Below are 72,089 nucleotides of genomic sequence, written 5' to 3' on the forward strand. Positions count from 1 at the left end.
AATTTCGAAGTTTCTTTCCCTGGTACCGAGCACAACTCATTTTGGAAAGAGGGAAAGGTTTACCAGGGAAGAGATAATATGCATTTGCTTCAGGCAGTCACATCTTATCATCTCTGGGGAAACACAGTCTAATGATGGATGGATGAATGGAGTGCACTAAAATCTGGAAAAGAAAATCATATTTCATTACTAAACTTTATCATTAAAAAAAACTTTATCATTGCCAAAGCTTCATACTTTATACTTCATATCGAGTCATAATTGAGTTCTCTGTAATGTACATATATACTGGTTATGAAGGAAATATGTTATGCATCTATATAGATTTGGATAATATATATGTGTATATATAATGTTATATGTATACATACATACATACTAATCTATGTGCTAAGCAATTAAAGGAAGGATCTAAGACAAAGAAATACATGAGTTCATCTGACTTCAGGAGCCCAGAAATTGTTTTTTGTAGGTTAGATATATTTACAAAACATATCTAATAACAAAGCCCAAGAAAAAATTCCCAGTGAGTGCAATGGATAATAAATGAAACAAGAATTGATAGTACAGCATGATAGTTTTGTGTTGTGTTTTTTTAAAGGCCTCTTGGAAGAGACGTTAAAGGCTGGTGAGGGTTTGATTCAATGGGGTAGATGGGATGGGGAGGATCAACATGAGAAAAGGCATAGAGATGGGTGTGTGAACACTTCTTTGTAGATTAGTGGATTCCATATCAGTGATTACCTAAAAGGTAGGCCTAAGTTACACCTTGCACAAACCAATGAGAGGGCTGTCTCACCCTAACCTAGATCTTACCTTTTCTGACCTTCCACTGCCCTATTCAGTAGCCTACCTGATCAAGGGGAAATGGGACAAAGGGTTATAGGGCATATACGCCTAACATTTTGCTCAGGGAATATGCTTGCATTTAGCCTTGACCAATGATCCTGGAGTAGCCAGGTTGTGATTATGTTGGTTTATTTATATTTCTTTTACCTGTCCTAGGCTCAGTACTACCCTCTTAAAGGACCATTTTGCACACTTTTTCACCTAAGCATCAGGTAATACAAGGAGTTCTAATTCCTCCCACACCATGTCAATGTTGAAGTTAGCTTCTGAAGAGCATTCTCTATTAATGTTGATATTTAACACATTTACACTAAAACAAAATGGTCCTTTTGGTTGCATTTTAGAAAATCTCAGGTCTCTGGCTCTGCCATCTGTTCAAGACAAGGTGTAATCCCATTGCGTTGGGGTCCTTGGGCCTTCCCCTAGTTATCTCTTGAAATAGAGCCCATCTGGACACCAATTCATGGCTGTACTTTCTGGAGATTGAGGAAGAATAGCTTTTAGGAAAAAGCGAAAATCAAAGTGTCCAGCCAAGTCATTTGTCTGATATGATATCCACCAATTGGTCTTATTCTGTTATAGATATTTTAAAGTTACAACTTTAGCTGTTGTATTCTTTCTTCATGTACTGTTAGCAATTCAAAAGAAAGAACTAAGGAATAAAAACAAATAACTTTGTCAAAACAAATTCAGAGATAATTCTTCTCGGCCCTCAGGGCATTAGTAGGGACCTAGAAAGCATAGTCTTAAATAATTCAGGGAGAGTTTCTTTAATTTAAATTTTTGGCTTGGGTTAAAATCTATGTTTCCTTAGGATATATTACTCTAAATTGACACAGATCATGTTCAATTTAGAGTGCCAAAAGAACACAATGGCTAGTTTTATTAAGGAGAAACAGAACCAGAGGTCGAGAGTCATTGGTTCTGGAAACCTGAAACAGAGAGGAACCAGAATGTGAGAAACAGAGAAGAAAGCTAGGACCTTAAAAACAATGATGACCAGAGAACAGCTTGTGCCTTCCTGCATTTCAGTAAGTGATATGGGAAGGCTCAGTAATGGCAGAATGCCTGGAAAGTTAATAAGAGAAACTTCTGGGACTTCGTGTGTCACTGGGCTACATTGGCCCAATTTATCCCAGATGTGACTACCACAACTAACAAATCATTTTTTAAAATTTTCCGTCCCCTCCCTTTGTGGGTTGGTAAAAAAAAAAAAAAAAAAATACTCATTCTAAAGATTCAAGACATTGAAATCTCTCCTGTGATAGAAAAATGAGAAGCTTGACTCCTAGGAAACACAGAATGGGGTTTTGCACTGATTTTTTCACTCAGGTACCATTTGTATGACATTCTCTCATCTTCCTCAAAAGCATATAAGGAAAACCTGACTGTGAATGGATCAATATATTTTAACATTTCTTTCCATCAGAGTATTATGCGATAGAGAGGCACACCCTCCTTCCCAAACCGTGTCACTTTACTATTTTAGACTCCACCAAACTGTAATTTGGGGAGAGAGGGAAAGTTGGAGAGAGAAACACAGAAGGGTGTCGAATGACATAAAAATAAAAGAGATGTGAGGGAGAGACTGGAAAAAAATATGAAGTTTGGTCCAGAACAAGAATTGCTAACAACTGCATAGTTGATTCACTAAAACTATGACTTTTATGATCTTCTACAGCATTATCAATATTAAAGTACAACGAAGGGAGGCCAAAGGAAAGGCAAGCCATCATCTGTCATCTTTACCTCAATCTGGATGTCTCTCACCCACCATAAAATGGCCCAGCCAGTTCTCTAGTCTGAGCTTCCTCTTGTCTTGTCTTGTCTTGTCCTAGGCCATCTCCATTACTCATGCCATCCTCTCTTCTGAAGCATCCTTCCATCTCCTTTCCACTTCCATAAATTCCATCTATCTTTTCCCATGTATGTCCCAAGGCTCTCCCTTTATGAAACTTGCACTGCCTCTTCCAATTAGGTTTAAAATCTTCATTTTCTGAATAACCAGTGACTTATTCAGACCATGCTTTCAACACTTGGCATATTATATCTTATTTGTTCCAAAAATGTTTACTGAACACAGACTATGTGTCACATACTGTTTTAGATGCTATTCACTGTTTTCATGGAGTTGAAAGTTATTTGTATCCTGTGTCCCTAAAGTCCCTTAAAGGAGGGACTATCTCATTCATATTTGGATCTTCTGCATATCTCCTGCATTTCAAAGGCATTTAGTAAGCCCTGTTGAATCAAATGGTATATAATTCAAGCAGCAACATTTTTTTTTTCTTTCTTTGAAGGATTCTGTCCCATAAAATCAGTCCTTGGTTCTGTTAGTATGAGTGGTTCCCTGCCTCTAACATGGAGAGCTTCTTTCTTTATCAGGGGAACAAATTAGTATAATATATGCTGAAGACATTAAGAAGACCCTCCAAGCTGGACCACTGCTATAAAGGTTCACGAATTTATTTCCAAAACTTTGTGAATCTTCTAATATATTGTCTTCCCTTGTTTTGTTTTCTGTAGATTCTCTAAAACATTCGTAACCTTCTGACATTGAAGAATATTACAAAGAGAAGTTGTTCTCAGTTCTGAGGAAAAGGACTACTGGGTCACAGTATTATCACTTGACAATTCTCAGGAATTTCTCTGGAGCATTATCTTTTAGACTGGTCTGCGTTGGGCCAGTTAAAATACCGTGGTGGAGTTAGCCATGTGGAGCCATGAGCTGACCATGACGTCTGGAAGGGCAGATAGCATTTCCATCGTGTTCAGTCTTTTTTGAGTGAACTGTGTTCGGTTTGGGGTATTGTGTCTGGTAGACTCTCAATGCATAATTTATTTAATAAAAATAAATTAATAAAAGGAGAATGAAGTCCGAATTTGATAAACACTAGTGAGATTATTCTGGAATAAGATTATCAACCAGAATTGAACAACCTGGGTTTTAGCTTCTCTGCACTTCACTAACCCATGGAATTGTCATTACAAATGTTGATATTTGCTGATATTATACAATGCAGCACCATCTCCACCATGTGTCTGTCTCCTCTTTAAAGGCTTGCCGTGAATGAGGAACCTCATGGTTCTTGGTGCAGAGATGGGCGCATAGCAATGGGCTAACCTTATGATAACAGGAAAATATTATTGTAAGAATGTAGTGCCCCAGCTACTCTCTGTAGTTCCTTAGACCTTTAATGTTCTGAAGTGCATCAGCTGTATCTTTCTCATAGTATATAGCCCCAACATGAATTGCCATTTCTTCAAGGAAGACTTTTTTTAAAATCATATTTTCCCCTAGTTTCAAAAAACAATACTCGAAAAAAAAACTCAGAAAAGACAGAGAATACATACCAAGAAATAAAATAAACCATTGTGTGCCATGGTCCCATTGTTGGCCTCTTCCTTTCATACTTTGTTATAAATATAAATGTCACTAATTACCATGGGATAATTAGTGTGGTTATTTGTGATCCTCTCCAAACTCTAAGATTTTCTGCCTTAACAATGAACCCTAAGTCAAGCCTTCCCTAGAATGCTGAATCTAAACCTTTAGTGTTTTCTTTGTAGAAAATCATGATTCCCAGAATTTGACTTGGCCTGTTAGTTTGAAAACTCCTTGGGAACTTGAACTTAGCATTAGCAACCACTCTGTTTCCCATAGATCACGTTTTCACATTATTTCTTAAGAATTTCTGGATTAATGAATGATATTTCAATGTGCTTATTCCCTCCAGTTCAATTACTAGGATCTTGTTGGTGGAGTAGGGCCCTAAATGGCAACCTGGAGTCAGGTAGGAGTGTCTCCTCATGCGAGCCACGGTACTATGCTCACTGCTCCAAAGCTGTGATACCAGATTTATGGTGATGGCCACTTGGATGCTGAGCCCTTTATGAGGAAAAGTCTCCCTAGCAGGAAAAAGATACAAAGCATGTTTCATTTGCTTCATGTTTTAAACAGATTTTTCTTGCCTAGAATATTTGGTAGAAGAAATTGTCCAAGTGCACCTAACAGCATATGGCAGATTACCTTGGCTATTATAGATCTCAGCTCTTATAACATGAACTTCTTTGGAAAGAAAAGTAAGTGATATCTTCCAACCTCCTATTGTTAGCACAAACACTTTCCCATGGGTTTATAGGAAAATCAACTTCCCAAGAAGATGAGTGGGACCAAATGATTGTCCCTTAGAGAAAGAAAGACAAGTCTAACTCACCTCTCTGGATTTATCCAAAAGCAAAGTATTTGGAATTCAGAAAATCCCAGGAAGTTAGGATTAACAAAAAATAACATGAATGACCAGTGAGTGGTGCACCTCACTATTGATGCTAGAAATGGTCAAATCCTATTAACAAGATTGTGTATTTAAAAAAAGTCACTGTGGAATGTGGGGAGTAACAGGTCAGTTGTAAGCAAATAGGGTCAGAAATTTCTGCCCATGATAGAAAAGCTGGAATATTTCAGAAAGATACCAATATGGAGTTAGAACAGCCAATGGGCCAGGTTATTCAGAAGATACATGATCTCCACCACTCATAAGAGCAATGCAAAATAAGAAAGTGGGGTTATCCACTCATAATCTATAAGAAAATCATAAAAACAAGAGTTCAAAAGCAATATTCATTTGGCTTTGTAATATTTTTCTTTATAATTATACCTCAAACAAAAATTTCCAGTTGTTGATTTTTAAAATAAAATTGATGTTACTAAAATCCTTGTAAGAAACTGCCCCTCACCATTCCTGCACCTATGACATTAAATAATTTTTTATTACTTTTTAATTGATTAATTGATATTAGGATGAAAGAAAGTCCAGTTTCATATTAAAATCTTCCATGAATAATTCATTTTTATATTATAAACTTGAGTAAATTTTGGCATTCAGGGTTCTCTCTTACATGTAGATTCTAAAACCAAAATGACTTAAAGGGCACTAGGAAGTCTTTAAAATCATTTTAAAAGGTCTTGATATTCACTTAAGTAAATATCTTTAACATCTTGGGACTCCAATAGTTTTAAAGATCTGGGGTAATACTTCCTGTTCTCTGCGTGTCATATGTGTCGTACAAGAGACAATGCAGTGAAAACTGTCAAAATACTATGAACACTGAAAATATTACTGTGATCATCACCATAGAAAATAAACACCCTGATGGAAAACTAGGTTTTAAAAGAGACATATCACTTCTCACACTTGTTATTTTTGGTGGTAGAAGCCTGGCAGATCCCTAAATCTACTTCATCCCAAGGATATGTGCCCCCATGTCTCTGATACAGTCACCCAATATAGCGCAGCAAGGCCATGCCATTTATTGGTTCTCACTGATGGTGTTTTTCTGTAGAGCAACATGGATATTTGTAGTTTTTTGCCTCCTTTGAAGTTAAGCAGTTGCATCCCACTGACTGGCCATGACACCTTACTTCATCTTCTTTCAGAAACTGTATTTTCTTGGAAGACTATCAATTGGTATCTTATAGCTGACCACCACTAGAGTCACAAGTCAGGGCCTGGAGGACTTTGCTACAGGTTAGCATCCGCTGATAGTGAGAGCAAAAATGCATGGTCCCCTGTACGGCAAAAGAACCATGAAGGTTGATGATGAATGACCAGTGGATCAACATCTTGGTTGAGTAGCTGTCTTATGCCTAATGTGGAGGGCCAGGTTTATGGAAAAAGACACAGTCCTTCCTTCAAAATCTATACAATGTAGTTGAGAAGATAAATATAAACATGAAAATTAGCACAAAATATAGATTTTCATCTTCATGAAAATTTGGATGGCACAGAAAACAAATGATGAAGGAGTTCAGGAAAAGTAAGCTGAGGGTATGGATTATAGAGGAAGTTTCACAGAAGGAGCTGAACTTGTGCTCTGCCTTAAGAGGACAGGTAGATGTTAGAAGGGGAAGTGAGGATGCTGACCCATACCAAGCAGATGGGCTGTGTGGGGAATAGTGAGATAATGAAAGGTCTTGACATCTTGTCAAAGGAGTTTAGACTCAGTGCAGCTGGAAGTAAAGACTCACTAGAGATTTTGAGCTGGAGACTAGCCTGACTATATAAAACAGCTGAAAATACAAAACGGCAATCAGTCTGGGACTTTTCTCATGGGTACAGAGAACTGAGGGATTAATTCAGGTATGACAGCCTGAATATTTTCCATGGCCTCCGAAGTGGACCCAAGATCTCTGATGCACATTCCTCTACAAGTCTGTGTCTAGTACAGGTATAAGTCTAGGCCCCAGTCATAGCAAAAGGTCACTTAGGAGCAAAGGAGAAAATAGTTCTGGATTTTTAAAATAATTAATGAAGTTTATGCTTACTCCCCAAATTAGGCGTCCCCTGAACTGGTGAAAATTTACAAAAATACTCCTGTTCATAATTTGTGATAGTCACTCCAAAGGAGACTAATGTGTCCCTTTGTGAAAGGCAGAGTGATTAAAAGCACAGACTTTAGGGTAAGGGCTTCTAGATTTGGAGCTCTACCACTTATTAGCTGTGTGGCCTTGGATAAATTTCTTAACCTCTCTTGGGCATCTCGGTTCTTCATTTGTAAAACAAGAATAATTATAGCACCTATCTTAGGGGTATGTTTAAGAATTGAATTGGCCAATTTTTTGTAAAGTGCTTAAAACAATGAAAACTAAAGGCAAACTGCTATGTAAGTATTTGTTAATAAATAATAAACAAGTAATATGGAAAAAGCAGAATTTTTCTAAAGTAAAGTATTAAGGTACCATAGGGGTTTAACACACTGAAGAGAGACAAACATCTTAAAAAATTTTAGGTCCCTGATTACAGCAGTGTATCTCAACATGGGAAGATAGAGGGATGTTTTGTCCATCTGGGACGTTGGCAATGTCTGAAGACACTTTTGGTTATCACAACTGTGGTGCAAAGGCATGGGGTCTGAGGGAGCTACTGTCATCTAGTGGGCACAGACTAGGGATGCTTCTAAACATTCTGTATAAATAGGAAAGACTTCCACATAATGAAGAATTATCTTGCCCAAAGTCTTAATAGTATTTAAAGTTCAGGAACCTGGACATGTTACTGTTCATTACAAACATGAAATCCTAGCAAACATAGCAGAGTGGGAGCAGAAGGAAAGTCTTGAATGCATCCCCTAATGCACTTCTTGTGCTCTTAACATCCGTCTGCTAACCCATTTTAAAATTATGGTCAGTGACAATGGTTTCCTATTGCAGGCTGTAAATAATCATAAAGAGTGGAATTTAGGGAAGTATTTTTTTCAGTTTAGTCCTTAACTATGTGCTAACATTGTCAATATGTCCATCTTTACACCAAATAGAATGTGTTGTACAAAAGAGGATGAAATCCCCTTCCTCAGAAACATTCTCCCTGGCTGAAGAAACCAAGAGCAACACTTAGCAAATTATTAGAGTGCCTCATACAACAGTGGGTGACCAAGATTGAGAAAACAGCTTGACACCGCAAGCACTGCAACTAGTCCTGGAAAGAAGAAATTAGCTTCATTTCAAATTTTGTGAAGGCTCCATGCAGTCCAAGTTGAGCTGGAGTTGTTAATGGGGTTTTGATGGATGCAGGAAAGGGCATTCTTTTGGATGGTACTGAATTAGTGAGAGCATGGTGGTGAGAATATGCACGTGTCCAGGGCACAATAAAGAATTGTCTCTGGAGGGTTATTTCAGGAGCTGAGAAGAAGGAGAAGCTTGGTGAGAATAGGAAATAAGTTTGGATAAAGATGGAGACAGTTAAGGCATTTAGACCCATCCTTGAAGGTTATGGGAAAATATACGTCCAAATTCTTCATGCATAAAACAACAGAACAACAACAAAACAAAAAGAAAAATGTGTCTAAAAACACTGGGTTATATTGCTTAAAGGCAGACTTCAGTAAAGAAAACACAGGGATGGATCATGTGTCCTGCCCTTACTGTGAGGTGAGGAGAAGGGCCTTCTGCTCTGGAGACCAATGCATAAAGCACAAGCTGCTAAATCCGTGTGCTTCCTGGGAAAGGTGTTGTTTAACCTAGCAACAGTTTGAAGTTTATAGACATTTGCATGCTGAGATGTGCTACCGCACAGCGCCATTTACAAACACTGCCATGAGCCCAGCCTTTAGCTTGGGGTGGGTATTCATGTTTACTTAGCTATCTGGATTTTTTTCTTTTCTTCCATTTTTTTTTTTTTTTTGGTTACTAAATTATACATGTAAATCAATATGTATCTTGAATTTACATATCAAATGCAAATGGTGCGACTGTCACTTTTTCTCCTGTTCCATATTTGTTCTCTGCAGAATGAATACCATATGCACCTTCAATGAATCACTCTGGGCCTTTGCCCTTCTTTTCAGAAAATCATTATGGATTAAATAGGGAGAAGAGTTCTCCAGAGCATTCCAAAAAGCCAAACACTGCACATGGCCAAACAGAAATCAAGAATCAGTTCCTGTAAATCAGGGAAGCCTATCCAATATTCGACAATAGGGGGTGGTGGTGGCTGCTACAAAGGGAGGAATGAATGCCTCACTTAAATATATTAAGTTTAAAGAGAAAATTAAATTAAATCTGCTGGGAGGTGGGAAACAGACTTAAGCCAAAGAGCCCAAGGGGTTTGCTTTAGCTGCCATCATCCTATCCATACACATGTGCCCACAGTAGAGATGTAGGACTCAGGCTATAAACACTAAGAGGGATCTGTTCCCCATGCTCAGTGCCCTCATCAAGGATAAGCCCTCCCATCCCTAGGAGGTCACCAACATTCATCTGTAGTCCTAGGTTCCTTATACAATGACTCTCTTCTCCTTGTCTGACTTACTTGCCTTTTGAGGGTCCATGGCCACAGCTGGTCTCTCTGAGCAGCGTCAAGGGCCCTTCTTTCTATCTGCCAGCCTATCCACATTGACTTTCAGATGGCATAGCTCATTTGGCCTTCTGAGTACTCAGTTCAGTGGTTACAACCCAAGCTCCATCCCAAAATCCTCCCTAAGGAATTTTATCCACCTTTAATACAAAAAAGAATCAGATAGACCTCCAGACATGATTGCTAGGAATATTTTGGAGCAGAAAAGCAAATTAGCTCCCCCTTTGCCCTCTTCTAATTCCACCTCTGAAATTCCACTCAGCTATTTCTGACATTGCCTTTCCTCATGTAAAATAATTTCTACCATTAACTGAATAAAATGGGCAAGATTAATTCTGAGATTTTTTAAAAACTAAATTTGAGTTTGATCCTTTTCACCATATCTCATTGCATTGTTTTTTTTTTGCCAGTTCAGTACAGTTTCCCATTAAGAGCTATCAAATTCAATCAAGGTACTCAATTCTTGTGGTTCAAGTTTTCTGAAATTCAGTGTTCTTCTCTCCTTCTCAATGAACTTTGCTAACTACATGCATAGAGTTGTCATTCAACGTTAGTTACATCGAACTGATGCATTTCAAGTCTTTCATATCCAAGACAGGAGCAATAAGACTTTAATCATTTCCAAATGGAAACAAAGTTCTCCGATCTTTGACAGCCGTGCTGTGCCAGCATCGTCGATGCTCCTGTCATCCCATCCAAGTGGTGAAAAGAACTCTACTACCTTTAGTTCTGACCCTTCCCCACCACTCACCTGTCAAAGGGATGCCTTGGGAATCCAATTATATACAAAGTGAGGTGGCTAATTTCAAAGACTGAAACATTTCATAATTCTCACCACTACCTTCAAAGATGAGAGTAATGCTCAGAGTACCCTAAAATAACTTAGGCTATGTTTATTTAATTTACTTCCTCCATACACACATGCACATATATCACTTTTTTTTTTTTTTGATGCTAGAAGAGAAAGCAAACCAATGTACACTGTAATGGAACCACTAATGAGCTGATGTTATCTGCTGGCCTCTTTAAAATGCTGTTCCCTTCCTGCTTTGCATTTGTTGGGTTATAATTTTAAATTACACATGCATCCTCAACTCTCGACCTCACCCCTCCTCTCTGGAGCTTTCTTCTCTCCAATTCTCTGGGTCATCCAAGAATCATTTCTTTGGGAATTGATAGAGATTCACACTTCTAAATGCATGTGTGTACGTGTGCGTCCACACACATACACATGTACAATAATTTAGTACCCTGCGATTTTAGATTTTATATTGAAAAAGAATGTGTGTGTGTGCATAAACTCTTCTTGTGTATACGTACACACATTCATCCTATATCACCTTTCTTCAAGGTAACTTTTTGAGCTTCGTTAGCATTTTTTGTTTCCTGGGGAAATTTTGTTTCCTAAAAATGCAGCTTTTTGTTTGTTTGCTTGTTTGTGTGTTTAAACAAAATCACCAGTGCCTAAGGAGAGTCACTAAATGAAGCTTCCTAGTTTGGAAAGAGGAAGAATTGATGTTTTGTTGGGGGGAAAGCGTGATTTCTTATGAATAAGTTTATCACACAACTTCCCCAAGATAAGCTTGATTTTCATCTGCTAACCTATATAATTATTAGTAGCACCTGTTTTACTTTTAATGGTTGCCTGGTTTGGACCATAAATTATATGATCATTGTTATGCCTAGCACTTACATGCAGTATAATTATATTTGCTGATGAAATGTGTTTGCTAAAAAAAAATGGAGTGCACAGGGGTGCCTGGGTGGGTCAGTTGAGTGTCTGACTTTTGATTTTGACTCAGGTTATGATCTCAGGATGGACAGATGGAACCCTGCATCAGGCTTCATGCTCAGCTCAGAATCTGCTTTGGATTCTCTCCCTCTGCCCCTTCCCCAGCTCACACACTCTCTCTCTCTTTCTCTCTCTCTCTCCCTCGCAAATAGATAAATAGGGGCACCCGAGTGGCTTAGTGGTTGAGCATCTGCCTTCAGCTCAGGTCATGATCCTGGGATCCTGGGATGGAGTCCAGCATCAGGCTCCCCACAGGGAGCTTGCTTCTCCCTCTATCTATGTCTCTGCCTCTCTCTGTGTCTCTCATGAATAAATAAAATTTTTAAAAATAACTAACTAACTAACTAACTAAATAAATAAATAAATAAATATCTTTATTAAAAATACACAAAGGTGAAGAAACATTTCAGAAAGGCCAACTTTTTTTTTTTAATTTTTATTTATTTATGATAGTCACACATTGAGGGAGAGAGAGAGGCGGAGACATAGGCAAAGGGAGAAGCAGGCTCCATGCACCGGGAGCCCGATGTGGGATTCGATCCCGGGTCTCCAGGATCGCGCCCTGGGCCAAAGGCAGGCGCTAAACCGCTGCGCCACCCAGGGATCCCCAGAAAGGCCAACTTTAATTCAAAGTGTAGAGTAAACCAATAATCTATGTTCAACACTCAGAAACTATCCTTGGCCTGTGCCAATTATCCCCTGAGCACCTAGGATCTTCATGCTAGTCCCTGACTTGTCTACTCCCCCTCTAACTTTGCTATTTGTCACCACAGCCTACTTTAATAGAGTGAAAACTTCTCAAGTCTAACACCAAACTCAAATAGCATAAGAGACTTTTTCAAATTCTGAGTTCTAGTAAATGACAGAAAAAGGATTTGGACCCAAAATTTGACCACAGGTTTAATGGTGGATCTACCACCTTCTCTGTGCTACTGGATCTGAACCCTCACATCTCTCATCTCCATTGCCTCAAGCTAGTCCACAGAGGTTCATTCAGTGCTCTGCTTCATCAGAGCTTCGGATGTTCTTGGTGTGTGTGTGTATGTGTAGTGGTTCCCTTATCACCCAGCAGGAATCAAGACACAGTAAGGGACTGTTTGAATCTGCTTTCCAAGGCGAGCTCACACCTCTTCTTTGCCATTCAACCCAACAGGAAGTTAATGCTCCACTAAACTCAAAGCACTCCCAGTCTAAAGTTCTAATTTCTCAATGAAACATAAGGATCTAGTGACATCTCTTTTCTTTTGTCATTTTTTGTGTTTATATGACTCCCTGCCTGGACTTTAAGCACCTCAAGAGCAGAGACAAGGTCATCCTTTAGTTCTTATCAAGGGACCAGACACACAGAAGTTGTTGAGTGGATTTTGGCTGATGACCACTGTACACCATGGGAATGAAATCCTCAAGTTGCACACTTTAGTAAACTCATAGGCTTCATGGCAATGGAAATGACACCTAAGTAGGCTTCTTAGCCACCGGGTAAGTGTGTAAGGCACTTGTTAGACACTCTACATCATGGAGCTCAGTGGCTAACAGAAGTGGAAAGAGCTTTACAGGTTGTTTAATTCAAATGCCTTTTTTACGGATGCAAACCAGGCTGACAGCTTGTTCAAGGACACACCACAAGTTGGTGGCACTACTGAATCCTAAAATGCACACTGATGTCACCTCTCCTCTTCTGTACCTCCCCTGTAAGCCATGCCCAACCTTCAGCAAAGAGACTTTGAGGCAGAATATCAATTTCCTAGTCAGGGAGTTTTTGATTTGGCCGTGAAATAGAGGCTCATGCTCCCTCAATATCATTTCTTGGCTTTTTTTCTTGTAATTTTAGGATTTTTTTCCCCCAAGTCATCTCCAGACCTGTAATCTCCCAAACTGCTTGTCCACAATCACTCTAGCTCTCCACAGGAGGGAATCATCTGTGGAGTGGCTACCAAAAGTCAAGAATATTCCTCACAACATGCCTCTGCCAAGATAGATCTCCAGACCCCACTCTCACTGCTCTTCACTTTCTCCTTTGGATTCCTCTTACATCTTTCTCTCCACATCCCAGTGTCATTCAGCATCACATTTGTATGTGCCTAGCTTCTTTCTCCCTCCTCCTGCTTCCATATCCCTCCCTCCCCCCTTCTCCCCTATAAGCAGACATTTGTGCTCAGAGGCACCATACTCTGTCTGGCTCCAGGCTTTTTCACAGAAAATTCTTCCCTCACAACCCTCAACCTTCAGTCCCCCAGCCCTCTCCTGCTCAAGAGTTCCTTGGCGATTTCTCCTAAGACACAAAGCCCTTCATTACTAAGAAGCTGCTCTCCAGGGAACCTATTTTAAATAATCAAACTGAAAATGTATGTCTTTTTTTTTCCTTAGCTACATTTTGTAGCATTCGTAAATATTATACTATTTTTATTTATAATTTAGAGGCATTTCTTAGTGTATGTGGTAAATTTTTATAAAAACTATTTGGACCATCAATCTAGTGATCCATATCACAAGCCTGTATTACAACATAGTACTCAAAGTGGAATCAGATTAAATTTGACTCGCAAAGCCTCAGGAATATAGTTTACATAGCACTTTATATTCTATAAAAGATGCTACTATGACACAAAAATTCTTACAGAAGCTAACACTCCTGAAATGGTTAGATATGAAATTTAAAAGTTGAAAAGAAACTAAAATGGCAACTTATTAAAGAGGAAGAGAAAAGGGGTAAAGAGAGAGACTAGTTTTGCCATAGCCATTCATTCTTACAAAGAGAAAATAGAAACATAGATTCTTTTTACAGGGTGCCCAGGCTGTGTGCACACAGCCCTCAGTGTCCTCCCTCAGCACTCCGGGGTCTCCAGCCATGCATGTGGTTCCTACCCTCTATCCATCCCTTATTGGCTAGGACCCACCTCAGGCCTAGCTCTGCCTTCTGCTTACTCAAGGCATATTGTCTTAAATCCTTCTCTCTTTTCCCCAAATGATTTTCTCAGTCTTAGCTTTCATTGTCTCCCAGTTCAAAGCTATACATTTTCTGAACAACTGAGTCAAAGCCCTTTCTTCTCTCTTCATTCTGGCAAGGTCCTAACTTTTCCTTCCTGCCAGACCTCAGGAGCTTCTTAGCAGTACTGGCCAGCTCTCCGGGGGCATGATAACCAGTATGTGCCACCTGTTTCAAATAACACCCTGCCCCTCAGTCCATTCAGCCACCTGGGGAGGATAAAGTGTCCACTCCTTATTCCACGGACCACCTGTGGGCTTGTCCTTCACACTGTCTTCTTTTAGAAATTGGGAGGTTATAATACGAGGGAAACCCTGCCCTCCAGCAGCTTATGAGTCCAGGCAGAGAAGTCACCTACACAGGGAAGGGAATGAAGCACACAAAGGCCAGAAGCGCCCTCTAGGGTGCATCCTGGTATAGGCAGTGGGTGCCAGAGCATGGCAAGAAGAAAAGGATCCACATGGGGAAATGCCTGGAAAGGCTGAATGGAGATGGGTTAGTTCTCTCAATAGGCGACATGCTGACTTGCCCAGAAAGTGAGGGGGAGCCTGGTGCCATGGTTCCCACTGCAGCCTTCCTCTGCACCACCTGGCAGTCTTAAGAAAGCCCCGAAGCTCTAGCAGCCAAGTGCAGTGGGAAGGAGGTTTGGGGGTTAATGAGTTTTGTTAGCGTGTTACTTTAATTGCTGTCATTATTTCTGAGCATACGCCTAGAGGCTTGCAGTGAATGCATTTTATTATTAATATTAAGCATTTTGTACAGTACTTTCTGTTTGCAAAGTGCTTTACAATCATTAATTAGTTATCCCTCCTGACACCCTTTCGAGGTGATCCAGGGCTCACTCACGCCCCTGTTCACTTAAAAACAGCGGCCCCAACATGTTGAGGTTAAATGACTTGGCCAAGGTCACCAGGCCCATCAGGGAAAGGCTAGGATTAGAATTCCCCTGTCTCCCTTCAGGCTGGGGCTGATGCTGCTGGACGCAGCAGTTTCCCTGGACAGAGCTCATAAATGTTACAATAAATAAATAAATGGAGCTGGAGGCAGAAAAAAATGGTTCCAAAGCCTCATGACCAAGGCCTGGGGACACCTCTGTCACAGTGGCACGGAACTGGAAATTGCTGAGAGAAGAGCAAAACTGAGCTCAGTCATAACATAACCTTCGCGTTCTCCTGGCCAGTTTTAATGGGTCCTCCTGGAGGTCCTCCCGGTCCTTGTCGTGGGCTCCTTTGAGTTTCCTTCGCACATTCCTTTTTAACTCCGAAGGCATTTACTGCCCCAAAGGGCTCCACGATGTATAATAAGTGGTGATGCCTAGAAGAGCACCGTGTCAATTTAATTTGAACCAATTTGACAAGCCTGATACACTTTCAGGACAGCAGCCCACCCAGCGACAACACAGGACTTCTCTTGTCAAGTCCTTCCCCTGCCATTTCTCCTGCAGGTAATTACCACAGATCAGGAGACCGATTGTAAACGCGACATTTTGCTGACAACACAGAGCTGGGGAGAAGCAGGAACTCCAGTTTGAGAGGCAAAGAAAATGCAACACGATGCGCTGCCCTCTCTAAGCCACTATGCGGCAAATGAAATTCAGTCTTGACAAACGCACGTTCATGCCATTGGCCAGGGAGAGGGGCGGCCGGGAAAGTGCTGACCTACAGAAGGAACATTTTCTAAAGGTGTCCCTGGACCGTGCTATTGGAAAAAAAAAAAAATCACAGAGGGGATCATCAGAGCCAAGAGCCTCTGGGAGTTGTCTCTTTATTTTAAAATAACACATCAGCGTGGGAAAAGAGGGGTTTCTCCCCCCTACTTCTTTCCCTACACCTGCCCACGCCTACTCCCTAGTACTTCTGCCAATTGGAGTAGCTCTTAAAGACATTTTCCAGGGATTAGTGATCAAAGCCGACATCCTGTAAGGAAATAGAGATCTTCTAAAAACAGGAGTACCCGATTTAAATCTCCTTATGGCAGATGTTTTTTTTTTTTTTTTTTTTTTTTTTTTTTAAGGAAAACCTGTTTTGCCTCAATGCAGGCAGGACAAGCCCAGCCTTGATTTATGCTCATTACTCTCACAATCTTCCTTTCGGATGTGAGGGGGGGATCATGACTGTTCAGTTCGTAGCACATTTCTCACTTTCACTTTGATGGTATTTCCAGAAAAATGTCATAGAACCAGATGGGCCACCTTCCCCCGCATCTCCCAAAGTTAGCTTTACCTTCAAGGAGAAGAAAACACCATCACACCATCAATGGCTTAACACATATTTTGCAAGATTTCCTTCTTGGGTTTGTTTTCTTGTTTGAAGTACTCTTTCTATTTTCTGAAGTGGGTATATCCTAAGGACCTTTCACCTTGCTGGGTATGTTGAGAGCACTGGGCTGGCCATAAAGAGTAGACACATGAAGAAAAGATACCAGGCTTACCATTTAGGTGAATAAAGAATATGGATTTGAAAATAACAACTCTGCTTGGTTCTACTAGAGATGGGTCAGACAATCTATGTACAGAGATCTGTGGATAGGCATAAGAATAATCCCTTGGGAACTCAAGGAGGAGAAGGCTTAAGCAAACCTTGAGAAATGAATACACTTACCTACACACATAGGCCACACACACACTCATGATCTTTTGTTCTAATCTAAAAGTCTCATTTGACCTATAATTGTTGACCTGTGCTCTTTGAATTCTACTTGACAGTGCTCAAGGTTGTAGAAGCTGGAGAAGACTTTGATTTGGAGTTTACTTGGTTCACACTGAACCTCAGGCCTGACTCGGAATTTGTGGTTTCTTCAAAACAGGACTTCATTCCTGGACACAAGAACTTGTTTCTCTTGAGTATGACATTGTTTCTCCAATGAGGTCCTAAATGCCTGAGCTGACCCCCCAGGGTTCCTTCATCTACCCTCATAAAGCCCTCATAGGGCCCCGAGGCTCCCAAAGGAAGGGAAGTTGTCATTCCTCCTGGAGACTGCTCATTGTCTCAGCCCCCTGGCAAGCGGCCCCCTTTCCTGGTGGCTTTTCTCCTTCCTCTGACACTGTGTCCTGATGAGGGATTGCTCACAGGTCCTTTCAGAGTGGCATTGCCTCACTGTACAAATTCTTTTTGAGTGCCTGTTAGGTGCCAAAATGCCACTGATTTCAGCAGTTCTTAGTAATAATATGGAAATAATAGCCAATATTAATTAAGAACCTGTTGTTCTTGTGTGTCATAGATGCAACTATGCTAAATGCATTGCAGCATTACTGCATAATGCAGTCCCTATAACATCCCTAAGAAGCAGGTATATCTGCTGTCCCCATGTTTAAGGTGAATAACCTCAGGCTTAGCGACATTGCTAAGGATTTCAAGATTATATAGATAGTAGGTGACTATGGCAAGGCTTGCAAGCAACTCTGGCCAGCTCAAAACCTTCTGCTCTTAGTCTCTGCCTTTCTATCTGAACACAAAGGACATGATGATATGGAATGTACACTGAATTGTTGTTTTTCCATCAAAACTACTTTGAACCTAGGTGATAGCTTAGGGTTAAAAAAAAAGATATATGAACAACCAAAATAGATATTAAAAATTCCATGTACTAAAACACACACACACACACAAAACTTCCATGTACTGAGGCACTTACCTCTGGTTCACAGGAGAATTATTAAAGTTTTTATTCAGTGACTGTTGATTCTTTTTTTTACAAATAATCATCATCTTTTGTTCCTTCACTTACCAAAGGGCAAAGAGCAATCACTCTCCCTTTAATTGATAAGGAAAATGAAGTTGGTGGGTATTATAATTCTATTCCCAAGGAAATAAAGCTAGTAAATGGAGGGGTCAGGATATCAATCTGTTTTTCTGAGTCCTAACCATGATTTTTGAGAGGGTTTTCTGAAAAAATTTTCTAAAATAAAATTCAAATGGTCAATTAAACTTCATCCCTGTAAAAGGGTCCTTGTACAAAAGGGATCATAACTTATGGCTTGCTATAATTGCAAAAATATTCCTCTAATCCAAACCCTCATTGAATGATTGAGCTCTAAGACTTTAAGGAATGTGAGAAACCATGTATTTGAAGGATTCTTTTAAGTGCGGTTGTACCAACCTTGACTAGAATTGGTCATGAATCTAAAATATGACTAGCCTGTGAGTTAGCTATAACTAGCCCAAAGTATAAAAATGTATAATCTCCAAGAAGCTTTTCATGCCTTCACAGACCATGCCACAACTGGCATGGAGTTTTAAATCAAGAGACTGGTTTTAAGTTTCTTTAGCTGGTTAGTATCAACATAGTACTCTTACAAATATTCATAAACATCTCAATAATCAGGTCTTGACAGGCAGAAAATAAAATATTCTTACAATAGTACAGGTAAGAAAAGCTCAATGAAGTTTTTCAAAGTCCAAATTAGTGACTATGTTAAACAGACATGAAACCTTATTAAAAAATACTGTGCAGGTGTGCAAACTCACAGGTGTCTCCAGCAGAGGCCCTGGCATGTTTGTTCCAGTGAAGAAGTAGCAAACATGTATAGGTGAACCTCTGGAATAGAGCAGCCCTCCATCTCTACTTTCAAACTTGTTTCCTCTGTAACTCTGCCTCAAACCCACCTTGTTCAAGGATTAATTCCTTCAGTACAAATTGTGTCTTCATCTAAGGACTTAAAAAATTATATCCTAAGGAATTTCCATTCTAGAAGGTCCATATTAATGACATGCTTATGACAAAACTCATCAAGATTTAGTCCCAGTGTGGGATTCTGTTGAACTTACCTCATTCTCTGTGGATATGAGGGATTTGAAACATTCCCACAGGAAATTTGTATAGCAGGTATAACTTCGAAATCCCTATATCTAATTTAATTTAACACAACATATGTTTACTGAACATCTGAGAGATACAAGAAAAAGTACAAAATCTTCTCCAGGTAAATGTAAGCTTAGCTGAGAAGAGAGGATCTGTACACATGAAATAACAAATAAACAATAAAGGACAATATGAGGTTCAAAAATATAATAAAGCATATTATAGCCAGAATATATGCTAGAGTATCAGAAGAGAGGTCAATATCAAAATTAGTATTGCCCTAAGATACTGAGGGACTAAACTCCTGCCTGGGCCTCTGACGTAAAGATGAGTGATCATCAAGAGATAGATGAGTTTTCCACCAAAAAGAGAGGCAAGATTATGGCTAACATATGGGCAGGACATAGGGAGTTGTGAAACAAACTGATGTGAAAGTCACATGTTCAGATGAGGTTGGAAAAGAAGTTTGGTGCACTAGAAAAATGGCTGCCCCCATTCATCCCGATATGGACTCATAGAATGTTCCTCCCACATTCACAGAAGAAACAACTGGCCCCAATTGCAAGTTGGAGGGACCAGCCAGAGCTCCCTGCAGATTCTCATTGAAATATTTCTCATCAAGAGGACATTTAAGAGGATAGAAAGGGGTGCAAATGGCCAACAGGAGGACTCACTGAAATGAAAGCAGCAAAATAATTTCCCAGATTGCCACTGACTATTAAAATAGGCCATGAGGGTCCATGGTTATTACTTTAACAATTAGTTAATTTTAGCAGCAGGGAGGCCATTAGCTGACCAGCTCACTCCTCTGCCCAGCATATCCTAGCCAATGAGCTGTGATTGGGGCAATAAAAATGAGATTGTGCCTAGGCAATAAAATATTTAGACTTTTAATATGTTGGTGGAAATGGACTACATTTTAAAGTGACAGAGCATCATATTTTCCTTCTCTTTATTTATTTTTCCAAGGCCAATGTGCCTAATCGTTGCCTCAGCAATCTGAGAGAAGGTATAATAAAAGTAAAGGAAAGACTGTGAGAGGAAAGAAAATTAATGAAATTAAAAAGGAAGGACTCAAATACGTTCTGTGTGCAATGATGAGTAGAAACACTTCGATTTTATTTCCAAAAAGGAAAACACTACATGTGTAAAATTGCAGTATGAAAATCAGATTGGCATCATTTATAAAGACTGTGAGAATCAATGATGTACACATAACTTCATCTGTGAGTAGTGTCTATGGCTAATGTCTTTATCCATAAATGTCATCCAAATGTAAGTAAATTGCCAATTTTAAATTAATTTGCAGAACGCATACAAATAACTTAAACATTCTATATGCAAGTTAATGTAAATATTGCAAAACCCCTGAAAATGGAAATGAGTATGCATAGCTTTCTGCACCAGTAAAGCCAACATTCATACTACTATTTTCTTTCAACTGAGGTTTGTTTTTCTACACCAAATGGTAAGTGTAATGTAAACTTGAGATTTATCCTGAGGTGAGCATCCTGAGCTTTATCTTCCTTAAAATCCTCCCTGTTGCATATATGTAATAACAGCCATCCAGTCAGAAGTGGTCTCTTTTCACCCATGGTCTACAGTTGAGCATCTTTGCTCTTATTGAGAATGCGATTTCCCATTTTCTCTCCCTACCCAAATACTACTCACACATTAAAATGTATTTTGTCCATCCTGAGAAATTGAGCTTCCTATTCATAAATGCACCCACTTATCACAATATATTAAAAATTAGCAATATTGTAAATAGATTTGGTTGTGATCTGAAGCAAGTAGAGAAGACTTTACAATGAAGCTGACACCTGCACAGCCCTTTAAAGACAACTCTTGTTTGGAAGGGGAAGAAGAGAGAGCCAAGCCTTATGGCTAAAAGATAAAGCCCAGAGGAGAGAATGTTTAAGGAGCACAGTTGCTATTGTTTCAAGGGCAAAGGCTGTTTGACATGAGGGGGACTTAAATGCAAAGCAGTAGAAGAGTAATCTGCACCTTACCAACTGTCCCCCAAGCCAGCTGGTTCAACACAAGGCACAACCCTTTCCAGGCCATGTTATGCATCCCCTGGACCAACAGTTCTCTTTGCTTCAGACTCTCAGATGGGCAGCCTTTGCATTGCTTTCATGGCATTACATCATCGTTGAGTTCTTGGCACATCAGTTAGCTTCAAATTTACTAGTATTCATTATTTGTTTAAAAAAAAAAGAAAAAAGAAAGAAAGAAAGAGGATAATTTACATTTCCTGATTCAAAGCCAAGGCCTATTCATCATTGCCTGCACATCGCTTATAAAGATGATAAATGAATGTATAGTAACTGAACCCTAAAACAAAATAATGTGTTTTTCTTAAAGCTTCGCAGGGCTGCATTTCCGTTGTAATTAGTTGACTTTTTTTAATCAAATTCTGTTAAGCGGCAGTCAAAATGAAAGCTGATTTTCAGACTGCTAAAAGCAGCCCAAAAAAAAAGAGAAGAGGGGAGAAAACAAGGATATTTTTTCACATTTAATGCTACAAAAATATCAAGGTAATTGCATAACTTTCAGAAACAGCAAGAATATAATCATGTCTTGCTGAGTGTATGATATTCAAATATAGGATGCTAGAAGAGAACTTACTATTTGATAAAGAATAGTTAAGGTGCTGTTCCAACTTGGACAATCTATGGAGAAAAGGACATCTTTAAGTTTTTTCTATGGTTCTACATTCCCCATAGGGTAAGTTTCAAATCCCCAGTTATTACCATTTAAGTTGTGCACTTCAACCTAAACTTAGTGCCTGTTCTCTCAAAAGCATTTACTCATTCCATCTTGTGGTTCCTCGTTTTTGAGCCTAGTATTATTCTTTCTTCAATAGTGCTGCTCTACCCTTCACCTGCCTAGTTCCTATTCTAGTTTGTATCAATTCTCTGGGAGGCCTTCCTGATATCTCCATTTCTCGATGTTAACTCATCCTGTAGCTGCTCACATTTCACTCAGCACACGTGTGAAATTTTCTGTATTTTGTTCTTAGATTTTGACTGTTAATTTATCAGACTTATTTCTGTGTACATGTCTCCTTGCCTAAATTTCATAATCCTTAAGGTGAGGGGTGCAATTTTCTAATAGGAGTTTCTATTGTTCACTGACTAACCACATTGTGGGGGAAAAAAAAAGCAAGTTCTCATCAGACTACAGCAGAGATACCAGCTAAGCAATGTGACCTCTCATCTGTTGAATCTCAGCCTCAATGGACCTGAGAATCCAGGTTAGCCTCACTGCCTTTCTCTTTCCAAGAAAGGAAGTGGAGGGAAAGAATGCATATCCATTGTCCTACTTGATACGCGTTGGACATCTTTTTCTACATAGGACCTGTACCTGGAATACATTTGAAGTATTTGAAAATCATCTTGAGTAACCTTGTCCCTTTTACATTCTTTCTGTTCCACAGCCCCAATTTCCCAAACACTTAGTCATTCACACAAAATGTGCCAGGGCCATTATGATCTTAACCTTTTCGATTTTTAATGAGTTTATTGGGATATAACCCCATTGTAAGTTGATAAAGATCTGTATAAAGAGATTTATTATAAAGAACTAGCTCGTGAGTTTCTAGAGACTGAAAAGTCCCAAGATCTGTAGTCAGCAAGCTGGAGCCCAAGAGAGGTAAGTGCAAGTCCATGTCCAAGTCTGAAGGTGGGAAAAGACTGATGTCCCAGCTTGAAGACAGCCAGGAAAAGAGAGAGAATTCTCCTTTACTTAAGCCTTCTGGTTCTATGCAGATCTTCAATGGATTGGATAAGGTTACCCATACTTGGGAAGCAATCTTTATTCAGTCTACTGATTCAAGTGTTCATCTCATCTAGAAACACCCTCACAGAAATATCCATAATAATGTTAACTAAATATCTGGGCACCATACAGTCTAATTAAGTTAACACATACGATTAACCATCACACTCCTCTTTGGGACCTATTGTACTAGTTACCAAAAACACCATGGACTATGTGCCATTCTAAGTCAGCAGGAAGTCTCTTGTCTTGTCATCCTGCTACATGCTGTTTGTTCCTTCTGCCCTGAATGGCTTCCCTCTGCATCCTGCTACCATTTGTGTTCACCTAGAAATAATCTTCTACCCATTTTTTAAATTTTAACTCAAGGGCTAATTCCTTTTAGGCCTCTCTTGTTTTCCTCAAGCAGAATTAAGGTTTTCTTCTGTTGCCTTTTTAAGCAACTGATGAGAAAACCCATATCGTGTTATATTGTAATTTCTTACTTATAAATATAAAAAGACATATTTCTCACTGAACTATAAGGCCCTCCAGCTCAAAATGTGTGTCCTTCAAAAAAATTGCATTTACTACAACCCATTATGTTAAAAAAAAAAGTACTTCAATGAATCTCTGATGATTGAAATAACCCATATATGAAAAAAAGCAGGGTTAGAAATCAAATGACAAGATATAAAGCTGTGACAGTATCATCTCAAGAATTAGCTAAGGGCATATTTCCAGGACTCCTGATGGCAGAGCATAAGGTGGCTTCCTTTTCCATGCAAGCATGAGCACTCTCTTCGGTCTCTGCAGCATTATCCCATCTTCCTCTGTACTATTCCTTCTATTTTGTCAGGTAATGGGTTGGCTCCCCTCAGAGAGCTCTGTGGGGACTCTTAACAATCTCAGCACCAGCACCTGAAGAGTATAATTTTCCTGAATATCTCCATATAGAAGGAGATAGGATGCAACAGAGAGCCAGGCTGAGTACTCTAAGTACCTAAAATGTCATTACTCAGGCCAGATCAGGCACAGAGCACCCTGGAACCACACAAGAAAGATTAGTAGATGCTGAGGGATGATTCAAGATAAAGGAAAACAAAAGCTGGGGAGCATAGATAAAGGGAGCCTTTCTATCTGAAGCATAGTGCTCCTAGACCCTGCCTGATGTTAAGAACACTGGTGCTAGGCACCATGACACCTGCGTAGTTTCACTCACAGTGCTGGAGAAGTTCTTAAAGTCCTGATCTGTAAAAACTCTGTCAAGAAGCAAAATGCTTGCTTGGAGCTCTAAGACAACGGCAGGCAAGTAGAATGGGAGTTTGCATGGGATTTAAGCAATGCCTTTGGCAGAACTTGGTAAGTGGAGGATATGGATCTCCAGCCAATAGATGGAAAGTATTGAGAAGAAATACAGGCACTCAGTGAGGAACTCTCATTATGGTCTTCTATCTCTATGTCATGAGATTATGAGTCACAGAAATGTCCAGCCCTCATATTTGTGTGCCTTAATTACATAAGAAAGATGTGGCCTGCTAGATTTGAATGTGGTCTCTTAGCTTTCCATTGCTCCCAAACAACCCCATCTGGTCTTCAAATCAAATATGTGTTTTCTTCAATTTTTAAGGGAACTGAGAACTGGCCTTCTGTGACTGGGTAATTTACAGCCAGTTCTCCTATGGCATGTTTGTGGCAATTATATGCAAATTGGCCTACATGGGCACTATAAGCATGCCTATTCTGACTGGTGGCAACACCATATTTCAGGTACCAAACTCCAGGGAGAATTGAATCCACAACTAAATTCCCACGCTCATATTTCACACACACCACAGATACATACAACACAAACTCACCCTACAAGTCTTGAGGATTGAAGCTTTTGGATATGTTGCCCAGTTCATCTTGAAGATTTTTGCTGAGCCAGTCCATTCTAAGGACTGTTAAAAAGATGGGATCTGGTGGTGCTGACTGGGTTTTTGAGGTGATACCCTTAGTGTACCAGGTAGGGTTGTGGAAAGTCCACATAAACCTAGTGTAAGTGGTCTTATGGTTGATCATAACTGATCATTTACCACTGGATTTTAATCAACTGATAAGAAATGAGCACTGTGAACACCCATGTTTATTTGTGAAGTAGGACCTCTGCAGAGCCAGAGAATACTGCTTCATCATGGACTAGATACGCAGACACATCTATTGTCTCTATCCTGAGGCAAGAGTAGCTGGGATGTAAGAGAAGTTTTGTTCAAGGAAACCAGTGAAGGCAGTGTAAGTACCACCTCTGAATACAGTCTTTTGGAGTATGAATGTTCCCCTGTCCTCAACTTCTGCTGGCTTCTATATCTGCAATTTTGACTAATTCCCATTTAATAATCATTTCAGTCCCCACTGTACTTGAGTTCACCATGAAGTCCAATATTTCACTGGATATTCATCCCCAAGGATATCTGAGAATTCCCAAGGAATGCTTACTACTGTCCCACCATCTCTCACCTCAGGAAACCACCTATTATAGAGGACAACACTTCTTTCTTCCATCACTTTTCACCAAACCATAATTGAATCTCATAGGTGACCACTGCTGTGCCTTGGCTACATCATTTGGAACAGGAGTGGAATCTACTCTAAAAAATGGATAAGAACAGGCTATAAGAGTTTAAATTTTTAAAAATCTTCTACCAAGATAATAAAACAGATTTGCAACATAGAAAAAGCCCTTGATAGTGGTTACAAAATGTGAAAATTTCTAGACTGGATAGGCTCTATCTCCCATATAGTCATCCCCTCAATAAGAATGCTTTTATCATTGTCCCCCTGTCTGAAGTATTGATACTTTACTCACACTTCAAAGTCCAGAATATGGATGGTGGGGGTGAAGAGGTTCTTTCCAGTCTCAATCTCATATTCATACCTGTGTGAAGCTTTGCTCACAATGACACAGATTTATATCATAATGCTGAAGAGATTGTCTGATCTTTGTTATCTACATATGATCAATAGGCTTACTAAAATATTCTCAACAATGAAAAGTCATACTAGGTAACAGTGGCTACATTTTGTTAGGATACTACTGGGCTCCAGAATTACTATCCTAATAATATTACATGTGTTAATGCATTTACTCTTCACAACAATTTTATGAGATAGCTATAATTATTATCATTATTATTATTATTTCTATTTAGCTGTTTAGGAAAATTAGATGTAGAGAAGTTAAATACTTTTCCAAAGTAAGAAAATAAAGTAACAACTAAACTTCACATGTAAATAGTGAAACAGAACCAGAAACTGCTATAATTTTAGAATAATAGCATCCCTATCTCCTATCATTCTTGCAGCCTGCCCCACCCCCAGCTCTCTCACCTCTGCCTCCAGGCACGAACTAAATTTGTGTTTATAGACCTGTGATCCAGACCATTTTATATATATATATATATATATATATATATATATATATATATATATAAATGTTTAAATATACATATATATTAACTATACATTTAATGTATAGTTAATGTTTAAATATACATATACATATATGTTTAAATATATGTATATATAATAATTATCTTAAAAATCCAAAATTTCAGTCACTTATCTGGCCCTAAGATTTTCAGAGAAAAAGATTGTGAGTCTGTATCACATTATAGAAATTCAGTTAGCTTCAAATGCTATAGTAAAGTTTCCCAGACCAACACTGATGAGTAACTGGGAGTGTAGCATGTGAACTGAGTCCTTGACAACTTGGTATGAACAGACACACACACACACACACACACACACACACACACACTTTGGCTAACAAATCCTAAAGAAGTTCAAAAGCATGGTATTAGTCAGATTTGATAGGGAAGAGTAAAGGGAAAATGGAAATAACAAATAAACAAACAAATAAAGAGGCAATGGATGGAATGAAATGATACAGAGGTAAAGAATGACCTGATGGAATATTGCCAGAGATCAGACCTAATTTAGTCCTTCTAAAAAAAAGCATCATTGGTTTCTAAATTCCCTAAAGAGCAATGGCATCAGATTGGAGAGAGAAGGCATATTTTGACTCGATCAGAATTATGACTTAATGTATGTCCTTTATGGCACCTTTCATACACAATATTAGCTTTGTATATCCTTATTTCCTATATGGTTCCCCTTGCAGACTATGACTCCACAATGATAAATAGAATCTAGCACATGCAACCACCATGAACAAGATGTCCTCAGCCCTGTTCTTTGCCACTTTCAGGCAACAGATCAGATTAGATCATGACAAATATAACTGAAGAGTATTACAGGAAAGACAGCATGGCAAAGAAGGAAGCATATATACATATATACCCCATCAAAGAACTCCCTCCATTCAATTATAACCCAAATAACTTACTTGGAAATTCATGCTATTATTGTCAGGCTGAAATTAAATAATGAATATAAAAGTGTTTGGAGTATGTTTGCATATGAATTAGCATACATCTAATCTACATCATCATTTTTAATGACTGCATTATATGGATATACCAAACTTACTGAAACAATTCATTATTGTTAATCATGTAAGCTGTTTCTAGGTTTATCTCTCACAGGAATAATGGGATAAATAGAGTTTTATATTTATCTTTATGTTCCTATCTAGTTATTTTCTTTGGGAAAAATATGAAAAGTAGATATGCCAAAACCCCTTTTATTTAAATTAACTTCATTGAGGTAAAATTACATAATATAAAATGCAATATTTGTTAAGTATATATAGTAAAATGAGTTTTGACAAATGTGTGCAACATGCAACCACCACAACAATTAAGATACAGAACATTTTTATAAGTCTAAGAGTTGTCTTGAACCACTTGTCAATTCATTCTCATCTCTTACTCCTGGCTCCAAGCAATCACTGATCTGTTTACTATCACTGAAGTTTAGATTTACATTTATAAATGGAAAGCTTTTGTGTCTGGCTTCTTTTATTCAGAATAGTATTTTTGAGATTTACCTATGTTGTTATATTCACTATGAGTCTGTTTCTACAGAGTAGATATCCATTGAATAGACATACCACATTTTTTAATCCATTTACCTCTTAATAAGCTTGTATTAATAAAGCTGCTGAGAATATTCATATACAAGTCTTTGGACAGGCATATGTTTTCATTTGGGGGAGTGGGAAATATGAAGGAGTAAAATTGTGGAGTCATATAGCAAATGTATACCTTTATAAGAAACTACTTAATTATTTTCTAGAAGAGTTTTATCATTTGACATTTGTCACCAGCAGTGTATAAGAGTCCCATTTGCTCTTCATCTTCAGTGAAATTTGGAAAAAAAAATTTTTAATATTAGCCATTCTAATGTGTTGGTAGCACTATCTCATTGTGGCGTAAACTTTCATTTCCCTGATGACTAAGACTGTTGAGCATCATTTTATATGTTATTGAACATTTATATCTTCTTTTTTGAAATGTCTTTTCATATCCTCTGTACACATTTAACTGGGCTATTTATCATCTTAGATTATTTGAATTCTATATATATATATTCAGGACATAAGTACCTTTCTAACATAGGAAATACGAATCTCCTCAACAACAGCTTGCAGCTTCAAATACTATAAGTTGTCTTTACAAAAGTATAATTTAAATAGATATGTAGGTAGGTATATAGATAGATGAAACCTATTTTTACTAAATTAATCTTTTCCAGTTTGATGTCTTTTGTGTCTTAAATCTTTGTTTACCCTAAATTAGCAGTAATCTCTGTTTTCCTTAAGAAGTTTTATCACTTACATTTTAGTTTATATTCATTCCACATTAACATTTGTGTATGCCAACTTCTTCCTGCCATAAAACCAGAAATTCCAAATTATAAAATAATTTTAAACCTAAATGTCTATTCACCCAAACTACCATGCAAATTTAGAGGTGTACAAATATTATTAGGCATAGGAAGCTTTGCCACTCACAAGTGCTATGTGGAAAATAGTTTGGGATAAAAAATTTAAATAGCAGTGAAAACTAATCCAGATGATATTACATATACACATACACATATACTTACATGCATACATATAGATACACATCATATATATAATGGATACATATTTTATATGATACAGCATATGTAATGTGATATATCTTATATAACAGTATTTTGATACTGACAGTCACCACTTTAAAAATAACCATGGAAAAAGCAGTATATTACAAAATCTGAAATACAGCTTTGAGTCAGCTCAACTCATGACTGAATTGAGCTAATGTGCTCTCACTATTACTGCCTGCCAAAGAAAGAGTCATCCTCTCTGGAAGAAGATAACATTATCCAGAGCCTAATTTTTTTAATTAAAAAAAATCCCATCATTTGATCAAAACTTACCATGTACTTCAAGAAATTAGACCAAGAGGAAAAACAGACAATAGTAACAGACCCACAGTTATTCCAGGTATTTCAATTATCAAACACAAATATTAAAATAATTGTGATTAATATGTTCAGAAAAATAGACAATAAAATGGAGCATTTTGCCATAGAATTGGAAACTATAAGAAAGAATAAAATGGGCATTCTAGAATTAAACATGACAATATCTAAAATTGAGAGCTCAATAAATGAAGTTAACAGCCACTATATTATAGCTGATGAGAGGGTTAATGAAGTGAAAGACAGAATAGTGCAAAATAATTATAGCAAAGAGAGAACTGAATTGAAGTTATTAGAGAGAGAGAGAAATGGGTCACAGTGAGAAGTTGTAACATATGTGTGATTGTAACCCATACAGAGAAATGAAAAAGAATGAGGTAAAATAAATACAAAGAAGTCATACCCAAGAATTTCCCAAAACTTATGAAAATTAGAAGCCACAGATTCAAAAAGCTCTACAAAACTTTAAGCAAGAAAATTACAAAGAAAATACATCTACATATGTCATAGTGAAACCTGTGAAAACCAAACACCAAAAAATAAAACCTAAAAAAGCAGCCAGAAAAAAAGAAAGATACTACCTTCAAATGAGAAACAGTGAGTGAACCCTGACTTCTCAGCAGAAGATACAGAAGCCAGATAATAACATAATATCCTCGAAGTTCCAAAAGAAAACGCCTCTCAACAAAAAATTCTACACCGAATAAAAATGTCCTCCAAAAGTGAAAGCAAAAAAAAAAAAAAAAGAGAGAGAGATCTAATGAAACAAAATTAAGAGAATCTGGAGTGCCTGGGTGATGCAGTCAGTTGAGCATCTGACTCTTGGTTCCGGCTCAGGTTATAATCTCAGGGTCATGGAATGGAGTCTTAAAGCGGAGCCCTTCATGGAGCTCCCACTCAGTGCTGAGTCTGCTGCAGATTCTTTCTCCCTCCCTCCCCTTTCCCCTCTGCTCCTCCCCACCACCATGAGCTGTCTCTCTCTTCCTAAAATAAATAAATAAATAATAAATAAAATATTTTTTAAAACCCTGAGAGAATCATTAATGAATACCTGCACTAAAAGAAGCATTATAAAGAATTCTAGGGAAGAAAAAATATTAAAGATGGACTCAATAAAACGTAGGTGGGAATGAAATGCAATAGAAAGGGAAAATATGTGGATAAATATAAATGAACCCATCTTTCCCTAACTAAATATCTTATATGATACACAAGTTTCACTTCCCAAATATAATCTTTGTTTGAATGTGCTCTATTTTAAGCTATAGCATCCTGGTGGTTCCTAGTGGGTAGGCAATCACCGAAAACAACACATCTTTTAATGAAATGATCCCAGTGCATCACTCCTCACACTGCTCCTCCCTGAGTCCCCACATTTATATTTATGTGTTTCTCATCTTAATGACCTCATGTCAGTAAAATGGTATTAACGCCAGTTTATTTCAGCTGGACATGGTCCTAACCTCTTGGGTTTGAGGAAACATACAAAGTTGCCAGGACTTGCATTACAGATTTTCCCATTAAACCATAGCCTTCTGAGGCACATTTCCTTATGTTTACCATCCTCTTTCTTTTTGTATGGTTACTGTAAGGAAAAGCAGAGATACCTGTAAGTTACATAAAATCATAAGGTCTGTGCCAAAAACTCATTTATTATGTGAAAAGTAACTGCCACTTATTTATCTAGTCTTTTATAGCTCTACATTGACACTTCTCTGCTCTGTAATGCTGAGGCTCCAAGTCTCTAAATTAAATTTTCCAGTTTCCTTTGCCAACCACTATCCTGCTAGTTTTCCTAAAAAGAGGCATTAGTGAGAGATCAGATGTTGGGAAGAGGGAAGAAGAAATTCTTACTTCTGTCTCGGCTTCTAGCAGCATCTTTGGAAATGTGTATGTCTCCTCGATGGTCTTAATTGGACTTTGATTGATACAACATTTAGTACTAAGAGACTTGATATCTGCAAAAGTGGTGAGTTCTAACCTATCATATCACCCACTTAACTATTTAATTACTTAATCACTGGGATGCCTGGGTGGCTCAGCCATTGAATGTCTGCCTTTGGCCCAGGGTGTGATCCCAGGATCCGGGATGGAGTCCCACATCAGGCTCCCTGCAGGGCACCTGATTCTCCCTCAGCCTATGTCTCTGCCTCTCTCTCTCTTGCTGTGTCTCTCATGAATAAATAAATAAAATCTTTTTAAAAATTACTTAATCACTAACTTTTTGGCTGTGCAAAAGATGTCTAGATCTTGAAAAATAAATCAGGTAGTAGCTCAGATTGCAACTCATGTTCCAGATGTATTATCTTTACTTAAACAAAACAAAATGCCCTGGAATTGGGCATGTAGCAATTTATATATCAAATGTTTTGGGGGTTTTTTCCTATATGTACCAATTTCTAAAGACACACCAAAGCAAGGTGCTTGTACCTGAGAGGTTAGCAATGTACTTCAACTGACATGCTCCACAGCTGTGAGTAACCTTGATCTCTGTCAAAAGCTAACTCACAGGGATTTGAGCATACCCTACAGAACATCATTCTGATGCTGTGTCTTGATGACATCATGCAGATTGACCTTGATGAATAGCAGGTATCAACAATTGTAGATGCCTTAATAATATTCAAATATGTCAGAGGTTAGGAGATAAATTCCATAAAAATATGTAGACTTTGCACCATGGTGATATTTCTAGGAGTCCAGCAGAGCTTCCCCTTACTTAGCCTATCACTAAGAAATTAGAGCAAGGCATGTTTGGCTTCTTTGGATTTTTGAGATAACCTACACCTCATTCTAACCCATTTACTGACCAGCTGACAGGTTCAGTTGTAAGTAGGTTCTGAAGTTGATCCAGGTTGTGGTAGATGTTGCTGTGCTGCCTAGACCTTAGTAACCAGCCTTTCCCATGAAACCCAAAATAACAGTGGCAAACAGAAGTATTGAATGGAGTCACTGTGATTCAGCAACAGACAAATCATAGTTCTGTTCCCCTAGGATTTGGGGGGAAAATAATGCTCCCTTCTGAAAATACTGTTAGCTTCGTGGGGAAAAAAATTCTTAGGTTGGTATTGGGTTCTGATTGAGATTTAATATCTGAATATGGAACAAAAACTGACCTAACAAGTTATATCATGAGTTGAGCATTTCTCATCTATTAAATCATAAATTTAGGGATGAGCAGCAGCACTCTGTTATCAAGTGGAGGTGTTACATACAGAAAGAGGTGTTAAAGACACCTGAAGGCACAAGTAAATTGCACAAATGAGAGGCTCAGATTCTTCTGGCACTTCCTCAAAATGCACTTTCTGTCATGACTCCTTTAACCAACTCCTGTGGCCTAATGGGAAACTCTTAATGACCAGTTACGGAAGAAGAAAGAGTTTAGGCTTAGTTTTACAGATATTTCTGCATAACATACTGTTCTCAGTCCTAAGTGATTGTTATTCCTCTTCAATCTTAATCAGAAATGTCCCTGAAAGACAGCAGTGGAAGGAAATCTTCTCATTGGCCTAACTTTGAGAAGTCTATAAAGTTATTTACTTTGGGACACCTGGGTGGCTCAGCAGTTGAGTGTCCACCTTCAGCCCAGGACGTGATCCTGGAGTCCCGGGATCAAGTCCCACATAGGGCTCCCTGCATGAAACCTGCTTCTCCCTCTGCCTGTGTCTCTGCCTCCCTCTGTGTGTCTGTCATGAATAAATAAATAAAATATTTTAGAAAAAATTAAAAAAAATAAAGTTATTTACTTTGCCTGGATGTATATACAGCCAGAACTATGAATTCATACTGATTCACAAGCAACAGATAACAGTTTGGTTTAAGGATTAGATAACTGGAAAGAAAAGATGTAAGGATTAAATTTTGGGAAGAAGTTCAGGGGATGAAGCCTGGGATGACTCACCCAGGATGGGCATAGCAAGAGAGGATATATTTGTTCTGTGTTATTGATTACTGAAGGGTACCCAGAACAGAGGAAGTTATTAAATATTACATAAACAAAGTGACCATTCCTGTGGATGTTAGCCAACCTCTGCCTAGCCACCCTCATGCTCATTCAATGGACTCACACTCAAATAGCCATTGGAGCAAGAATAGAAAGTTATATATGGGTCAACAGCATGAGCTCTCACCTCACTTAAAAAAAAAAAAAATCCTGCTTCTATCACTGTTGAGTGTCCAAACCTTCCAACAGGCCCTAATGGGTTATCATTTCTGAAGGGGATCATCTCAGCCACCTGATGGCAGTCTGATTATATTAGATTATTTTCTATAACATTGGGACCAGTGGCATGCTCTCAAAAAAAAAAAAAGTTATTTTGATAAGAATTTTTCTTCTCTGCTCGAAATTTTTCTGCCAGTACCACCACCCATGAATTCATGTTCTAACCAAACAACTCATTTTAACATGAAAGTGCATCAATGGGCTAATTCCATGACATTCACTGGTTTTATGCCATATTCCTTCCCCCAGATGTGCTTAGCCAACATAAAGTGATGAAATGAAATGGCACACTCACTTTCAATATGTGTTATGTGCTCTGAACTAGTGACCAGTATGTGGTACTATTTCTTCCATAGCCCAAATGCATGAGTTTGGAAATGAAGAGGTAGAAGCGGGACCACTCCTTTCACTGTTGTACCTAATAAGCCACCCAAAGAATTTTGCTTCCCATCTCAGCAACTTTAGCTTTAGCTATGGTGTTTTGGAGTTCTTGGTTCTCAGAGGAGCAATGCTTCCATCAAAGGGAATAACAAGAATCCTTTTAAAGTGGAAGTTGAGATTGCCACCTGGCCATTTTGGCCATTTGGGGCTTCTCATGGCATTAACTCAAAAGGAATTTATTGAATGATTATGAAAAGGAAATAGGGTCATTGTTATGCAGTGGAGCCAGGGAAGACTGTGTTTGGGACCCAGGGGATTCCCCGGTTACGTCTAAGAAATTCAAGTAAAAAAAATGTCATAAATGACTAAAGGAACCCAAAGGAACCTTATTAAGAGTAAAGCCACTAATTGCTGAGCTGCAGCAGGAATGAATGTCTGAATCATCCCAAAAGGTAAAGTACGCCAACCAACTGATATACTGATCAGGCCAAAGGGAACCTGGAATGAAATGTTCTCTTTCCTACTTGTAACTTACCCATACACCCCAAAATACACACATAAACTTTTGTCATCTTGTCTTATTATTTTATATAGAACATGGATGATAGTTAAAATTTTGCCTTATGTTACATAATACCCAGATGGGCTTCACGTATGAAATGAGTAAGAGCTAATATCACTCAGGGACAGAGGCAGGGAATGATCAACGAAACTTGGTGTCATCCCTTTGGAAGAGACCATGTGCATCTTCCTATGTACCAAGGACAATTACCTTTTATTAAGCAGAACCATGCCATTGCCATTGCTGTGGTACAGGAATTGTAAATATGAGAAAGGTATGGGTGGATGCTGAATAGCCTGATAAATGGACTGAGCCAGTTATCGACCTATCTCTCAATCTCATGCCTGCCCTTCTGAACTCTGCTCAGAAATGCAGGCCCTGGGAGTCTGTTTTTCCAGCAGGCTTCCTGGTAGGTTTAACCAGTAGGAGATACTAGTGGGGTCAGACACAGGAGTAGGGAAGAAGCAGCATTTCTTCCTTGCTATCTGTACATCTAGGTGCATCTCAGGAAGTGGCTGCCACCCTGGTTGTACCCCTAATGCCCTCTTAATGGTACCCATACTGATCATGTGGCCTTTGCTTAGTATTCTTAGACTCTGAAACCCCCAATTCCTTCCTTTCCCTTCATCAGCCCTGGGAGTGGTGAGTGCTTCCTAAAATTATTAATTTCAATAATCTCTACAATTACAATTAGCCCACCATCCCCATTTCCTCGCTGTCTCGTTGAAACAGAGTATTTTCTTTTGCCCGGACATACCCTTTCCTTAACCATTCCATTCATTTCTCCTAGACATTGAAATATCTCAATTCATCTGGATCAGTGCTTTTCACAGTTTCTTGCAGTCTGAGGGATTTCCAGAAGCCCCCTCAGAGCTGCTACTAAAAAAACAGGGGGACGGAAAGTGTTTGGAAAACAACCCCCTCACTTCAACATATTATTTCTGTTTCATATGTTTTACTTATTTACATTTCTCAGAGGGATTTCATCACAACAAAGGCTTTCACTTATAATAAAATGTTTGAAACCGTGGATCTTTGCCACCGATAAACAAGTTGAATAGAATTTGGTCAAGGATAAAAATCTGGCTGTTGCCTCCATAGGCATTACTTTGTTCTCACCAGAGGTGGGGATGGGGACACATCACTGGAAAATTTATTCCCTTCCCTCTCTCTCATCCCACCTCATCAACTAGAATTCTATTCCCATGGCCCTGACCTGCCACCCCTTGTTTGTAGGATATTCCCACTTGCAGGAGCTGGATTGAAAAGTTTCCTGAACGCTTTGTGTATCAAAAGAGTGAATTCATCCATAACGCCTGCAATAAAAATAACCCAAACAAATGACTACCACGTCACATGTCCTATTAGTGAAGTACTTGCGTGGGAACAAAATGTTGTTGTTGGTTTTGTTTTCATTTTTTTTAATACAGTCAGGGCCCCAGTGGGGCATGAATGTGGAATATCATCTCACTTTATAATATATGCACCATAATCTTCTTAAAATGAGTTTTCACTTCAAGAAACATAAGGACTTAAATATGAGCAGCCTGTTTTGTGCGTTTGTGTGTTTGGCATCTCATTACACTTCAGACCATTTTGTCTTCTTAGAACAATTGAATATCATTAGTGGAGGCATATTTTGTTGCCAGAACTCGCTTGGTTGAGATTGTGCTTGTTAAAATGTGTCCATTTGCCAGCTGATGGATGGGAATTCTGAAGGGTGCCTGGTGAGGGAGCATTTGAATATCAGAACTTTCATCTCTTTCTTCCAGAGAGAAAAATAGCTTTGTTACTAACCAACACAAAGCATGGATTGTCCTTGACTTCCCCTCCCTCTTTTGTCTTTTTTTTTTTTTTTGTAACATTCTGTTCAGCTCCCTGAGTTTCTATCAAGGACCCAGAACTAACTGCACAAGACATAAAAGGTTCAGAGCCAGTCAAGCCTTGGAAGAGATCCAGATTCCTCGGCTTTATTTGTGGGGTGACTTTGGGCAAATCTCAGAACCTGTCAGGCCTCAGGATTTTAACTTGTAAAATGGGTCTCCTAATGCTTACTTTTCAGGGCTGTTACAATGAAAATCCCACACCCATTTTGGGCACACAGTAGATGTTCATTGATTGAGAGCTAGCCAAAGGGGATAGATCAGGGGAAAAAATACGCAAAATAATTAGAGAACTTAAAAGCATACTGTGCAGTACTAATCATAATATAATTGGGCACTAAAATATAAAGTACTCCAAAATAAATATCTTCAAAGGCAAGATCTAGAAGTTACAGTTGATTCTTAATATCTGTGGTAGTTCATATTCTATAGAGTCACCGGGAACACTGAATTCACAAATACTGAACCATTGCTCCTAGAGTAAAAACAGGGTTAGGTTCCTATGAGCCTCTGATAATATTCTCATCAACTAATCAATGAATAACCTTGTGTTATGTATATTTCTACTTAAAAACACCTTATTTAGGGGCATTGGATGGCTCAGTAGGTTGAGCATGTGACTCTTGATTTCAGCTCAGGTCATGATCTCAGGGTTGAGAGACTGAGACCTGGGTCAGGCTCCCTCCTGGGCGTGGAGCCTGCTTAAGATTTTCTCTCTCCCTCTGCCTCTCTGCCCCCTCTAAAAAGCTAAAAATAAAAACACCTTATTTAATATATTTTGACAATTCATTAACATTGAACTCGGATCTAACAGCACTATAACTCATGCCTGAATAAAGCTTACCTAGCATTCGTATTTTCTCTATGAGGCACATCCTAGCCTTTTTGCTTAAGAACAGTAGATAGTAACTCAGCACTCTGCTTGCAGGTCCTTTTAAATAGATAAATCAACAACAAAAAAGCAAAAAATATTAAAAATGTCACACTAAATAGAACATGACAAGGACACTCATTTACAGAATGAAAGCTAAAACAAGAAAGCAGAGCATCTCCTTGTTCAACCTCAGCTGGGAATGTATGCACAGGTGACTCAAATTTTTTTCCTACTTTGTGCATGCACATGTCCATGAATGAGCACAAAAATGTCATGAGTATTGATTTGGGAATTATAAATAATTTTAGCAAGTAAGTGAACTGGCAAAAAAGGAACCTGCAAATAATGAGGATCAACTATAAATACCAGGAGGGAACCTTGGACAAAGAGGATGGCTTAAAATGAGTGACTAGAGGTGACAGTCCAGGGAGGAAGAGCCAAATCAGCACAGGGAAGATCATTAAAAGTCAAGAACAGTATATGAGAACAGATCATATCTACCAGGAAACCTCTAACCCAGATCCCATTTCCTTCACATCTGATCAAAGGTCCCCTGCTCAGAGCAGCTTTTCCTCACCTCCTTATTAGAATAGTATCCATCTTCCATTACTGTCTAGTCCTTTCTTCTGCTTTCTTCTTCATCCTTCTCTGGAACATATTTTCATGAGTGACATATGTTAAGTTTTTATTTGTAAATTGTCTGCCTGTCCTAGTCAGAATGCAGAAACCATGAGGTCAGGACTTTAAATAGACTTTGTTCCCTGGCCCAGGGACTTAGCACCTGCAACAGTGTGGTCATTACCAGCTACTGAATGAATATATTAACCTTAAAAATAAAACAGTTGGTTAGTTTGCCAGCAAAACGTGTTTCTTTGGGGAAATAGCAGAGAATGGCACTTCAGGACATGCAAGCTATGGTAAAACCATAGGCAAGTCAGGAGAACAAAGAACAGGAATGCTCCTTTAGAGAGGAAAGGGGAATTTCGGAGCAGCTGTCATAAACAAAAAGTCTCTTGGTATAAACTGGGGGTTAGAAGTAGAGTGGCTTTTCATTGCCTGAGCTGGGACAGTCTCTCATTGGCTGGGCTGTTGCTGAGCATGGAGAAAATCTTTCTTCTTCCTACTGGGAGTACAAGGTACCTGTCTTCCTGTTGGGGTCTGCAGCTTGCAGCGTGGTGGGGCTTGAGAGCTCCCTCTGCTGGGGCCTCTTGACTCCATTTTAAATGAGCTTTCCTTTTATTAATTTTCAAAAAGGCATCAAGTGTAATGAATCTGAATAACACATTAAGAATTATACATTTCATCTCAGAGGAAATAAAGAGCTATTTAAGAGAAAAGTCCTATTAAATACAGAAGATTTAGGGGTGCCTGAGTGGCTCAGTCAGTTAAGCATTTACCTTCCGCTCAGGTCATGATCTCAGGGTCCTGGATCAAGCCCTGGCATCATACTCTCTGCTCAGCAGTGAGTCTGCTTCTCTCTCTCCGTCTGTGATCTCTCTTGCTTTCACACTCTCTCTCAAATAAATAAATAAAATCTTTACAAATAAATAAATGTGGAAGATTTACAGTGTTTCTGATACTACATGTGAAATTTAAAAAGAGACATGCCTGATTATTCCATGTTGGTTCAAGGTCCTTTCCTATTCCAAATCTTCTCAGAAATCATAGAAAGCATCTATGCTTAACAAAACACAACTTTCTGGCCATTTTTCTGTCTGCCTCAATTGTAACTGCAGCCTACTGGTATGATTTGAAGGAAACTGGAAAGCTCTCTACACTGTTAATGGTATCTAAAATGAGAGTATTAAGATCCTTTGAGATCTAAAAGCTTTCAAAATTCTGCTGTACCTGGATAGCTAACTAATTAAACTACTGTCAGTCATTAATACTTTAGTGTAAATTAGCTTATCCTGGAGTTTTAAGCAGTAATCGGGTAATTCCAAACTGTAATTTTAGAGAATGTGAAAACTGAGATGCATAATGGGAACATAGTTTTATAACTAATTTAGTAATTTGAGACATGACAAAAATGCAGATCTCCTGACATTCAATTAACTATAGCATTCTGATTCAAAACCTTTCCAGCAGAGGTGTTTGAGACCTTAATGAAATTTTCAATTAGTAAATTCTTATGAGGAAAGAGTATAAAACCCCCAATAAAATGCAAATATTTTAACTGAAAAAAATGCAAATAACTTGAAAAGGTATTATCTTCAATCGGGTTATCAAGCTGTTCCAGAAGTCACGTACCATCTTAGGACACAATATCCTTCTATGAAAGGCAAACTGATTTGACATTTTGGTGAAAAATGAGGGACTTGGGAAAGGGCTGGGAGTTTTGGGCAGGTCTAGGGCCAATGTGCAAAGGAGGCAAAAATGTAGAAAGCTCAAGAGGGGCATGGAGGAGAAGTCACAGGAAAGAGTCCCCCAAAGCAAATATCTGCTTTGTCCCTTTCTACATTTGACTATGGCACATTCACAGGAGCCCAGGGCCCACAGACTGCCAGGTGGCTGTAGAGAGCTGGCTTTCTGAGATGATCTGGTGAACCCCTGAGAGTCATGTAAAAGCAACTTGCCATCCCCGTGACTTCAAATGCTAATCAAGAAACTGATTAGACCCCACCAGGAGGAGAAAGATGAACTAATGGAGGATCTGGGTTTTGACTAAAATGCCTTTGGAAATGTTTCATTTCAGTGCTTCCCATTTCTTTAATACATTCCACCAATACCTTCCCAATCACATCTTACATAATACAGATACACGCACACACACACACACCTATGTGTGAGCAGACCCGCATACACAGACATGCACATGCACACACACACACACACACACACACAAGAATTTTATAAACAATTGCACTTAGCTGTTAATGCTAACTTAAAATAATCTCCCTAGTTCTGTCTTCAACCCATTTTTCCTGTAGACAAGTACTGCTTACCTTCTCAGGAGTATTTAAGTTGTCAAAAGGAAATTTGCTTTTCTTGCCCCTTGAAGGTCAGAACAATTATTCTCTTCTTTGCATACAGTATCAGGAAACCTATCAGTGCTGTGAATTGTACTGATCTACTAAAGGTGGAATTTCTGACGTGAGAGTAGGCCAGTGAGTGAGTTACCTGGGGAAATGAGATCCCTTTCCTGTAGCTTCCAAAAGAAACTATATTTGCTGCCACTGTTTGTACATCCACATCCCAGCAACCTGGGTACACAGAGATATTGAACACCAGCAATAACATCTGCAAAACTGTAGGTGATTAAGAGAAACATCTGGCTTTCTATTTTGAAGGCCTGTGTTTTGCTAATTTTCTTTTCAAGATGCATTAGGTTACTATGTTGGGGGAAGGAATAACATTGCTCTAAACCAGGGGTCAGGAAACCACATTCCACAGGCCAAATCTGTCATGCCACCTGTTTTGTAAAGAAAGAAAAAAAAAAGTATTAGGACACAGCCACATTCACTTATCTACATATTGTATATGGCTGTTCTCATGCTACAACAGCAGAGATGAGTAATTATGACAAAGACCATATGGCCCACAGAGCCTAAAATATTTACTATTGGCCCTTTACACAAAAAGGTTGTAAACCAGTAGATGTACTTTTTCTAATCTATACATCAGGTTTTGGACAGAGGCATTTATGTGTTGAATGAGGCTTCCAGGAGAGGCTATTATCTACTGATGTTTGAAAAAATCCACATGGAACTGTATTTGAACCAGGCTTCAAGGAGGGCCTATGGCATGAATGGAGAAGGGACAGGTTTAAGACTGCTCCCACTAGTCAGGCTCTAAGGAAATCCTACGTGATAGCTTCCTCTTAACTTCTTGAATCTCATACTCCCTCCAGCTTTCTGATTTCGTCTCCTATTTCCTAATGCTGATTGTGGCACATTTCCACTTAGTTTGTGGCATTCCTCCTTTTTAGACAGCCAGTATTTATCCTTGGCATGACTCTTTGAATCTACACTTGCCATTCCCATTGTGTTTGATGTTTATCTGTTTCTGCTCCACTGCTGACTTCAGACATCGGTCTTTGAATTCCCACCTTAGAGTACAAGCAAAACAAGAGCCAACATCTCTCAGGAGGTCTCTAATTCTTAATGTTCAATCCTAAAACAAACATGAGATTGAGACACTCAGACAGTTTTATCCCACACTCCAATGTCATTCAGTGCTCAAGGAGTTGTTAAGTGGGATGGCGCAAGGGCACAAATTCTAGAGCCTCAGGAAAATCACTGTCACCATGCCATGGTATTGGATTACCTGCCATGCTGTGAAAATCATAATCAGCATTCTTTTTTTCAGGAAAGTGGCATTCTTCCTCAACTGTATCTATTTTCCCAAGACTAGGAAGAGAATCTGCATTTGGACTTGCTATTGACAGTGATAAGGTGGGTGATAACAGTTTCTCAGTGCACACTCCACCCACCCTCCAGGTACTGAATGGCCTGAACTTCTGGCCATTAAGTAAAGAAAAACAAACAAACAAACAAACCTACTTGGACTATATAAACTTAGAATTATAACTTTTTTTTTTAAAGATTGTATTTATTTATTCATAGACACAGAGAGAGAGGGGCAGAGACACAGACAGAGGGAGAAGTAGGCTTCACGCGGGGAGCCCGATGTGGGACTCCATCCTGGGTGTCCAGGATCACACCCCAGGCTGCAGGCGGCACCAAACCGCTGCACCACCGGGCTGCCCCTGTGCCACCGGGGCTGCCTGAATTATAACTTTAAACTAAAAACACAGATCTTTGGAGATTTAAAGACCCTCAAAATTGATGACACATCTATTTTTACAAACTGACAAAAGTATTTAAAGTGTGTATATGTCCCTATATATTATATATATACTCATATACACATAAACATTTATGTGGTATTATGACAGAAATATGACAGTAAAACAATAAAAATAGTTTTGTAAGAAGCTAAGAATCACTGTGCGTTGGAGTCATTGATAGATTTAGATAGCCCTACTTACTTTAAAAATTTCCCATAATACCATGGTTAAAAATGTAACATTAAGTATTTTGTTATAATGACTTTGACAATTCAATAAAAATCTGAATTATTTTCAGTAACTTCTCTTTAAAAAAGGTAAAACATACATTTAAAAATGTATGAACTTATTATCTAAAATATTTAAATAGGAACTTTCCTGGCAATAGAACACAGCTGTGCTAATGTGGATTCATTTCCAGACGGTTTTAAAAAACAGGATTCTCGCAGATAGCTATTTAAGTAGAGACTGATCATTACCCTCAGTGCCCCAGGAGACCTGATCTGTGTTATATTCATCAATATCTTGAGTAATAACTAAAACCCAACTCCTTCCAGGAAATTTCTATAGCCTCATCCTCTTGGATAGAGTACCCTTAGACTCAAGCTTCATATTTTGTCAGTTAAAATTATTACTCATTTTTGAGCAGTGGGCCTTAGGAAGCCATTCTGTTCTCACTTGGAACCCTGGGGGTAGACTTAACTTCTCCCAGTCCTGGTCCATCCCAGCACTGGCTTCCTTCTCAATAGTGAGTGCCCAGAGCGCTTCACAGCTGTGCTCCTTCAAGATCTAACAATTCCCAACTCTGTAAAAATTTGCATCACCCAATTGCTACCACCTCTGGGAAACTGTATGAGGCACTTTCAGCAGTTCATTCTAGGCCCCTGGAGTTCCTCTCAGGGAGATAATGAAGATATGTGTCAAAGTTAAATGAGAGTAAAACCTCAAGGGGTGAGAGCAAAAGCAGCCATTCAGAGTGATAGAAATGACAAAGGCTGTAATGGACACAATGCTGAGGGTACTGGATGAGGTAGATGTAGGGAGGATCTGGGAGGGAAAAACAAAAAACAAAAACTGGAACATGACAAGACTTTGGTCAAAAGAAAAATAATAATAACAACAACAACAAAAAGAAACACACAACAGATGGTTACTGCCAAAAGTGGCGAAGATGCCCTCCAATCAGCGATAATGGGAATACTCAGAACCTGATATTCATCTGAAGGATTGCCTTCAGTAAAAAGTAACAAATCAGAACATTCTTGTTATTACTAGTTACCCTCCACAAGATAGTATGGAAAGGAGTACAGACATCAGGTTGGCTAAACCAGAAGCAAAGAGGGATAAATGGAAGTTTGAGTGAGATGGAACATGTGTGAAGATACATTTAGAAGAGTCAATTTTAATTGTTTCAATTGAGTAAATCTTGTTTTCCCATCTAGACTGCCAGATCCTAGAGGGCAGTGACAACATTTTGTAAGTGTTTGAAAACATAGCACATACAAAATCATGTCGAAGCTGTCTAAACAAGAGGGAAAAAAATGTGTCTAAAGTCACAGAGGTAGTAAATGTCAAAACACTTTGACACCAGAGTTCTACTGACCCACCTACGTCAAATATATGCTTTTTTGTATGATATGCATTTTATATATGCTTCATTCCTAGCTTCATTTTAAATGTCTTCTGTTGTCTATTCTTGTTCTTGTGCATCCATAATATCTTATGTTGTATATAGTCTGTGAATTTCCATAAGCCATAGCCATCTTATATCCTTTTGAGTACAAAGCAGTTAAATGAATCAAGAAAGAATGTTATTTATGTGAAACACACACACTCTCTCTCTCTCTCTCTCTCTCACCCACACACACACACACACACACACACACACACTTTCCCTTAGGTAGAATGATTTGCACTTGGTAGTTATAGGGTTGGTTCACCTCCCCTTCAATCTGGGAATTCTGAAAGACAAAATTCTATCTTTATACATTGCTTAGTATATAAATTACTTAGGAACCCAAGTCAATGCAAATCCCTAGTAAGGTCTGGAGTCTCTTTAATATCCTTCTTTTTCATATCATCTCACCCTAATACATTCTCTGTCGACCACTTCCTATGGGTCTTTCCTTTCCCACCAAGTCTCCACTCCCTTTGCACCAAGTTCAAGGACTCAGAATGAAGATAGAGGCACCCCCTTGGGTTTTAAGTCAAGCATTTCTGTTATTTACTGCAGTTTCATTACTTTTGATCATTGGGAGGCATGTTGGCATATGGGAATGGAAATTTAGATTGAGTAACTTTCAGCAATGTCAAATGAGCTATTAACAGAACCAAATTCTATGGTGTCCTAGTTGCTTTTGGAATATGGCTTTCAGTGTGTTTCAGCACAAGATGACCTCTGAGTTTGATGGAAGTCTACCAATAAAAAATAAATAGATAGGAAATAATAAAAATGACATACTGAGGAATTTAAAATCATAAATGCATGCAAATTCATCTCAAAGAGGATTAATCAATCATTAAATAATTAATGAAGACTTAATGTTTTGTCAGAACTGTCCCATGCACAGATGTGAATGAAGGAACAGGGAAAGTTTAAGTCTTAATTGTAGAAAACAAGAAAGACACATGAAATACATAAAGAAGGGTGAAGTTGGGAGAAAAATAAAAGTACATGGTAACATTTATATGTATAAATATGTATTTTAAACATATATTTACATTTATGGGTCTCACCACTCTAGGAAGTGATGTAGAATGAAAGTATTAATGCCCTTGGAATGGAACACTGGGACAATCATGAGACTGGAGTACAGGGGTCCAGGATCAGCTCTGGCTTGGCCACCAATAAGCTTTGTGGCTGGGAAGTTCATGTCTAGGTCTACCTCTTCATCCGTGAAATAAGGGAAATTGGATTATCTTTAAACTGAAAGAAATTTTATGTTGTGTTATGCTATGGAATATATAATACATTTCTTGATATTAAACACTACTTATTTATCAAAAGAAATTAGAAATATTTTAGTTGCTCCTACACTGAGAGGGTGGTATTAACAGAGGCAACTGTGGTCTCCTCAAAGTGTCCTTTAATTAAACTGTCCTTTTATAAACAGCCCCTGGCAGAAGGGCAATGGAACCAAGTTCAAGAAGAATATTTTAAAGTGCTTATATTTTGAAAAAATATGAACAATACTGTAAGTGAAAAACCATACTGTTGGACTAGAATTTTTACAACATTCCTCTACCGACTTTTACAGGGACAATGCATAATACACTGACAAACTCTCTAGGACTTGAAGCTGGACAAAACCCAGCTATAGCATTTATCAGCTACTTCACTTTGAACAAGTTAACCTCTCTCAGAATCAATGATCTTACCAGAGAAACACAGGTAAGATTATCATCTAAATCATTCTTGTGAGGGGAAAGTTAAGTAAAACAAGCATTCAACAAAGTATAAACGTTCTGACATTCGTACTTACCCAAATCTGGATGAATAAACAGAATGCTTTTCACTGAATTGAATTCACTGAATTGAATGAGGCATCACCATAACCTGGAAAACAGTTATAACGATCTTTAAAACGCTAGCATACTCATACCAGCTGATAACCATTTAAATGCAATCTAAACTTTCTCCCTAAAATTAACATTACCCAAAAGTTGGTCATTAAGAAGGACATTAGGCTTCACTTTTCTCCATCTTTCTAGGAGGAGATATCTCTATGGTTGGCCCTATCCACATTCACTCATTGGCCTATGGATTGTACCTCACTGTTCTCCTTAATGCACAGGTACAGGTGATTTCTTCATCTAAGAGTCTGCAAGGTTGTTTTTTTCTTTTCTTTTCTTTTCCTGTCAAACTCTTTGAGGGCATTGGGCTGACAGTTCTGGGTCGGACTGAGTTTAATCTTTTCCTTTCAAATCAAATTATGGGGAAAATGCCAGGGAAATGGCTCCCTAACAGCTGGCATTGTTCAGAAATCACGGAGCTTGGTGAATTTGTAAGATAAGTGTCTAAATTGTGGAGAAAGGCAGACAGCTTCCCCTCTTGGGCTGATATCTGAGCAACTAATGACTAAATGACTCCATTTTGCTCTCCACACAATGGCCTGTCCCGGAAGACTTGAGAGGCTCTTGGGGTTCAGTGGCCTCTCCAAAAATCAGTCTGCCTAAAAGCTGGTTTGGGGTCTTCCCCACTGCCTTTGCTCCCTATCTGGTAATTTTAAACTTTTAAAACTGGTAAGAAGAAGAGAGGGTAGATATCTGCCTTGAGTAATGTGAAATCCACTGGAACCTCCCTATCAAGACATGAAGAAAAAATAGCTAAGAAAATAGAAAGTACAAGTAGAACAAAAGCAAAAAAAGGAGAAACAACTTTTAAAATATTATTGGAAAGGCACCACATTCACATTAAATACTAAAATATTAAAATTGATTGAGGTTGTGAAATAAGTGAATTACTTAGTCTCCCATGCATTAAAATTAATTTTTCATCTCCTTCTCCAGGCCACTTCCCACTGGCTTTTGTTGAGCCCTCTTAATATTTTATTTGCTGAAGGGAAAAGGTTTCCTTTTGACATATTGGCATTCCTGGGGTTGGTTGACTATCTCACTGCCAACTCCAGGAGAAGATTTCACAGTCCTAGTTAAGCAACAATAAAGAATAAAAGATTTGCTATACTCCTGAACTTGGGACATTTTTTTAATCAGACCCTCCTCTAAAGACTGTTTTCTGAAAACCCATTCCCTTTGTATGTTGTATTCCCACCTTTCTAACTCTCTTCAACCTCCCCAGCCATTAGCTTGTTGGTAATTCACCTGGAGGAAAAAAGAACAAAAAAACAAACAAGCAAACAAACAACAACAACAACAACAACAAAAACTGAAAGACAACTGAGGTCACTATATTTGAGCTGCCAAAACCAGTTTTTGTTTCATTTGGAGTTGTGGGGAGGAGGTTGCCTCTTTAGGGATTTAAGAACAGCCTAGGCATGGTGGTCCCTGATTTCTGAAGCTCAGGAATTAATTTGGCAGATCCTCTATAGTTAGGAGATGAATTCAAAGGTAGTACACAGGTATCAAAAACAGAGTGGATAAATGGTCCAGAGAAGGTAGACAGGGCTCAAATAACTAGAGATGGGCTTTAGAGATTACCAGGATATTAATCATAAAAACCTTCAATTTTCCAGTCTCATTCTCACAAGCTAAATTTGGACTCTTTGCCATAATAAAAGTTTACACATGTGAGGAAGGAAGGAAGGTAACACTGAAAGTCTCTTCAGATTCAAGTGGGATTCCAAACTCTCCATCACTCCCGAAAGTTCCCTTCTTCATGGCCATGAGAGTAGAGCAACATTTTTGTGCACTTTAGTCATACAGTGTTAGATCTAGAGAGGACTTTGTCCCTGGTCTAGTCTAAAATCCACTTTCTAAATGTCATATAAGTGCAGCAAGCAGAAGGCACCTGACTTACCGCAGTCAATACAGAATGAATCCCTGAGCCCTCACTGTTTCTTAGGTGCCCAATGCAGAACCTTTGCACAGATCATTTTTATGGCAACAGGTGGTAGGAATATGTCTTCTTATTCTTAAGTTCATTCTTCTTTTCTTAGATCACTCAAAGTAAGGGGCTAAGGCAGAAGCCAAGCAATTTCAGATCACTTGAGTCCAGAGAAAATGGTACAGTTATATCAACTGTTCATAACAATAACCCAGTCTTGATTTGCCTCAATACTCACACTAAAACTTTAGTTATAAAACAATAACTATTCTTATACATACAAATCTATCAGTCAGTATATTAGTTAAATCCTGTGGTGCTTATTGCGGAACAATTAGAAGTCACCAACCTGATTCATCCTATAAGGAGATGTTGATCTACTTCCATTATTCATAAAAGTCACACTATTGGCCAGTCATGGGAGAAGAGCTCAGCTGCCCCATTGCTAGTTGGGTGCTCCATCTTTTGTTCCCAAAAGGGATAAGATATATTGTAGAATGAATGTATCAATTAAATGGAAGATTCCCAAAGCTTCAACAGAAGGGAACACTAACCCATATGATGGTAATAGTGGTTACAAGAATCAAGAGAAATTCTATAACAATAACCTTAGGAAACCATACTAAATAGAACTAAATATGTTTCTGCGCAGCAGAAATTTTCAAAGCCTTTATTTAATATCTTGTTGAGCCTTACTAACATCTAAGAGGGATATATACTAGGCCTATCGCAAACACATGTGACCCTGCAAATCATCAACTAAGGAGCATTTCAAGTGAATGTTAAGACCCAGAATGCACCTTAGGAAACCAAGTTAGTTAGTGTCCATGGCATCACACTATTCTCCATCAGAGTTGCCAGATAATCTGGCAGGAACAGGGAACTGAAGGATAGTCCTCTAAAACACCAATCCCCTTTAAAGGTCTACAATGAAGATCCCTCAATTCTCAAGGCTTTAAACATCAACTCATTGTGAATGTGCTAAAATCACAATATGTAATTTCTCTTCTCAGATCAGACCTTCACTGTAGGTCTAAATCCCTTAACCTGTCCATAACCCAGCTGTGATCTATTTTTTTTCACATTAATTGCAATCATAGTCCTTGTTCTTATCACACTTGTGCATTTTTGTTCCCATAATGACCATGGCTCTTTTAAGATCTTGTCTTGCTTATACTGTTCTTCTTATCTGTAATGAATTGTTTTCTTCTTCTTCGCAGCCTAGTACAATCCTCATTGAGGTGACCTTATACCCTATCTCTTCTCTAAGTCATCAGTGTCCCCAATTCAGAAGTGAGTTTCTTTTGCTATAAATGTTCACAGTATCATTTACTTTCTGCCTTGTTTTGTTAGTTCTATTTTCACAGGTTTGTGTTTTATCTGCCTATTTCAGTTATAAATTCTTTTATTCATCTATTTTTTTCTCTATCTCTATGGAGATTGATGTCTGGCATATAAAACACTTCAAGTAATTGTTAAGGTTAAATGAAACATAGGAGTTGAAGTGCTATCAATAGGTTGAGATCAGATTTTAGAGTGCCCTTAAAGCCATATAGAGGACTTTGGGCTTAATGTTATGAATGGAGATGTTCTGGATTTCTTCGTAACAAGAAGGGGTATAAAAAAAGATAGCTTCATCTCTGGTTGGATAAGTGATGTAGCTTGGTGGTCTAGGGTAAGCATTCTGAATCAACTTCCTGGGTCTGGAACACAGCTCTGTTCCTACTACTAATGCGAAAGTTACTAAACTTTCTGGCACTGTTTCCTCATCTGTAAAATTAGAATACATTACTCCTATAGTCATTGTGAAGTAATCCATGAAAAGCCCTAAGAGTAATGCCTACCACCTAGCGAGCCCTCAAGAAATAGTACCCAGTATTATAATTAACTAAACGGAGAAGTGAAAAGAGCCTTGGTCCGAGCGTCAGGAGACCAGGGTTCTGCTACAGTTTGAAGAAAAGGTGCAAATAAGGTCAAGTATTGCTGGTAGAGGGGCTTGATTGGCACTCAAGAAAAAATAAGCATGTGTTTTGTGAATTACCATTCTCTGCACCCTAGGCTTACAGGCTTGAAATCAGACTCATAGCACAACAAATGCATTAATCAAGCTTACTGAGACAATCTATAAACACAGAAGCCCAATTCATTAATTTACAATGAGAAATATAACTATTAAATAGATGGGATGTCAGTGTTTATGGATAACCATGTTCTCTCTTGTGGACAAGTACACACCAGAAGCCAAATTATAATCCAAGAATTGTTTGATGAAAGGGAAACAGCAGGATAGAAAAGGGGTGACCTCAACACATAATCAAGTTCATAGCCAGATGTATCCCACTCTGCTACAGACACATACCCATCACTCTAGGTATGCCAAAACACATTGCCCATCTCATCCTTCTAGAGACAGAGAACACTACATTTCATTGGCTTCTGATAGGTAGTGCTTATACCTATCAGATGCCATGCATACCTTTGTTTCCTTGTTACAATGCAGTCATTTGGATGGATGTTTTCTAAGTGCAATCAACATTCACCTGAAGTTCTACCCGAATGCTATGATTGAATTCTTGATGTTCATAGATCATTTTTCAGGACAGTTTTAAGATATTTATCTGCTCCTTAAACTTCTTTGGTGAGCCTCTGGCTTCTCTGAGAGGCTCAGCAGAAGGGATTCTGTATCCCTTCCACTTTGAGTCTTCCTAAATTTATCCTTCCATACAAATCAATCAATTAGCTGCTGCTGCCGCATAATAAACTACTTCAAAAGGTATTGGTTTAAATGTTTATTTTGAGCCCCTTTGTTTGCTAAAGACCCTCTGGATCAGCAACTGGGGCTGGGCTCAGCTGAGTCAGTTCCTCTCCACATGGAGCCTGCTGCCTCTGCACACAAGTCTGGCCTCGGACGTGATAGAGACAACTGGGATAGTTGAAGTCTCTCTCCATATGTCTCTCATTCTCCTTGTTCAGTTAGGCCAAATCAAGTGTCCAGGGGACAGGCACTCCACCTATTGATGGAAGAAACTGCAAGGACTCCGTAGCCAGATTTCCTGAAACCTACCGTGGATAGGAATAAATTTTGACTGAATGAATGAATGAATGTCTTCAGGGAGAGAAGTCATACCTGTCAAGTGTATTCAAGGCATCTGAGTCAACAGTTCCATAACCCATGAGTCCAGCAAAGCCACTCACATCAGCGACGAGTGAAAGATGTTCCAGGCCCAGAAAGAAGTTTGGAGCAGGCAGCATGCACTATTCCCTCCACTCTCAAACTTTATGATCCTAAAAAAGTAATCAGCAGGGGAGGTGAAAGCCCCTGAATGGAGGCTGACATCGAGTGACCCTTGCCGAGGAAGCTAACGCTGACCACTCCTGCCCAGTGATCGAATTTGATGGTTTTCATCATCTTCCTCCTGTGCCCGCTCCGGCTCCATCGATTGCATCGCCTTCAATATCTCTTTTGTGGTTAAAGGCTGCTCCCGAGACTGCCCTCTCTGAGTTGCCTAGTTTTGTCAATTCCAATTCAGCCAGACATCCTTTTACCCTTTCCTAGACAACAAAGCTTTCTGGTCGATGTTAGAAAAAAAAAAGGAACGAAAACTCATAGAAGCCTCAGAAGCCTCAGAAAGTCTTACTAAACCCTTCTTTCCTTAGGACGCATTCTCCCTCGCCTGGGTTAAGGAGAGCAATAGTCCTTCTCTGCCGATAGCTCATATTTATCTTCTCTTCTAGCTTTTTACGTCTGCCTTGGGATCTCAGACAGAAGCCTCCTTGTTATTTTCCCCTTTCTTCTTTCTGAAAATTAAAAATGCTTTATTGAACATAAAGATAGCCTTTCATTTTTAAACCTGTACATTACTTTGACCTTATTTTCTAGATTAGAAAAAAAAAAAAAAAAACATCTTTTGAGAATCCTCATTAGGCCTAAATTATGAAACAAGGACTTTCCATTTTATGCTCCAAATCTTGCATATCTCTTTAAGATGCTGCAGAAAGACCTCCTCAAAACTGGGGACAGAAATTAATGCCATGAGAAGAACGTTATGGTTACCAAGTGTTTCTCCATTGCATCATGTCTGTAACTCCATGATAGGCATGAATCAGAGTTTCCAAAATCAATGCCAGACAGAGGTTTTCAAACTATCAGGTAAAATCCAATCTCCTTATCATAAGAATAAAAATTTTAAAATAAGATCTTGTCCCTGCCAACTTACCCAGCCGGCCCAGCTTCAGCCTTCTCCCTTCCCCAAGTACACTGCTCAAAAGCCATACCAAATTCCTAGTCAAAACTGAATTTTCCATCTCTGTGAACTTGAACCTGTTATATCCCTGGCCAGAGTTTGCTCCCCATTAGTTTGCCTGGAAAATCCCTTTGCATATTTTAGTCTACATTTCAGTATTTTCCATATATATATATGTGTGTGTATATATATATATATATATATATATATATATATATATGACTATAAGCAATTCTTACCATCCTTAATCGTTCAGCCACATACCCTCCTTGAACTCTCGATCCCTCCTCCTTCGAGATTTTATGCTCCTTACTCCTTAGTTTGGCTGAGAGTCAGTAGAGTGAGGGATAGTAGGTGGCACTTACCTTAACTTCGGATTCATTGGTGTTCACTCTTATACCCAGAATATTAACAGTGTGTGACTGGGACATAAGGCTCTGGTTTGCCCACATACTTCTGTTCCCACCTGTGAATTCCATACTCACCAAGAGTCAAGTTGTGCTTATGATCAAACATATTTTTTACATTTGGGGCTTTTTATTATAATGACACATTTTAATGAAATAATATTTAAACAGATAAAATATGAATACAAAAGAAATATAATTATTTCTTTCTTCCATTTGTGGAAACTAAAGTAAAAAAGATTTGATGAAGGCAACTTGTAAGAAACAAAACACAATTCCTGTTGAATTAGACTGAGACTTTAGTTGTGGAGAAAAAAACTAATGAAACTCCTAAATGACTCTGGATTTGGTTTGCCCTCTGAATACCCTTACACTCCCTGCATGCCCCGTGATAATTCCCTGCTCTGCTTGCTCAGTCTCAGTGACTATTCCTTGGCTTGGGTTTCTAGTACTTCATTGTCCCAGGCCCTAACCTGAAAGTTGGCCTGCTTGTCTGGAATATTCACACACTCTGTTGTGTCATGCTCCTGCTCTGACTGCCCTTTGAATGCCTCATCCCACCACCCACTCCTCTGCTGGTAGATGGATTCCACGTGAAATGTCTCTAAGAGCCACTACTATTTTGATTTTCTTGAAATATCACCAGTCCTGAAGTTCCCTACTAATGAAAAAAAATTTTACCAGACTGGGCCCTTTGCATGTGAATTCTGAGCCAAATACGGAATGGAGTACCTACAGCCCTTTGGAGAGCAGATGCAGGACTCCCTGTACCCTTCTGTCATCCAGCTAGGTTGATACCTTACCCTACCATCTCTCTTGCTTCTCCTCACTCTCCATCTCTCTTGCTGTGGAGGACTCAGCATGACTTGCCTTTGTAACCCATGTAGTGGTAGTTAGCAGCTGTTAAATTATTTGTGATGAATTGGTTGATCTCATTTCATAAGCCCCACAAGCACGTAATACACAGGACAGTCACCCTGAATGGTAGGAAGAGAGGGAAAGCAGAGGTGAACTGCAGCTTGAGAATGAGTCAGAGAGAAAGCCTGAGGGAGGTCATGCCCTGAGGCAGCTTGTGGTGTTTTGAGGGCCAAAAGGTGGGGAATTGTGGGGTCTGCAGCTGATGGTGGCTATAAAAGAGAAAGCCAGAACCATTAGAATCAACCATCCTTATGACTAACTCTAGGGTACGTGAGTGTTAACATTCCCCGTTAATAAGGAGACAAAGAAAAAGAAGAAAGGATGAACATATGGAAAAAACAGCAGGGAAAACACAGTGATTCTTTCCTCACAAGGAGCTGAAAAATTAATTGTACGAGGTGGGCGTATCGTTAAGAAAATAGTAAGAGAACTTTATGGAAAGTGTCAGTGAGGTCAGTGATAGGAGATGAAGGGACTTTATAATCACCCTAGATCCTCATGGACATTGAAGTCAGGAATAAGAGTTTAGGAACCATACAGAGTGCAATTATGTGTGATACTAATGGAAAAGGAAAAAGCAATCTTTTGGGGGTGATTCACACAGTGAGTAATTGACTCTGGGTTTGGATTGTAATTGCAGCAATGGCACCTCTGGACAAAATGATGAGGCTTTAGGGGCTGCAATCAGGCAGGTCCTGGATCCAGCAGCTTCCTAGGGGATCCAGTGGAGTTCTAAAGGGTGGAGCCTCGCCCTGTCCTTATCTGCCCCCCTGAACCAGCAACCTAAAAGCTGAACTCCCTGACACCCAGCCTCACAAAGGCAAATTACCACAAGAATGAATAGAGGCAAATCCACCTAGTGGGATTGATTGAAACAGTCCTCTCTGTGTGTTTGATGGGGTTGGGGGAGTATTCACAGCAGCTCAAGAATTCATGGAATCCTATGGGTAACCATAATCTGTGCTTAAAGATGGCTGTGTTCCTTGCTACCCTCTGAAAGCCCCATTTACCTACTTAGTACCCTGGCTTACAATATTCTCCCTTCTGAAATGCACTATCTTCCTCCAACATCCTGTTTCCAATGTTAAGTGCAACGACCTCTCCTTCAGTAGGCTTCTCTCAGCTACTCCGAACCACAGAGCCCCTCTCTTCCCTGGTTGTCTACAGTCCTTGGGGTCTAGTAAACAGCAGCACTCTCATTGATTACAGTTTGAGTCTTATCACCCTAAAAGATCATATAAGCTTCTTAAAAGCCAGAGTCATATCCCCAACAATATCCAGCACAGACTAGAGGCATTAATTGCCTAGTGAATACGTATTGATCAATTGATTATTTAACTCACTTAACACTTTCACATTACTTGGCTTAGGCATTTGATGGTTAGGAAAAATTCAGTGGAAGTCAAACCAATTTAACTCTAATTAATGAGGAATAGAAATGAGACAAATGGCTTCTTTGGAGCAATAAAAATAGACCTGAAAAAGTAGAATAACCAGTCACATAAAAAGGATATTAAACCTTACCAGTAGCCAAGAAAGTGTATTTTGAAAAAAATAATGAAATATTTTTCATATCAATTTTAGAAGCAGAAAAAAATAATACTGGTGTGGGGGAAATGGGCACATATTATATACCTTGGTGATGAGAATCCAATGGCTTTTTATCAAAATTAACAATTCTAGGGATCCCTGGGTGGCGCAGCGGTTTGGCGCCTGCCTTTGGCCCAGGGCGTGATCCCAGAGACCCGGGATCGAATCCCACGTGGGGCTCCCGGTGCATGGAGCCTGCTTCTCCCTCTGCCTGTGTCTCTGCCTCTCTCTCTTTCTCTCTCTCTCTCTCTCTCTGTGTGACTATCATAAATAAATAAAAATTTTAAAAAAAAAGATTTCAAAAAAAAAACAATTCTACTTTTATGAACCTGTCATACATAAAAACACGTATTTGGTCCAAAATTGTAGATATCAAGATGTTTTTTGCCCTAAGGAAAAAGTGAAAATGACTTAAGTGCCCATCAGTAACATACTGCTTAAATAAATACTGAGCTGTCCATAGTATAGAACACTGTGGAACCAAAATGAATGAATGCGGCTGACAAGGAAGGATCATCAAGGTACATGTGTAAGCAATAAATTAAGCAACTCATTAGAAGTATATATAGAGATGATTCCATTTTGGTTTAGAATTTCTATGGATGTGCGCATATACATGAATATGTATCTGTATCTACATATGTAAATGCATAAAAAGAGAGCTGGAAAAATCCACGACAAAGTGTTGATAGCAGTGAGCACCCTCCAGAGGAACAGAATTAGATGGGAGGGAAACTGAAGAAGTTCTCTGTATGCTTCCACAAAACACAGAGTTGAATGCAAGAGAGAAGACTAGACTCAGGGGACTTTAGCACAACCCTTGGGAAGGGTTTTCTCCACAGGCACTACGTCAAGGACAGTTTGCCCAACTGTGGTTGATCTTCTGCTTTAGCCAGCCATTGGTGCCACATCAGGGAAGGGTGAGTTCACGTTGCCCAGGGGACACCACTGCTTTCCCTCCCCTGTGATGCTGTTCCCCCCATTCCATGCTTCCTTCCTAGTCCTCTTTCGGGGTCCTTTGTGCTACCTCAGGCTACGCTGATCTCACCCCCACAGAACTCCAAAGGCATACATCTGCATCAATCAATTGACAATTAATTATGATTTTGTGACTTTGGAGGAGTAACTTTCACAGGAGCTACTGAGCAATTCCACATTGTAATGTTTACAGCCTTTTTTGTGTGTGGAACAAGTAACCTAAATACAGACATTCATTCTCTCCTCCCCTCACCACCCCCTGCCTTTGTTCCCTATTTTCTTGATTGCCATCCCCTCATATTCTGGGAATGCTCCACTCAGGGCAAGAATGTAAAGCACTCATTTAGGTGAGAAGTGTGGACCCTTCTCTCTCCAGGCTTGCTGGAATACTGTCCCTACCAATGTACTGGGCAACGTGGCACTGTTTTAATTAACGTAAAAGTCCTCTCTGGTGGACCTCTTGGCAAAAGAGGAATCAAACACCAGCCTGTGACAAACTGAACTTGGCAAATTAGTCTCACAGCTCAGCTAGAGTTATGGAACTGGGTGAAAAAGAAATGCCATAATAACAAGAGTCCCATTTCAAGTGTTAGTTTTAAGTATTGTGCCTCCGAGTTTATAAAACCAGGAAAATAGCTCTTGTGCATGAAACACTTTGAATCCATTACTCGGTCTCACCCCAGAGAAAGGTCAGACCATCCAGAATCACAGCTGGTCCCAGGGCAGAATGGCCCCTGTTCAGCAGGACTGTTCCCTAGGGCTTCTGATTGCTGTGCCCTTGGAAGGGAAGAGGGGCTGATAAAGATTCTCCAAGTCCACTAGTTCTTCTCTGTTTCCTGTTCTCTCTGCTCTTACTTAGCTGTCTTCGTTCCCAACCTCCCCCAACTCCTAGAATTTCATAATAGATGCACAATACATTTTTAATGAATTAAATTAACATTTTGGCAACATTACAGAAATAAAAGCTCTGCCTCTGGCTAAATGTGAAATAAAAAGAGTTAATGCCTAAAATTTAGGAACTATAAGAGAGAGGAGAGAGAGAGATAGGAGAGGAGAAAAAGGTTCGATTTGAATTGGGGAAGCCCATAGTTAAAAAGCAAAAGATAACAGAAAGATAGGCATGAGGAAGATCATAAAGGGTTATATATCCACAACTGAGATATCTGAATTTATCATTCAAAGAGCCACTGAAGGGTTTAAAATAGGGAAATGACATGACCAAAGATTTGTTTTAGAAAACCGCTCGATAGCAGTGTAGATGTTAGATTGGGGGTTAAAAACTTCAGCAAAAGAACCAGCTCAGAGATGATTACAGTGCCCCCCCCTGCTCCCAATGAGAGCCTGTGCTAAAGTATGGCCAAGGGGTTGCATATGAGGGGCGATTTGGAAGATGCTGGATAGACTTCTAGGGGTTGGAGCCTAGAGGCTACAGAGCAGGTAGGAAGCCTCATAAGATGGCAGCTTAGAAACTAGATGGATGATGGTCATGCATGGGGACAGAAAGTCCAAGGATTTTTTTGGATGGGGAATAAGAGGGATTCTGTTTGGGACATGGTAATTTTGAGGTGCTACGTGGGAACTGCAAGAAGACATAAGGCAGGACATTGAAAGTATAAGCCTGGAGCTCCATTGAGTAGACTGTGCTGAGTTTAGGGATATAGGGTCATGGATAAAGAGATAGACCTGAAGCCCCAAAAGTAATGAGATCATCTTACAGGTGAGTTGAGTAAGAGAAGAGTGACAGTGTAGCTCCTAAGATCACTCAATTTAAAAAATCAGGTAAAAAAAAAAAGTCCCTTTTGACTTTTCATTTCATCTCTCTTATTTAATTTAAATGTAATTAATGTCCTAGATTTCTTTACATCTGAATCACCTCCCCTTTCAAAGTGCCCCCTCTACTTCATGACTAAATATGTTTCTTAATCTCACTTCTTTTCTTTTCTGCCAACACCACACATTCTTTTCCTTTGTGCCTCCTCTGGCTTTACATTAAAAATGTAAATGAATAATTCCTTTTTCTATGGAATATTTGCATGTCCAGGGGTTGGAGTGGAGGACCTCTGAGTCTGAAGAGGACAAGACAAGAAGTCAGTCTGATTGCTTAGAAATTGGTATCAAATAAGATACAATTCTCCACCTTGATCCCCCTCTGGTGGTATTTTAGAATCTATAGCCAAGACTTTCTGGATTGTAGAGGTTCTAGTATGTCTACATCAACGGTTCCTCATCCCAAGAAGCTGCAATCTCAAGTGTTTTACATGCGATTAAGGCTTTTAAAATAATTTGAACACATTCTGTAGATAAATGGGTGCCAATTCACCTGAATCTGTAATACTAGAATCACAAACGCTAAGGAAGTAGAGAAATAAAACATTTTACTGTAAGAATTCCAGATGTTTTCCCACACATTCAGAAGACACCCAAGCAAGTCTCTTTCCAAAAATCTACCTGAGGCCAAGCCAGGGCTGAAACACAAGATTGGAGTATAATATCAAACCTGCCCATGCCGAGTTCCAGCAAAATAACCTGGAAACCTCCTGTCTCTCTGCTTCTCCAGCTGGGACTGAGGGTAAGTGCATCAGAAAGTAGCGGGAATCTCAATGTACTAGAATCAAAGACTTGACCCTCAGGTGGGTGGAGGAGGTGGAAAGCTGTAGCTGCAGGAACACGGTTGGCTCTTCTCTGCTCAGGTGTAGGAGAAGGAGTGTTTCCACAGGAGAGCAGAAATGTGAGACCCAGATGTCAAGAGCAAGGAGAGGACCCGGCTGGAAATCTAAACAGACGGTGAAATGGACGATGGAGAACAAGGAAAAACGAGAAGGGCAACTGCTTGAGAAAGCACATGGAAATTGAGTTTGCTTAATAGTGGGAAAGAAACACATTTTCTAGTAAAGAGATGTGAGGAATTTTCATCAATTGAGGATGGGAGGATGAAAAGGAGTCGAGGACCAGCCAGTGTTGGACAGTACCCAGGCCTGTGGGAGGAAGATGGAGAGAGGAGGCTGGTTCAGGGTGGAGCCCAACGCGTGGCCTTGGCCTCACCAACCACCCCTCCACCCCCCACGCCCCTCCCCGGGGAGCAGCCCAGGTTCTGCCAGCCGGCAACCGGGTTTGCCCTTCAGCAGCCGCTAAATCCCTCTCTGGATCTGCCTGTCAATCACTCCCCTGCAGGAGCCCCACGGTGGGAGAACCATCCTTCCCAAGGCGCTCCTTCTATTATCCCCGGCTAAACCTGCCTCCGCCGTAGGGATGCACGCAGATTGCTCACATTAAGAAGCAAATTGATTATGAACTGAGTTTTGTCTACCAACAATTTTTAATATGTAATCTTGTCATGAGTGAACGAAAGTCATTAATAATACAGTAAGCAAAATGTGCTACAGTTAACCTTAAATTATAACTTACAAAGAGCATTCTTGCAGTTTCTTCTTTGATTTATGAGCTCAGTTTATTCTATGCAAATTCATGCACAGTTTCTAATAAGAGGGAGGAGGAAAGATAAAGGAGCTTTGAATATTTTATAAGCTTTTTCCACTTACCTTAATTTAGAATTATGAGGCTGAATATGTAAGTAGAGAATAATTACCTATTACTAGTCTCCCACATAGTTTATCTATTTCAGCTCTGAACATCCTGAGCAATGCAAAGCATAACTGTTTTACTACCTGTACCACTGTGAATATGTTAATTAGGCTTCCTTCAGCATTACTTGTTGCTGACACATGAGAAGATAGACATTGTAATATAACCAGACAGTCCTGCACTGTTGTTTAATATCCCTTTTTAAAATAATATCCCGGATGTTCAATATTTCATTCATTGGACATAGTTAAAGTGAACTTTTCAAGGAGGTTTGTGCCCTGGGAAATTCCCTTGCCTTTCTGCTCCCATTGCTGCATTCTTTGAGCTCCTGGGACTAAGGACTTAAGTGAAGGGAGTTGTACTGAAAGAGAGGAAATTGATGGCCCGACAGGCAAGGGCTCACTATGGGAGCGGCGTGGCTGTCTTCACCCTCCTCTCCAGCACAGCAACCCCTCTTCTACACCAGATCCACCCTTTTGACTCCCCACTCACCACCCACAGGCTCAGGGGCTTCGGTCACATCGATGTCAGGGTGAAGTGGGGAAATAAACAGAAAAAAAAACTGAGCATTTAGGTGGCCTGGCAAAATGAATGGATGAGGTTAATGATGCCTCCAGGTACAAAAATGGCTCCTCGATTGTTAACTGACCTCAGGAAAAGAAAATGCCTTTCAGAGGTCACTAGACCTTGACTGGGGTCAATAGGAGAACTTGGTGACTAGTAGAACGTTAGGCAGTGAGGTGATTGCCAGGGAGAGGCAGTAGATTCTCTCAAGCACTCCCCAGGTGTGGGCTTAGGAACAGCAGCCTGAGCCAGGTGACAACTGGCAGTTCCCAGGCTTCAGAAGCCATACACACTCTTCCAAGGAAGTCTGGCGAGGGTGGCTTTATTTTTAAGAAATCTGGACCTGAGAGGAATATTGAAACTGACCAGCCCATTTAATTTAGGAAATAGGATGAAATGGATGGCCAGCTCTTCAGTGCCCGTACTCACAAATGGATTCAGAGTCCAGGAAGGAGGTACTGGCCTCAGCTGCTTATCCTCTGAGGCAGCCACAGTACCCGTGTGAGGGGATACAGGATCTCAGATTTGTTTTGTCTTCTTAGATTACCAAGAGAAACTCTTAAGCACTCAGTGATGTGCTGAATTATCTGAAAAATAACATAGATTGAGAGTGAACTGTCCTTTGCATTAGTTAGGGCTCAAGGCAAATGTGGTGCTGTGGTTTCCTCTTCTATCACAGTAAATGCTGATCAAATTTAAGAGAAGGAGCAGGCAGTTTCCAATAAAGAGAGAGAAAAGGGTTTTTCTTTCTATCATTGGATTTTGTGATAATTAGCACTTCATATTGTATTACAGTGATGGTGTCAGACCAACAGCCAAACAGAATTAATGAGTTAAATATCCATCAGCAAGAAGCTTCAGGTCTGATTAAAGGTACTGCAGGTGTGTGTGTGTGTGTGTGTGTGTGTGTGTGTGTGTGTATTTCTTTTTTTTTTTTTCATGGTGGTCATTGTATTGAATTGTCAGAGAGACCACCATACTATTAGCATCAATTATCAATGAGTCAGGAAAATTATAATCTCTCTCTTGATCACTGGAGGAAAATTTCAGAGAATAATAATTGGTATAATAAGAAGAAAGGGCACACTGAAATACAAATTTAAAACCTACCTTTAAGACAATAAAAAAAATAGGGATCCCTGGGTGGCGCAGCGGTTTGGCGCCTGCCTTTGGCCCAGGGCGCGATCCTGGAGACCCGGGATCGAATCCCACGTCGGGCTCCCGGTGCATGGAGCCTGCTTCTCCCTCTGCCTGTGTCTCTGCCTCTCTCTCTCTCACTGTGTGCCTATCATAAATAAATAAAAATTTAAAAAATGTTTAAAAAAAAAAAAAAAAAAAAAAAAAAGACAATAAAAAAATAAAACTCCCTCTTTAGTGCCTGATATAAGTGCATAAATGAATGAAGCAGGCCTCAAATCATTCATTCCTGTCCAACTGCTGCTTCAAAATAACCAAGTGGTTTTGTGACATAAGCGTTTTCATTAATGAGTTAATTCTGGGGAATATAAAATTTACCAATGTTTACCAAGCAGCAGGCACTCTGTTATATACACATTGTTCATTTAATCCTTACGTCAGCCCCATGAGTATGTTTTATTATTCTAATTTCAGGTGAAGAAATGCAACATCCAATAGAACTACCCACCCTTTATTCTAACAACTAATATTTATCAAACACCTTCACTGAGCACAGATTAAGAAGACTATTATCAGAAGGAGGAAATACCACCCCTACCAAAAAGGAGGTTTGAGCGAAGTTACAGTCATAAAGAAAAATGTGAGAGGAAATAGATAAAAAAAAAAAAAAACCTAAAAACAGAAGAGGGAAATAATGCTATGGCACAATGTAATATCAGAGCTGTCACAATGCATTATATAGTTGATTGTCAAATGAGTGGCAGAGATAGAAACTGCTATTAGTTTAGAAAAGAAAGAGAAAATTGTGGTCTAAAGTGGTCTGAGAAGATTGAAGTAGAGAAGAGAGTTGACCTTAGTCAGGAGTGATGAGCAAGATTTGGATACAACAAGAAGGTCGGTAGGACACGACAGGGCACTTCAGACAGGGACTGGGAAAGAAACATCTGAGAGATGCAAGCACGAGTTCTGTTTGGGAGGCGAAGAGCCATCCAGTCAGGTTGGAGAGGAGGGCTGACACAATAGACACTGAGTAGTAAGACAGAAGAAGCAAGTTGGTCTGTGTAGTAGGCTCTTAAGAAGGAGAGAGAAGAATCTCCAGTATATTCTTTTAGAAAAATTGAACTATCCTCATTTTATTCAAATCTATTGTTGGCACCTGCTTGCAGTTAATTGCCCTAATTGATCATCAATCATATGGACCAGTAGTCTTGTACTTTGCTTCTCAAATAGCATTCTCCATCACTAATATTATGGTCACATAGAATGCTTTCAGAATGTGTATTTAGCACAAATACAGTGATCTCCAACAGTTTCTGGCCATATACACCTATCAGGAAAAAAAATTGAGTTTGCTTTCCCCATATAAGTAAATAGATAGATAAACATACATATATATACATATATACATACTATAAATTAATTTGTTGCATTCATTATAAAACTTACATTAAAATATAAATTAAAAATGAGAAATAAATAAAATCCACATTTGCATTTTTATTTTATTTATTTATTTATTTATTTATTTATTTTTTATTTATGATAGTCACACAGAGAGAGAGAGAGAGGGAGGCAGAGACACAGGCAGAGGGAGAAGCAGGCTCCATGCACCGGGAGCCCGATGTGGGATTCGATCCCCGGTCTCCAGGATCGCGCCCTGGGCCAAAGGCAGGCGCCAAACCGCTGCACCACCCAGGGATCCCTGCATTTTTTATGTAATCACAATTTAATGTCAACCTTTTGCTGAAATTGAAAACATTATTCATAGTAATATTTTCAGAGCAAGCTTTGAGCCTGAATATGTTTCACATTTCAGAAAGTCTTGGTTTAATACATTGTGATAGAACAATTGTAAAGTCCGGCACTGATTTCAGTTTATTTTGATCCTGGTTTTATTGGCTTCTCTAACTGTTAGAGGTACCTCATGAAGACACACAATGCCCATGGATGAAGGCACAATTGGTTCTGCTGACTAGTCATGAATTCACTTTTCAATCCTATGTACCCAAAAAGCAAAACCATTTGTTGGAATTTTGCTAGTCAATTTCTAGCTTATCTAAAGTCAAGCAGGTTAGAAAAATTTTCCTGACATTTTCAATGTGCTTTCACATATGAGAACTTTAATCATCATTTTTCACAAGAATATCACACAGAGATGGAAACATTTCTAACGGGATCCCTGGGTGGCGCAGCGGTTTGGCGCCTGCCTTTGGCCCAGGGCGCGATCCTGGAGACCCGGGATCGAATCCCACGTCGGGCTCCCGGTGCATGGAGCCTGCTTCTCCCTCTGCCTGTGTCTCTGCCTCTCTCTCTCTCTGTGACTATCATAAATAAATAAAAATTTAAAAAAAAAAAAAAAAAAAGAAACATTTCTAACACCCATTTTCAGGGGCACCTGGGTGGCTGAGTGGTTGAGCATCTGCCTTTGGCTCAGGGCATGATCCCAGGGTCCTGGGATGGAGTCCTGTATCAAGCTCTTTGCAGGGAGCCTGCTTCTCCCTCTGCCTATGTCTCTGCCTCTCTCTGTGTGTCTCTCATGAATAAATAAATAAAATCTTTTTAAAAACCACCCATTTTCAGAGGGCACTGGCTTTCCCACTCATTGACTGACTTTTCTTTACATCTGATTGGACTGTCCTTATTTTTATCTGGCAATGGGGCTAAGGAAGAATGAGGAAGAGAAGTGTTAGTGCCACCATGCCCTAATAAGGCATTTCTCTGGGGCTTGTATGGTTAGCATTATCCTCATCCACAGTTTTCTCACAGGATTATTATAAGTTACTTCTCTAGAAGAGGGGCAGTTTCATTAAAAGAAGATAATAAACCCACAAATCCCTTTACCTGGGCATATGTAAACTAAAAGAATAAAGAAGTGATGGCATACCACCAAACCTTCTGTGCTACAGAATCCTTACCCTCCTTTCTGGACACTTTAAGGTCACTGTGAGTCATGTGACTCTGGCTTAAGAACTGAAGAGGGCTTCCAAGCAAATTAAAAATTAAATGTTAGAAATTTAATCCTTTTATAAATAATACAAGTTCTACTATTCTCTTCCCACACCTTAGTGGAGCATATTATTCATCCTCTAATTGTGGATGTCACTCTAGAAATAATTGTTCTGTACTTGTTTTGAGTGCATAGCATCTAAAAGCAAAGGAGTTTGTGACTTTACCCAAGAATTATAGTCATTTTGTGCTGATGCCCACATCAGAAGCACGTCTCTACATGCACAGTCCCTGGGCCCACTAGGGGATGGTTATGTGTCAGGAATTCACAAGTATGCACAGATAAGTCAGAATCTCAAATGAGATTTCTGATACATTTTCCCTGCCTACTTCTCCTCCATCCACAAACTTAGCCCTATATCTTACCCTTACTATTCATTCAATTTATATTTTATAATTAAATGTAATCCAAAGTGCCTTCCTATAGTAATGGGACAGTTAAATAAATGACACATAAACAAACCAATGTAGAGATGCGACTTGCTTAAATGTCATTGAAGGGAACCCTTGCCTAAATATCTCCCCTAAAGATGCAATACAATGTCAGAAATGTCCACACACATTTCCCTGTTACTCTTAACAGGCCCTTTTCATTATGTACTTCTAGTTGGGATATGAGCTTTGTGTACTTGAAGTAATAGTGCATAAAACATTATGTTAAAATCATATTATTAATATCAATAGAATGGTCTATAATTTAGAATTTAATTATGAAGCTTAAGCTCTAAATGCCATAGAATCAGAATGAGAAGAGATGAGAATGGGCTGGAGAAGCAAGGGGTGCTTTCCTGGAGGAAGGCAAATTACTCTGGACTTTGAGAGATGAGTAGGACTTTCTAACGCAGGGACAGAGGTTCCAAGCAGGCAGAGTAGCAACTGTGCATGATCCAGGCATGTGCAGGGCTGATGAGAGGTCTACTGTGTCAGGATTGGACTCATGAGTCCAGTGAGTGTGTTCACATGGGCCTCTTCTCCTAAAGGTATCTGCAGTGCCTATTTCAGATGAAAATACCTTCATGGAAGTGACAGCCCTGTCAATTGAATTTTCATATCTTCCCATTAAACAATAAGAATGTGATTGGAATGTTACATATATGAGGCAGTTTTTGAAACCTCTGAAGATAATTGTTAGTTACTGCAGTAAATATGTGCCCTTCGTGTGACTTTCCCCCCAAAAGTTCCCCAATCTGGTGGGTTTGCAGTTCTTGGCTCTATTATCATGTTCCATTAAAATGAAAATATGGAGTAACTTCAAGGGGCCCAAGAGGTGGGGCAGAAAATAAATGAATGCATGATGTTCTCATTGCTATTTAACATCCCAGAACTGGAAGGAATGAGGTTAATGGACTGCCTCAGTACATATGCAACCTTCCTCATTTTGGATGGTTCTCTGGCACCTTTGATTACCCACTGAAGGAATGCAGCCTCTTCTGGAGGCTAACAGCATCTCAGAGGTATCTTTTCCTGCCATGTGATGAAGCCGTAATTTTTGCACATAAAAAACTCACCCCCACTCTCTTCTCAGTTTTAAAAATGGTCTAGTAGTTTTTGTCTTGCCTCTGCATGTCTGTAAGCATGTCAATCACACTCCATGTTTTCCAGGGTAGTCTCTATGTCCTGTAACCTGTGCCATCATAAAACCAGGTACAACATATGTAGGCTGAGAAAATATGGCCAATGCACTTAAGGGAAACTGCCTCCAATGTGTTCAAAGAAATAAATTTCATTTTACCACTAACATAAACCCACATCTAGACCTACACATCCCCAGTCATAACAGGCCCCTCTGCTTGTCACTTCTGCCCACACATCATGCATGGGCTCAGAATCACTCTACACTGTGCTCTCTTCCTTGATAAAATTTCTCAAGAATCAACTCAGAACTTCTTAGACCAACACATCCAGGTTTCTCCCTTTGCTCTTTCAGTTGAATCCTTTCTGTGACTCACTTGCCTTCACTCTTAAGTAAGACCTATAATTTATTATTCTTTAAGCATTTATTTCTGCCTCTACCCTATTGCATGCATTCTGAACGCACATGCAAATTTTAGTCTGTTTAGTTCACAGTTCTATGGATCAAGGATACTTCTGAGATGATGCAAAAGAAGGTATGGAAGGGTTAAGTACTAGCTCAAGATCCCACAGCTAATAAATGTCAGAGTCAGGTTCCAACCAAGCTGCTGACTCTGGAGTTCAAGCCTTTTACTTACTTTTACTATTCTATATGTCCCTAAACTAATTTATGATCTAGTTGGTGAAACAAAAACATTCTGAGAACAGAAAATAGTTAAGTGCTATGGTGTGCAGTTTAATTATAACTACATAAAAATTCAAGGAACTGGGTGTTCATCAAAAGTGGAATGGCCAGAAGTTTTCTGGAGAAGGCAGGGCCTGGGTGGCCTTAAGTGCCAATTGAGAGAAGCCACCACTCTAGGTAGAAAATTGACCTTCAGTGGTCCTGCAGTGCAAAAGAACTAATGAGGAACAGGAAGGAGTGCTGACGACCAGCAGTGATCTAATGGACCTTATATGTGATTTTAGGGGAAACATAAGCCTCATGAGACCTTGGTGGAAAGTTCAAGAACATGTCCTAAATGGAGGAGTGTTGTGATAAAAAATAATCATATTCTGATTATCAACTTCTTTATCCTCTAAAAAGAGTACTTTCTATCTACTGAGCTAAAGGGACCTTGCCAGGTACTATGTAAAGTGTGAAGCTATGTGAAACATGGTCCTCAACTTTGAGAAAGTACATCTTAGTAAGAGGATTAAAGCATGAAGGCAAAGATCCACAGTAGAAGGCAGTTGTGTTGGGCATCCCTGGATCATCACCAGGCTGCAGAATTTCAGAGAAAAGTGAGATCCCTTCCTGTGGAGCAGGTTGGAAAGGACATTCTGTAGCAATAGCGCTAGGCTTGAGTCTTAGATGGCAAGTAGACTTCTTATATACTGAGTTGAGTGATGATAGCATTCTGGGTAGAAGAAGAGTGGTGACTGTATTCACATGTGCCTTTTTATAGAGATTTGGGAATGGGTAGGTTGGGTGTAAAAACAAAGAGGCATTTCCTCAAATTATATTCCCAGAAACACTAGAATCTCAAGATGTTAAATTAAAAAAAAAACATTATTTCTATTTTTTATTTATGTGTATGCACTCACACATCTGTAAGCCTGTGTTCATGTTTGGGTATGTGTGTGCACATGCATGTATGTGTATGTGTTGGGCAAATACTGAAGAGTTGGAAAACCGAGGGTTTGAGTAATGCAGATAATGGCCACGGGGTAAGTTGAGGACAGACTGTAGAAGTCCTTGGAAAGATCATGAACAGAGAGGTGACATGGAACTAGCAGCACATAAAAACCCACCTGGGTGAGAGACTAAAAGAAGAAAAAGCTGCTGTTTAAAACACTTGTTGAGTTTTCTAGATAGGATACAACCAAAGGTTTGTTTTCACATGTAAGTCTTACTAGAAAGGTGATGCAAAGTTGTATATGTATGTTTTAATTCATTTTTAAAACCCCATCTTCACTTGTCTTTCCCTTTTAACTTAAATGTATTACATGGAACAGAGTTGCATTTTAATGGTCATTTCCTAGAAAACAGATATTCTGAGAATTCCAATTTCTCTAAGACTGGAGGCAGTGAGACACCCTCTAGAGATGTTGGAAGCCAGGTGAGAGGTGACTGGTTTCTGCTGTGGTGGTACAGGGCCCCAACTCAGAGCGGCTCCAACGATGTGCAGTGCCAGGACCTAAACCTAAGAGAACATCTTGTTCTTTGGACTTCTCATTCACAGCTGGTTCTCAAGATTATCTCATTTTCCTCTCCCAGAGCCATTAATGCTATCACCCTGAATGCCGGTTAAAGGGCATCCCTTGCATGACTTGGCATGGTTCCCAGATATGTATTTCATCCAAAATATAGAGACCAAATTACCAATAAAGAAATTATGAGTGACTGCCGCTGCTCTGTCTCTGTCATCCCGCTCCACAGTTGAATACTCTTCATTGTTAGAGACTCGTTTTTTCCTGCAATTCAGCTTAAATTTTCCCTCACTTGGCTTCCTCCCATCACTCCTAATTACAGACTAATAAAGCCTTTGGATTACTGTGAGCAATTTTCATCCCTCCCTTCTCCCACCTCAACTTTCCTCCAGAAGTTTCCTGAACTTACTGGATTGTACTGAATGAGTGGTGACTGAATCACAAATTTATTCCATGGAATTACAATCTGGGGTTTGAGGTTGTATGCTCAAGGCTTGTTCTCTAATCTTATTCATATTCCTTACTTCTAGCTTTCAGAAAATATCCACTATAAAGGCTGTCTGAGATGAAGACTGCCTGGAACAGAGTGGAAGGCACAGATATGGATCTGTGGAAGGTGCTTGTAGGCCAAATTTCAATGAAAAGGAATAATCTTCTGAATGAGTAAACCCAATCATTCAGCTTCAAGCCAGCCTTTCTGCCTACACTGGCTGAAGGGCCATTGCTTGACATCTACTGGAGGGCCCTGCTTTTTCTAGCCCCCTAAAGAATCCAATTCACATTTTATTCCCTCACCAGTCCCTAGCCCCCTCCAACTTACATACTTGATGAGTTTGCTTCCCCCTCAAGATCAGACTACCCCATGTAATCAAATATTGAGGGGGTGCTTAGGAATAGCACACATTATTAACTGTGTGATCCTGGGTAAGTTACTGTATATCTCTATATATTTCTTTTGTAGTTTCAGGGAAATAGTTCATAAAAAAAGATTTATCAAAGTGCAATATAGTAAAGAATATGATAATTTCAAATCAAGTGCTATTAATATTCATTGGAAAAATATTCATTGGGACAAGAGTTCAAAAGAAAGAAAGCCAGGGACTGAGGTATTAAAAAAGAACTACTTTAAGATGAAAAGGGACCTTAGACAGACCTCCAAGAATGAGCAGAATTTAGTAACTGGAGACCCTGAAATAGAAGATTCCAAGTAAGTGAGCACCATAAACAAAGACTTATCTTTCTTAAAGAATAAGGCCTTAATTAGCATTGCCCTTTCCCCCTCATTTTATGTGTACATCTGCAATTGTTAAGATGTAAAATCCAACCCAAAACCTTATAAAGTTTTGTGAATCAGCCCAAGTAATTTGAGAATAAAGGTCTACTATTACCTGCCCTATCTACACTTCAGGATTTCAGAATATAATAATCCCAACCTCCTATCCCTGCCTCTACCACCACCATTATCTGCTCCTCTACCCTCCTAATCTCACTCACCTCTAAATCATAAAGGCCTGCTTAAATTATATTTTGTAGAATGGATAACTAGAGAGAAATGGAGTTGGTTTTATTAATGACCCCAGATTGGGGGCAATGACATGGGCCTCCCAGTGCCATGAAAATCAATCAGAATGGCCTGACTCTGGGGACATTCCGACTGGTTTGCAGACACCTCAGGATGACAGAGAAGACGAGGTGAAAGCCCTCCCATTGGCTACCTCTGGCCTGGAAATCAAACATGATTTATCTACATTAGTGGGCTTCATCTTTGTCTTATTATCCCAGCCACAGCTTGCGACCCAGGCCGACTCTTCTGCCTTTTAATAAACAGATTTAATAGGACTGATAGTTTGGCAATTTGTAGAGTAAATTAGATTTAATTTGGCCTGAATGCCACTGATTTCTCATATTGTTCAAAACAATCTTATCCAGGGCTGCATGTCATCCCAACACGTTCTCAACTGATACAGCTGAAAACAGCCAACTGACAGACTTAAATGAGTGGATGTGCTCTCATGAGGCTATGGCCTCTCCTTTGCTTCATGTGACTTAATTCACTTAGAAACAAAGCCCGGTATGGGTATAATAACTATGATGATAACAAAACCAGTAACAATTCATTGTGTCACCATTATTAGGCGTCTTCGCAGAATAAGATAGACATAGAGTCCCTTTACACGTAAAATATCAATATATTTGGTATTTTGCATAGAAATAATTCTAACATGTAATATCAAGGTTCAATTCCTCTTAAACAGAAGACACAAAACACAATTTTACATTTCCTTGACAACTGGGAGCTGATATGAGAATCATTTGTTATACTATACTGGAGAGCAGGGTGTCACTCAGGCCTGTGTAGCTGACCATCTGCCTCTCAACTAAATAGCCCCCATCTTGCATCTTGACTTCCAGTCTTCCCTTTGCCTCTTCCCTCACAAGCAGCTATCATTCTTCAGCATTGTGGGGACTCTGCAAGTCACAACCTTCCCTCACCTCTAGAGTACTCATTAGCTCTGATCACCAAAAAGTGTTGGCCGTGGTGGCATTGAACTTTCTGGCTCCTTTGGGGTTGGAGCATGTGGACTGAGCCTGTCAATTTCATCACCAGTATAAGACCCCCATGAAGTTTTCCCTCTGCCATCATGACTGGCAGCATTCCAGAAGGTGGCTGCTTTGTCAATCTGGGTTCTAAAGCAGAGACCCAAGCCAACTTATGATAACAGCAGAAGGACAGAAGTATGTACTAAATCATCAGGAGTTTAAGTTTGTATGTTAGTGCAGCATAACCCTACCTATCCTAGGAGATTTATTTTCCCCACTTTCTAATTTGAACATTCTAATATGGTCTAGACATGGACATAAGATAACCAACCCTTTCTTTAAATGCACAAAAAAAAATGCCATAAATAACCTTTTGGTGGGCTCTCATCTATAGGCAAAAATGCATTAACTGCATCAAATGTATGGGTTTTATTGTTGGTGTTTAGAATTCCTATTTTTTAAATTATATACCATTTGGGGCAAAACCATATAGAAGGTGAGTGTCTTTTTCACTAAAAATAATGTTCTGTGGCTTCCATGATGGAAGCAAGCCAATGTAATCAACCTGTCCCTAGGTAGCTGGCTGGTCACCCTGGGGAATGGTGCCATGTCAGTGTTGGTTTTTGCTGCTGGCAGATTGGGCACTCAGCAGTGGCTGTAACCAGTTCATCCTTGGTGAGTGGCAGTACATGTTGCTGACCCCACATATACCTTCCATCCCAGCCATCATGGCCACTTTGCTGATAAACATATTAGGAAATGACAGGAGTGGCTATGGAAGGAGGCTGACTGGTATCCACAGAACAGCCTATTCTATCTACATGATTTTTTATAATCCTGTTCTATTGGGTCACCCTTTGGTGAGCATTCACACAGGACACAAATATCTTCACCCCATGTGCTCATCTTGATTAGCCTATCTACATGCCTCTTCCCCAGACCCTCTTGTCATTAATTTTCCACTCTTGTTCTTTCCAAGTCCTTGATCAGTCACCAAAGCCACTCATGGTCTATGAGATGGTAAAGATATGCAATTCTTGCCATCTTCACTAGGCACTGGGCACTGTCCAATGTCCAATGTCCTGCCACTGGGAAGATTTACCTTCACTATTGTCTATAGAATCATCCAGAATGGGGCTATAGTGCAGCAGCAATGCAGTTGTTAATGGTGAGTGCACACCATGTAGAACCATTTGTAAAATCAAGCCTAATATTTTCTTCAGCTAACTTATCATAGGGAGTTCCCTATAAGGCCATAGTTTCAGAGAAAGAAAATGGTGTAGCAACAATAGGGGCCATGGGCATCTGGGCCACCTCTTCATGCAACATACTTGTACTTTCAGGGCTTGCTTAAGCCCAATCTCATATATATCACTTCCATTTGATGATGGAGAACACCTGTCCATGCTCAACTTCTTGAGTTGGTGGGTCATACAACACTAATTTGTGATGGGCAGCTCAAGTCACACAGTAACTCAATGGCCCATAATCATATGTTTCTCTACTAATAAAGCCCAGTAGCAGCCAAAGCTGTATATCAAAAGAAGAACAATTGTATGAAGACATAAAGTAGTTTTACTCCAAAATCTGAGTTTATTCTGTGATTCAGCTGCAAGGGCTTGCCAGAGACAGCATCTGTATCTGTCATTGACACTTCAGGCACCATTGGATCTGCTGGATCATATGGC

Source organism: Canis lupus, chromosome 7 (genome assembly GCF_011100685.1).
Source record: "Canis lupus familiaris isolate Mischka breed German Shepherd chromosome 7, alternate assembly UU_Cfam_GSD_1.0, whole genome shotgun sequence".
In the NCBI taxonomy this organism is placed as follows: domain Eukaryota; kingdom Metazoa; phylum Chordata; class Mammalia; order Carnivora; family Canidae; genus Canis; species Canis lupus.